This window comes from Accipiter gentilis, chromosome 28 (assembly GCF_929443795.1).
Source record: "Accipiter gentilis chromosome 28, bAccGen1.1, whole genome shotgun sequence".
NCBI lineage: Eukaryota > Metazoa > Chordata > Aves > Accipitriformes > Accipitridae > Astur > Astur gentilis.
In genome coordinates, this window is record NC_064907.1 from 13,630,016 (window position 1) to 13,702,104 (window position 72,089).

A 72,089-nucleotide genomic window follows, 5' to 3' on the forward strand; every position below is an offset into this window, starting at 1 on the left:
CTTCCCTGAACAAACAAATACTGAAGACTGTAAGGTTGGTTTTTTTTAATACAATAAAGATATTTTCCCTATTGGTACAAGGGAAACCAAACATTAGTCCTTAATTTTGTAGTAAGATTAAATAACACATTGAGGCTGGTGAGTACTCAGACAGAATACCCTGCCAGCTGCCTCTTTGTCTTTTACAGTCAACTCTTCAACTCATCGTGTGTTGTCTCAACCACAGAGCCCCAAGAGGACCACATACTTCCAGGTAAAAAATCCTAGCCAAGGCACTATAGGTTAAACTTAGACCCTAATGTCCGACCTAGGACTCCAAGAGCAGTACAAGCCAGCAGAGCTCTAAGAGTATTAGTTGCAGGAACACATTCTTTATCCATTGAGCTTCCACGTTCTGAACCAGCTTCACATTTGTGATGTGTAACGGTGAAACACGGTGTACGTGGTAGCCCGATTATGAGTGAGAAAGGTCTGGATGTCAGCTACAAGGTCTAGGAAAGCAATGAATGCGAGGTCCTAATTGTATCGAGATACACAAAGACACTTCACTGGTTGTAGCAAAGTTTTCAAGTTTTTTCAAGCTGCTTTCAGCTGCAAGTAATCCCAGAGGCCATATCTACTGTTTTGACACTGTCCAATTACTATGGTAGTTTGGCTGTAAGGCCAAACTTTCTGACAACCTGCGCTGTCGGGGCCTTAAAGGCCACTGTCATGGAGCAGCAAGGGTGGGCTGCTCCGCAAGGGAAGGCAAACCAGCGGCTGAGTGACAACGCAGGTAAGGCAGTGACCTGACTGGTGAAGGTGCAGTCCCACAGTACCTGAAGAAGAGCAGAGCAGGTCTGATGATGGTAACCAGGTTCACCCAACAGTCCTGTGATCGCTGGACAAGTCTATGGCGATGAGGGATATCCCAAGGTCAAACTGGGAAGTCTAGTCAGCAAGGCAAGGGCAGAATCGGTCAGGTGCCAGGCTGGGCACAGGCATACCTGCAAAGTCTGTTAGGCAAGGACCAAGGGCAAGGACCTGGGCTTAAATGCAGCTCACAAGCCAAGGGGCAGAGGCCTCCCATGAGACATTTCACAGCTCTCTCGCACAGGGCTTTCTCACACCCCAGCTGGATCCAAGCACAAAACGTCATGGTATCCCTACACTCTCAAGCATGATATGCCTACATGGCACAAACAAGCCAAGGTTTCTGCTTATTTACTGGGCTGACCATGCTTCTATATCATCACCAAAAGATACTCTCTAAGAAGGAGGCTCTGCATCCCAGAGGAATCTCCCATCAACCTTCCTAGGGAAGGAGCATATACTAGCCTGCCTCCCAGCTTAGCTGACAAGGAGAGGTCAACAGTTAAACATGAACACTTAAACCTTTGATCTTCTTCCCCAATATTTCATTAAAGACCACCTTTGCAAAATAATACCATGTGTTTGATTATCCTTATAACTTTGCCCAGACAGCATGGCACAAAAAGGTTTGTAGAGCTTTAGTGCTGCTGTTCCCCTCCATCTCAGTGCAGCGCTTGCTAAGGTATGAAAGCAATTAAAACTGTAGTTTCCTGTTTTACAGAACAGGCATAATCTATATATTTTGATACTTAAAAGTGCCACAGCATCATAAGATTAACTCAGTGTTTCAGTGTTTTCTGCAGTCCAAAGTCAGATTCCCAGTGTGACGGTGTCACAAATGAGGAAAGTAATGTAAGATGAAGGATACATAATAAGAGGAAAGTTGAAAAATGTCTTCCTGTTGGCCATTCTTTCTCTCACAGTGACCACATCATGATTTCTGTTCAGTCACAGTTGACTAAGTTATTGCTATTAATGAATGTTCTCTGAATCCTCTTCCAGAAGGGCAATAAATAAAGCTAATAAATAAATCTGCAATTTCAGTGAACATTTGACGAAACACAGCTACCCAGTGCACAGGCTAGAGAAGACAGTGAGCAATATAGCCAAACCAGAAATAAGAATGCTTTTCTTCACAAACACAGGTTCCTTCACTTCAAATCCGCATGTCTGTTTTTCCTCTGTCCTGTACCCATTCAAAGTAACCCTGTAGTCCACATATTAAGTAAACCTTGTTAGACTGGAATCTTTAAGGTCATGTTCTTGTATGTGATTTCCTCGTACAGTCCAAAAGCTTTATAGTACTCTGACTAATTTAACGTTCAGTGAGACAGGAAAGTAGCACCTCTATGTTGTGACTTCATGCTTCTGCTTTTGCTCTATGATTCCTGGTGGGAAAAAAAATATCTTTTGGCTTGGAAATAATAATAAGCAGCTTCTGTTTATGGTCTAACATTAGGAAGAAAAAAAAACCTCACAGAGAAGCTAACAATTCTTCAGTAGTCAGGGTAATTATTACCAACGATTCATAACATACCAGAACTAGCACAGCAAAACTCCCACTCTAACTGTATTTAACTTTGTTTATTGAGGCCAACAGAAATCTTTTCTCATATCAAAGCCTGAAGGGGGAATTACCAACAAATCCTGGCACACATTTACATTCTTTTCAAATACACTATTATACATCATGAGATTCCTGAAACTAGAGAACTTTCCATAAAACTCAGACCACATTATTCCAAAAGGTTTTGGGGGGGGGGTGGGGGTGGGGAAGGCGGTAGTACAATTACAGTCAGTGACAAATCAATAGAAAAAGGATGCAGGAATGCCCCTATCGTGACAGGATTCCTGGAATGCAAATCAGACAGTGTCGTGTAAAAGTTATGTCTGTTCAAACTTTTAATAGAACTAGAAATACTGTATTGCTGCCAATTTATTTGTTTAGCTGGACTGTTGCTACATGCAGAGTATGAAAGAATGTATTTATTGGGTTACAAATAGAAAAATACATGCGAGGAAATTACAGTATTGAGTTACGTATGTCTGACAATACTGTTCACTTTGACATAACATGTATACTAAATAGGAACTAAGTTCCACTGACAGTTGACTGAAACAAGTTATCTGCATGGGGCCTAAGAAACAACATGAACTGAACAATAATGGACTAAAACCAACAGAGTTTAAATCGGTAATCATTGTACCATAAACATAAGTGCAAGTTCTACAATAGCTATAATACTTCTTCTGAAAATAGGTTTCAAAATTAGAGCTAAATTTTCTCTTTAGAATATAAAAATAATACCTTTCCCTCATGCTAAACACTTCTAAAGATATTTGATATCAAGTGTACTTATGTACTACTCTAAAAACACACATATCTCCAAAGTAGTAATAAAGTCTGTGTGATGAATAATAGACCAGTGAAAATTAACACAGGAGATACCCGACTGCCCTACCTGTACTCTGTCCATTTACTTAGATGTCTGGGACTACCTTATCAGGATGGAGTGAAATCACAGTGCCACTAATATCTGCAAAAGATGCACCAGTGATGTCAACAGGGAAAAAAATTTACCGTGTGCTTCAAACAACTGCCACTTCAGAGAAGGAAAAAAAAAAAAAAAAGAATGCATTCAAAATGTCTGTTAGTTTCCCGTTGATTTAGAATTTCCTCCAAAATTATACTGGCCAGAGGCTCACACTGACACCTTTACTTTGAGGTTAAAGACAGATGTAAGGTCTGGCATAAACCTTAAATGTTTCACAAATGACTCACTACATATGGAGGAGAATTCTAGATATTCCAGAAGAGGACTATGCATTTGACTCACCTCTGAAAGGCCCCAGAATAATAGGATATTAAAGCTGTAGCAGTTTTGTACATAGAAACCAATTTTATAACTTTCTGGAAAGTTTTAGCTACCCCTTTCTCATTCTCAGAGACTGAGAAACTATGAAAGTAAGCCACATGATGGAAAAGTAACATTTTTTAACCATCATATGATTGTAAACACTTTAGAAGTACCCTTTTTTGTCCGAGACTGACCACTTTCAGCCTCATCTACCATAAACGTTTAACAGAAGAGACACAATAGTTTTCACAACAGAACCAGATGAATTAATTAAATTGTTGCAGCCGTCTTCAACATCTAGGACTGGTCACTACTTTTTAGACATAATTTTTTGATGACCATTTTTCATATCTGTGTCAACAAGGTTTTTTTAAAGTGCTCCAAACAATACTATCTGGAACCTAAATTATATAATAATTGTTTCACAACATTCCATAAGCTATAGGCTAGAAAAAAAAAGTATACAAAATAAAATGGAACTGAAGATGAGGCATGATAAATTTCTGATTAGAGCCTTTCTACCACCATTTTTTAAAACACTGATGAAGTTTTTATGATCTTCAACATACAGCATTTCATAAAAATGTGTCTTTTCTCCTATCCATTTTCATCCACTTCCAGTAATCAGTACGGTCACCTGGGTAATTTAAAAGACAAACAGTTGTGAGGAGTCAAATCAGACACATGAATATCAACACTGAAACATTTTTAGAAGTTACAGCCTATTGCAGGGTAAGATTTTGTGATCTGTATTATGCAGGTGATTAAACTACCATAATGATGTGTTCTGGGTTTAGTGATCTATGTATTAATTATCCAGACCAGCACTTATATTTCGAACCTTAAGTTCTGCAAGTCTTAATGCAGGCATTAAGTTTTATAGCATCTGCACTCTCTATTAGTATGGGTGATGAGATAGTTTTCAGATATAAATTTAATTTTCAAATGCTTATAAAAACAAATAATCCTGGCAGTAACACAGAAGCCTAAGACTGAGATACAGTTTCCGTATCTAGAATAGTGATTATGAGAACTACACTAACAAGATACTAACCAGTATTAATCAAAACAAAAAAAGAAAAATAATCCAAAAGAGTGGATTTGCCAACATTATAAACATTAAGGCCACAGTTCTCTGTGTAAATATAAAGTTTTGTCCCTGTGCAACACCACTGACTTCACTGTTTGGAATAGTCATCATCCTCAGTAACTAAACATGCTCTTATGGAAATCTGCAAATTCTATCAGATTTCAAAACTTGCTCTTAACATTTTGTCTCTATCTTAGGATATCCTCTTTTTCTGCTGCTCAGTCTCTTTTGAGAGCAGGAACAGGACATGAGGCTTTCACTTTTCTTTCATCGTATAACTGCTGTATGAGAAGAAGAGAGTATATTATATAACTTCATGTACTGAAAATGCTGAAGTACAAAACTAAACATACTGTCATTCCAAAGCACATAAACAGACGAAAACCCATCAGTTCCATAAATATCCACTTGAGCCAACCCCATTTAAAAATTGCTAGAAACCTAAGAAAAGCATGAAATTTTTGAAGATTACATAGATGGAGTCAATTTTCAATTAGCTTGAGATGAAGATCAGTAAAGAGAAAAACACGGTTCTAAGTGTGTCACCCACTTTCTATGTGACATAAGTGTTGTTGACACTTTTTTCCTCTGGTACAATTTTTATACTTCACGATTTAAAATGGGATTTCTACATAACTGCCTAATTCTTTTTTCCTGAAGACACTAATTAAGTAAAGTAGCTCTGATTATTTTTAACTGAATGGGTATGCAAATGGAAGACAAGAAAGCTGTTGTAATCTCTAAAAGTTTCTTAAAAAACACAATGACTTCAAGAGGGGCTTTTGTGTTACCAATTTACCAACGTACGATCCTATGGTGCTGTTAAAAATTGCTGTGCTCTGTTATTTTACATTTCTTTAGTATTATTTATATTAACTCTATTTAAAATGAATTAATTTTATAATTAAAGAAATCCATACATCACTGAAAATGAATCACAAAGTGAAATATATCAGTTTAAAAAAATAATTCTGAAGAAGAGAGTTTAAATTAGAATTCTGGACAGGAAAAAATACTTAGTTCTCATAAGTATTATTTATTACAGAAGTAAAGCATGACAGATTCTTGCTCTCCTCAGCAGTGATGTGGTTCACGCCACACAGTCAGCTGAGATGATAGAAAAAGTTGCTTAACTAGAAGTGCCAAAAGTAATAGCAATTTTTGGCTCCTGTAAGGAAGCACCACATTTTGCAGGAAGTAATTTTGTTTCACTGGAAGACGATGTTTACATCAGTAATGTCATGTTTCAAACTTTTCAACAGGTTTCAGTAACAATGGTATAATGCTTAAGACAAAGATATAATCCACAATGAAGACACAAACCACAATTCAGCATGGGTATGCCACATTATTCATGGTGAGCAAACTCTTGTAAAATACACAACTATAGCAAAAATATGCAAAACTTATAGTTTAAGTCTTAAAGCTTATAGTCAGGAATATCTCACGAAGTTGTAAAAACGCTTCAGACTTCCCAGTGTCAAATGGACAAAACAGTGTAGCTATACTGGGATGCTACTGTTCTTCAGCTGGTTTCTTTAACTTCAGTTTTAGTGATTCCGGTCTCATAGCAAGCTTAGACCTAATATGAAAAGTGATTAACAAGCTGAATAGCCTCAGCTTTGAGTCATTTCCTCTGCAGTCACATGGTTCAGTTACTCTGTAAAATTCATAAAAAGATGCTCTCATGGACAAAAATTATCTCAATGGTAACTCTCCCATCATCTCATTTTGCTATGTGTACACATGTATTCTTTACCGAGGAGGAAGGTGGAATCTTCTCCTCCGGTCTGGATGTCCTGATCCATATTCTCTACCTGGAGAGGGTAGAAAAGAAATTAAACATTTTTAATTAACATTAAAGCAGGAAACCAAAAGCTTATTTGGCTACTCTGCAAGAAAAAATACATTTATACATATTTTGAAAAAAGAACGTCCCTCTCAAGTTGGTGTATAATTATGGCTAGTATTTTGAGATGTTGGAGGATGAAGTCCATGGTGGCATTGCTCTTCTTAAAGCTCTTGGGCCACTGTAACTTTTAAATCTAGTCCAATTAATGTGTTGGGATAGTCAATCGTACAGGTCATACACTGTGTTTGGTAGATCAGACTGTGTGAATTCAGGAAAGGAAAATACACTATTTAGAACCAGAGCTACACTACATTAACAAACATTTTCATACTGGTTTAAGTGTGCCTGTGTACAATACTGCTTTAGTTACAGATTCCTGTAAGCAAAGTAGTCCTCAAACTGTAACTGAAAATTTTTTTTCAGCACTGAAGTTCTAACAAGTCCCACCTATGTTACAGTTCTATCAAAATCCTATTAACCAGAAACGTGCTTGAACAGAGAGTACGCAACATGAGTGTGGAAACCTTGATTAAATACCTAGCAAATGAAAACTTGCTACAAACTCAGATCCTTCAGTACAGTTGTATTATGTTCAGCTACATGGTTAGCAGTGTGCTAAGACTGAAGTGAATGTACTCTTTTGATGCAATTACATTCCATGAAGAAATGGGACTCTGGATAATTCCCTTTTGTCTTGGACAAAAGATGTTCTCTTGAGTGAGACATACCTCCAACAATTCTATTTTTAACCTATCTTTCCTTGACACTCATCTTTCCTTTCCCCTGAAAAAACCGCTTTCAATTTTCCATAAAAGCTTTTCTCAAGACTTTGTTTTAAAATAAAAATCACTTTTGAAAAAGTGGTATTTTCTAAACTGAATTCTTTAAAACAGCTCATTTCCCTTTTTCTCTTCTTTTCCAATAGAGAGATGGAAGAAAAACAAGGCAAAGGTGGAGAGAAACAACAAAAGCAAAACTATTTTTTTGGAGAGAGCATAAGTTTCTTAGGCAGAATATAATTGACCCCCAAATCCAACAACTTCTAAATGCAAGCATGAAATTGTCAAAACGCTTCACCATTTCCCCATCTCACTGTTTATGATTCTGGTAGTACATGACTGGTAGCCGAAATTATCATCCATTCCTTCTAGCTCTCTGAGAGCTCTTACTCATAATGTTCTCATCCCTCCTCTAGGCCCATCATACAGAGAGTGCTGATGTTTACCTTATCACTGGCAGAAATTCTATACCCTTGTCAATACCTTTCACTATTTCTAATGTATTGGGGTATCCTGGATTTCAACCATTGATGTAGCTGTTACAACCAGTCCCACAGACACTCTCTCCCCTGTCTCCTTCCATTATCTTCAGCTCACTTTTCAGACAGGTTTTCAAATACTAGTATGAGAACCATTGTCCAAATCACTGAAATTTTAAAATATAGCTATAAAAGTATATATGACAACGCATAGATAAGGTTAGACTTACTTCTTTATTTTCTTTTTTTGCTATCTTTTGTATGTTGATTTAGATCTAGGTGGTAACTTGTATGTTTTGACAGACAATCTCAAGTGTTTATCATCAGTTGGACTGCTGAAGAGAGTGACAGACACATGATACTCAATAGTGATTTCCATAGTTCTTAGTGCTCAGTTTATTTTTAGCTATTTGTAGAATGAGGTAACAATGTGACTCAAAACAATGTATTAGTGGTCTTAACTGCTGCTAATGAAGTTTTGTCTACCAATAGGCTATACGGCGTGTGGTGTGGTGTTTCAGCCACGAAGCTAGTAGAATGCATGAAGTCATGCTTTATTACAGACAATTATACTACCTCAGGCAAGACTTTTAAACTCAAAGCACACAAATTACAAAGTGCTGAATGCAAAGTTTTATATCTCAATAACAGAAGCCTTAACTTTAGCTTTAAATTAGACTCCTATGGTCTGTTTAATAAGCATCAGAACAGACAGACACTCAGAATGGGATACACAAAAGTCAGTGTGCTAAGTAGGAAGTCTTCTAAATTAACAAACAAGAAACACTAAGGGAAAATCTACCTCCCTGTGAGGCTTAGATGTCCTGCTCTGAGTTACATGGATGCACTCTCCATTTGTGATGCACAGACAAGAAATTTATGAAGAGAACTTAAAACAAATAAATAAAATCAAAGCAAACAAACAAAAAAAACCCCAACCCCCTGAAAACCCAGAAACCCCACAGCTGAATTCCCTCCTCTCAAAATACAGCTAGAGGATGAGATGTTAATTACAACAGATGAGTGGTTAGTATTCACCATAAAATGAGGGATGCTTAAGTTCAATTCTTGCTCTGCCTGAGGGGATTCAAACCATCGCCTCAAAGAAATACCAGTGCTTCTTAGGTTTATGCTTTCTGGGTGGAGGCACTCTTTCCTCCACTGTTGAAGTTGAGACATTGTCATGAAATTCTTAAACATTAACTGATAAGAGAGAGCAAAGGCTGCCTAATCATTAGGTACACTCCTGCCACAGAAGATAGGGGTCCCGTGGTTACTGTTCCATTACTTTTTAATGCATTTAATCCAATGATTCATATATAATATGCAACAGCAGGAACCATAACAGGATACCACGGGAAGGTATACAAAGGATGGGATAGACAGATAGCAGTAATATTACTAGGAAATTTTATCACATCAGCTATCATGGAACACAAAATCGCTACTTTTTTCTTCTTTTTTCTCTCTCTTTGGTGAGACACACACATATAGCAGAGACAACAGCTACATAATGAAGCAACCCAAATACCTGTCTTAATATTAGCAAACTTAGGCATAAGAAACTTTGTCAAAACAAGCCATCTTGGCAGATCAGTTTAAAAGGAGCTCTAAAACATTGTAGGGCTCTTTTGTAAGGACAGATATATTTTTCCAATAAATCTATTTTACTTAAAACAGAGGCAATTTAACTGCAATTACGGGATCATGTTTTAAGAGTGTCCTGAGGGTAGCAAATAGGACTAGTGTAGAAGAAGCCAAGATGTTTTAATAATGCTACTGAAACACATTTATAACACAGCTCAGCACAGTTACTGTGGAACACACTTTGTGGAATACATCTAGTTATAAGATCTCTAGAGCTGGTCAAAGATGATTTGACCCCTGAGTAGCAGGCTTCTTGAGATGGTCACAGCAACAATGACCAGTTTTGGTTCTGCTCACGGTCAGCACACACACTCTGTATTTTAGCATTACATTTTAGATACATGATCAAACAATCTTATCTGTGAATCAAATGATAGTATCTCACTCTCAAGCTTACAACAGTGGCAGCTGAAACACATTAAAGATTTTACTGTATTTATTTATTATTTATCCTCCCTAATCACATCACCAATATTGTCTGAAAACCTCACCTAGAAACAGAGAAGAAATTTAGGCTCTGCAGACTTAATAAAATAATTGGTCTTTCTTAGGCACTTCTCTTCCTTTTGCTTATTTTCTTTAATCTGCGTGTATATGCTTTAACTCATAATAATGAGGAAGTAAAACTGAACTATGTCAGCTCAACAGTGTTATCCACAGTGATGCTTCATTGAAATGTCTGTTCTGTTCAAGAAGTGAGATTGGTGAATGACTTAAGTTTAATGACAAGTCAGAACTTGCATTTCTATTACTCAGGCAATGATCTGGAAGCTGAGACCCTGATCTAGAAAACCACTTAAGAATGCGTTTAGCTTTATTCATATGCTTAAGTGCTTTGTTGAAGTATGAGGTAAGATCTGCAGCTAAAGACTTCAGAAAGACATTTCTGTGCAGCTGTGTCAATTTGTTTTAGAACTATTACTATTTCAGACACAGTTCAGATGAGACCAAGCATGGAAAGTTTAAATACCACATGAAAGTTTTTTCCCAGAACACTGTGAGTAAAAGATGACTCCAGATTATAATGCTACACTCTACCTCACCTTGCAGAGTTAGTTTTTGCTAATGGTAATACAGAACTAGAACTGATACAAGTTTTGTTACTGACTGCTGTGGCCACAGGGTACTGCATATAGACACAGAGCTGTTATATTGTTGATAGGGACAATTCCAAATATACACATGTGCACACATTTTTTACCTTGTGGTTGAGGATTTCTCCATAGGAATCCCCTCATCTGGTTATGATATGGAGGAACAAAAGAACTTCTACGTGTTTGTTGGAACCTGGGATTAAATTCTCTTCGTTGTGTTCCTGAAAAACAGTATTTACTAAGCAACTCTGACTGTATATAAGATTAAATGAAGAAAAAGAGAGACAGCATATTCTTTTTCGGGAAACAACATCTCTTAGTTTTATGCCAAAATACTTATGCACAATCATGATTTTTCCAAACTAAAGTCAGCCAAATAAGCATGGTTCTTGTCCTCATTTCCATCTATGCACATCATGATTACAAGCTGTTAACAAGTGTATTTAGAAACCAGATCAAAATTTTATGACACAGATTTGGAGACTGCAGTCATTAAAACAAAACAGAAATCTCTGTCCAAATTGGAATCACAAATCATAATTAAAATGTTAAGCACAGCTCTCAAGCAATAGCAGATGCTAACAAGGTCTGGTATCATAAATCACCAACAGATACCCTTAGTTTTGAATGTCCAGCACCAGTACGGTGTAGTATCACTTCACAAGTATTGCTGTCACATAATGCAAAGTACTGAACTAGCAGAAAATCATTCTGTCTGTTGTAATTTGCTCAAGGAATTCTGGAGGGGTAATTTTTATCCTTACAGACATTATAATTGATCAGGTATTAAGCAGGTAATAAACATAATACAAGCATAAACACTGAGATTCAGTGTGAATTATTTCAAAGCCTCAAAAGCTTCAACATTCAGGCTGATCTGTCAACGATGCTGAAAACCTTTTAGATGTTTTTTTTCCCTAGAAGTCAGGCAGATCAGTTGGGGAAAACAAATGTCTTCAGTAAATGAAGCCATAAAGTTGGGGGGGGGGGGAAAGCAAGGTCTTAGGCAAAAAAAAGCTGTTCTCCAGGTTGTCCAAAAACTTTCTTGTATTTTGAACTATATCAGTCAGTCCAATAAGAAGTATTCTCTTCTCTCTCCAATGCCTCACTCAGACCTTCAACTATCAATGTTAAAATAGCTCCCCTGAGAAAAAGGAAGAAAAAAACCCCTCTGAGTCATCTAATTCCTCCTATAAAAATAACTTTAGTCACCGAGTAAATAGCAGTGATGTTTCTGTAGTGAAATGTATTCACTGCATAGATCTCACTAACTATGTAGCGAGATGGAAATATTATTCTATCCAAACTTGGGTAATCAAATTCAAATGAATTCCTAAAAACAGGAAGTATTTTCTTAGATCTCTCCTTTGGTTTCTTGGAGAAAGACCTTACAATTTACTTAGCTTGATGGGATGTGTATGTAAATGCTGCTGCTGTTGAAGGATAATTGAGCTCATCAATATATTGACTTTAGTGAGAAAATTAACACAATGCCAACCTGTGATAAACGCATTCCCTCTTGGTCTGCTCTGTATTGTTCTTTTCTTCGCCATGCAAACCTTGCAAATGAAAGACTTCAGATTCTGGAAGGGTGTATACAAAGACTCCTGCAGACAATGGGATTAAAAATTAATGACTGTTCTGCTTTTCTCTCTTCAGGTGTAGCACAGATCAATCACATATACAACAACTAAAAGACTTTTCTTAGCCACATTCATACATATAATGAAGGCGGTAGATCTCATTCACATTTTTTCGGGAAACAACATTCAAACTTTTTATATTGAAAGTGAATCCTTGGAGGGATGATTAGGAATGCAGAAGGAGTGTTTTCCCCTTTCTCAGTGAAGTTTGTTTTTCTTCTTTGCTCGCATCTGTAAATCACTTGCCTTCTTATTCTATTAACTTGCACCTGTAGATATAGTTAACTAGACTTCTATCAGCAATACCTCAGGCAGAGATGGTTAAAGCCTCCAGGTAAGGACTGATAAACTCAAGGGAAACACACCAGTGAAAATCAAAGTATCTTAATCTCATACATTAGAAACAAAACTTAAAACAATAGTAACACATCAGCGCAAACTCCTGACTGATAAAACGTAAGCAAGTCTCAGGAGAAATGGGGAAATTAAATAATAATGTTTACCTTGTGGTGTGATGAAAAGTTCTACAGTTAAAAGGACAAACTGAAGCTATTTAAAGACACAATACTGAGAGATGTGATATACCCTTAACTTTCACTGATTTCAGTGAGCTTTGAAGAAGTGTCAGATCTTAGAATCTTTCTCTCTTTTATTGATTTGTACTGGGCATGTGGGCAGTAGTACACATTGAATTGAAAGAATTATGAAAAGACAGATTTTAGAGCAATAGCATAATTTGTGATTTTCATAAAGCTGAACTGATTTTTACAGGAAGACAACTCTTTTTTGGAACCACCAAGGCAGAGGGGGAGCAGCAAGGAGGGGAGAGGATTACAGCATAAGGTAAAAATTCAATAGGTGGCAAGACTGCAGCAACTAATTTCTTAAATTAGAGAGAGAGTCTGAATCCCTGAAGCCTCCCGCGAACTTTCCCAGCACATTTTTTCAGTTAACAAACCTCTTTATAGAGCCTTAAGCAAAACCCACAGATTTTTTTTTTCTCCACACAAACTGAGTACAGTCTGTGAAGAACACCCACTAACGGGAAAAACCTTTCATTGTATTCTTGGGAGAATAAATTCAGAATGTGTTATGAAGGTTGGATGAAAGGCATGATCACAAAAGGACAAAACATAGCACTTATGCTGACCCCATTAGGTAATTTGGTTTTAATTTAAAAAAATTGATCATGAACATACTCATTAGTGAGAAGCACAATAAAAAGGCTAATAAAGTGATAATATCATTGCCTCACTGCTTTATGAGACTATTATATCCAATTTTCTGTGTGGATAAACAAACTAATATGATTACTGTTATTAAAAACAGAGAACTAGCATAATATGAGCTTAGCATATTTTTTTAAAAAAACAAGATGGCTCTATTTTTGATTCTTATCAGAAGCTTTGCATTTTTTATCTTTAACAGCTGCTAGGCTACAAAGAGCTGAGCTACACAAAAACTTGCCCACAAATACATCAACTGCATTTAATTCATACATTTTCTTCTTTTGGTACAAGAATCTGTGGGAAGCAAACCCTAAAATGTTCAAAATTTCTGGGTTACGTGTAAATATTTAACCAAGATTGTATTTCTATTGTAATTTTCATAAAGCTATTAATTGTATTTAAGCCCATCATAATCAAAAAACCACCGATTCTGAGATGTCCTGAACTGCCTGAAGTAATGTAGCTGTCCAGGTCATAGAGAAGGGACATGAGGAGACAAGCATCAAACACCAAAAGGAGTAACTTTTTCCTATTACTTATCTTTTCTGTAACAAAACATCCCATGTAAAATAACTTTTTCTGAATACAATGCTGTCGCTATCATCAGATCAGATTTATGGTGCTCAAGGGTAGATTGTTAACAAACAAGTGCTGAAAGATCTTGGCTTCCAGCAATACATTAAGGTCTGCCAGGAACTAAGTACCAGTTTTATTTATTAAAGTTGAACTTATAATAATAGGAAAAACCAATCACATATGCTTGTTACCTTGCCAGTGTCCCCAGCTAAACTGGCATCTCTTGGCAATTCTCCCAAAACCAGATTCTTGCCTCAAACTGATAAGCTGGAAAGCTATTTTATTAGTCTGGAAGCTATCTCTGCCATATATGTACCATAAAATTGCACTGAAAATATAAAAAGGTATTTAAACTACTCCAAAAATTCACAGGGCTAGACAATTTTTCCCCACAACAGAACAGTTTATCTGGGTAAAGTATCAGGTTTTTAAAAACCCTAACCTAGATATTTTAGTTGATCAAGCAAATATCCAACTCTCTTCTAGGGACCTAAGCATCTGCCTTCATCTTCCTTCTAAGACAGGTTACAATATAACTTTAACCTGACCACATCAAGATTTTCAAATGTGAGCTAAAACATACTACCTAACACGTTTAAAAATACCTCTCAGCCAATACAAATTTTGTACAGATCTAGATACGTATTGTAAAAGTTATTCACTAACCTGAATTCTACCTATATAAAAAAGAAGTATCAATTTCACATAGATCTGTATAGTTTTACATTTTCCCATTTATTCTGTAGACCCTCTATTGTTCTGCAAAAGTCCTACACAAAAAACTGGATGAACCACTGGCCCAATCCAAAATCTACTGAAATCAATGGACCAATTAATGGGAACCACAGGATTTGGATAGAGGCTATAGTCCCAATCATATGATTGATTCCATATGGAAAGGATTATCCTTCTCCTCCATGCTGAAAACACATACATTCCACCAACCCACACGCGTTCCACTCATCACTCCAGATTAGGATGGTATGTAATTGGACACAAAATTAGAAAAGAAAACTAATTATACAACAACTGATATTGAATTGACATTAAAATCATTCAAACCTAAAACCTTTTTTCTCTGTAATCACTTTTATTTATTTTAACCTGAAGTGATATATGAAACAGCAGGTAAAAACATTTCAAAAGTAAAATTTTCAAAAGCCATTCAAAGATACAGGATTTTCAGTTCCACATTGAAAAGAGACACATTAATTGAAGGTCTTAATAGCTATCTACATAGAAGAGCACAGATCTACCCGAGCATCTCTCCACATATCCTGTGCTGGTGGGGCACAAGCCACGTGTGGTCCAAGGCTTCACTAGTGCATTAAGACAGCCTTGCACCCAGTCTAGCAGACCCTACGTCTGAGCCTGGATGTGATGCCACCCTCATGAACCAGATATGGCCCACCCCCAGCAAGACTCTGCTGATATCTCCCTGCCCTTGCCTGCGCAGATATGTTTTAAGTCACCCTGTTTTTTTGGTAACATAGCATTCAAATTGCACAAATCCTGAGCTTCTGAAAATTGGGATTGAGAACTAAATAAGTACTTAGAGGTACGGGAAGGTGCTTGGTGCGATTCTAAAAAAACCCCTATATATATATCTTCCTCTGATTTCCAGTTCCTCTTTGAATTTACCAAACCTTCATCTCAAACTTTAGGTTCCTTAATATCTTTGAAAATATCACTCTTAAACACTTGAAAAATTACACCCAGTATGCTTATTTAAAAACAATCTTAATATGTTGCCTAAACTCTTACTGTAAAAAGATGTCATTAATATCTTAGTACTGGAAAACCATTCCAGGCATTTTCATGTCTGGAAATTGACAACCATTTTGACACTGCCTTATATTATTTTCTGAGTAACAGAAACAAAAAATAGAAGTAAAATTATAGCTTCCTTCACAGTCTCAGTATTTCTACCCTCTTAGTTTTCTTGGTTGAGAGGATCAAAATGGAATAAGGAAGAGAGGAAAAATACAAAGAAAGGGGACTAGTATAAACATGAATATTAAAACAACAAACAAACATGGACAGGTACATTTTTCAAAGATTATAGAACTGTCTAAGAGGATGCAATTACTCACATTGCCTTCCAAAAGCTCTTCCAAAGAGCAACCTCGGTGCGACTGCTGGTATTTCTCTTGAAAAAGTTTTCCATCAAACTGTTCCCAAGGCATCAAATCATCCATTCTGAATGGAAAGCCACAGGTACTATTGGCCATGAGCAAAGTTGTAAGGCCACGAACAAAGACGGCACCAAGATGTACAGCTCTCGAGTCCACTTGTGCAAGCTGTTAACACACACAGACACACACAAGAAAAAAAAAAAGAAAAAAGGTACACCTCACAAATCAGGAAATATAAACAATCTTACCATCATATATAACCACACAAACAGCAGAGCAAATGATAAACAGTCCCAAAGCTGTGACAAGGATGGTCCTCTATTGCACAGTAGAATTCATCAAAGGATTCTGTATCTAGTTTCATTCAATAAAGAGAAAGAAATGAAGTTTGTTTTAACAAATACAGCATCTCACTCAAGTTTTTAAGATGGATACATTCAAAATGAAAATGAATAGACAAAATAAATGGCTATTGTCCATAGTATTTCTCAAGCATTTGCAGTTCCCCAGAAAGAATTCTGTTAGTGGAATGCAAAACATGAACTGGGAGTATAAAATGATATGTACAGTGATCCACTGACCTTCCACAGTTTGATCAACTGGGAAATGTTACAGCACTTAGAGATCATTTGAATTACAAGATTTGACAGAACAAAGTTTATTGTGCCCAGGCTTTTATTTTAAACACTCTAAAATTTCCTCTGACTGTAGTCTGAAAGTCAAATTATTTCACTTCAAGATGGATGTCTCCAGACGAAATACTGGAATGGTATGACAACATCCAGAAAATGCAAAATGAGAAACTCAACAAGACAATTAAAACTTACTGCCAAAGTAAACTTCATGGGTGAATTTAACATCCTGCTGTGGCAGAGCATAGCAAACTATAAAAGCCTTGAATCCAATATGGGGAAAACTGTGATTTTAAGTATTGTGTAAACAGTACAAAGCTCCTCAGTAGGGAATGCCTTTTCCACAGTTTGTAACGAAGCAGTCTGTCAGGACCAGGAGGGATTCACAACAGTGTGGCCATCAATTCTGTAATCCATGGCAGCTGTTACAGTACAGTTTTTCTTACACTATAAGTTATACCAGGAATGGAATAGCATCCAAAATAGTCCAGAAGAGAAAGGACAAAAATGTGGCTCAAATTTGTCTTAGCCCTAGCTTCTGAAGAGCTGTGAATTGTTTGTTTGAAATGCAATGGAAAGGGTTGGCCCATTGTTACTAACAACAACAACATCTTACACCTTGAAAGATCCCCAAAAGCCTTAAAGGTATGCACATACAGCATCAGTGCCCTATTTAAAAAAATTACAAGTAATAGCAGACAACATGAAATGTTGTACTAATGGATCAGAACTTTTTCCTCCCTAAGGTCCACGTAACAAAACCAGGAAACCTTTGCTAGCAACACAGAGCTACAAAGCTTCTTCCAAAAGAGACAAACACAATAAATCATTTGGAGAATACAGCTAGAACCTGGTCAAGGACTTAGGTTTTCTGTATTATTACGCAATGAGCTGAAGTCTGTTGCATAATTTGACTACATGAAACTGGCTTCTGTGATAGGGTTCCCCCTAACCACAGCCAAGGGCAGTAGGGTTCTGTTAAGCTGACTTGAAGATATCAGGTGTACCTCCACTAGCTGTTTTTTCTACAGTGCAAAAGCAAAAGAGGACCTAGAGATGATGATGCAGGCAAAAGATACCAGGCAGGGTGGTACAGAGCCCTCTGGGAAGAACTTTTTCTGCCTCTAGTGATTCCTGGAAAGGCATCAAGCTGGCCACCCGGGCACTGACCCAACATGACACTCAGTACTTGAAATTCACCCAATACAGACAACTGAAGACAACCACTGACATCTAGAAAAATGCAGACAACACAAACTAATTTGAGCAGTCATTTAGAAAATGAAAGACTCATCCTTTTCTGACTGTGACGCTTCATACTTGAGTAAGGGAGACCTTCTCCCTTTCCTTTAGAATAAAGTATTTTCAGTATGGGATTGGGCTATTGAGTCTCAGAAAGTTACTGCCTCCAGATGTAAGCTATCATTTTGCCAGCTGAGACTAGTAACTACATGCACACTCATAACTGTAAGTAAAGCAGGTTTTTGCAAACTATTTAACAACGCTGAAAGGTACTTGAAAGAGGAACGTGGTTTAAGTGAGCCAGTATTATTTGTACTAAAGCAGACTGTAAGAGTGCACACAGCCAGTGATCATGTTGGAGCTGAGAGATTCTTCTATTGCACTAACCAGATTGTTTCCGATCACCTGATCAAATCTGAAGACCTGCTACAGAAATGAGTCCACATCATTGCAAGCTTTAAAATGGAATCTGCTCGGTTCGCGATCACCAAGTCAGACTTTATGAGCAGGAAGTACAAAGAGTAAGAACTGCTGGGAATCCTCAAAACTCCCCTTTTTTTGTAAACTAATCCAGCTAAGGAATTCTTTCAGAATTTACGCACCCTGGTCTTGTTCTCAATGCAACAATAAATTCAACTTTAAATAACTTCAGCAAAATACCTTAGAGCACTTTGACAAGTGGTAAAGTTTTCCTCTTAAGCTATAAGGAAAATGGACTTGTAAAGCTACAATTAGCAATTGAGGCCAAGAGTGACAGTAGCACACCAACGAACTGAATCAAACTTGGCCAAACTTATATCAATATGATTTATACCACCAATAGCCTCTTTATTATAGATCTGTACAAAACCAGACTGAAATTCCCTGTCATACAAATCAATATCTTCTGTCACTGAATTATCAGTAAGTACTGATAGCGCCAAAAGATTTAATTGCTGAAAACAATCTTTCATGAAGAATAATGAAAACAAGTATTTAATCTGCTGAAAAAAGTAAATGCTGTCATCTGCAGCAATTTCCCATCTTCTAATTTAATGGCTGTGTACTATATGACTATTAATTCATACCTTTTTGTCATTTATTAACAAAGATGCTTTTACTGTCCTTTTTAATCCCACTGCTACCAAGGATGTAAAACAGCTGTTAGAACAGATTACTAATACTATATGTGGATGCTGGATGCCGTCTGGGCCATAAATCTTAAAGCTTTTATATCTTCATTTTATTCTGAAAACTCTAAGCTATACCCAACACAAACATGGGATTAACCCAACTTTCTTCAGTGACATTATTCAAGTTAGTGCAATATGTATTTGCATATGCAAATGCATATATATTTGCAGAACAAGTGTCTAAACGAGAATTTGAAAAATTTTGCTTTGCTTTTGATGGTGATGCATACAATAGTAAAATATAGAAAAGGAATTCTGAGTGCTGCCTCAAGCTGGAGATCACTGTAGTACTGTCATTGATGCTAGTTGTTACTTCTGCCTAACTGTATGAAGTCTGGGCTACCAATACAACTCTGGTTGTGCTCTTTCCAACTACACTCGAGACACACTGGTTAAAAAGAAAAAAAAAAAATGTTGCTGGTGACAGGTTTTACAGGTAGAAGACTTCACTGTCTAGGGATATCAATCCAGAACTTTCCTAAAGCACTAAAGTATCGGTGGGGGTGGATATCAGGTAAGGCTTGTTTTTTTTAATGGAAATCAATACTGGCAATACCAAGGTGAGAACAATCAACAGTGATTTCTTTATATTAATAAGACAGGAAATACATTCAACTAAAGGGTAGTTTCTATTTTCCATCTCCGGCAATGAAAAACAAAGAAAATGAAAGCACAGTGAGTCTATAACAATGAGCCTGTGCACATGGCAAACCACAGACTTGCTTTGCCATGGGAATGCTCACAACTGCTTGGTGTCTGCAATGCAAAGACGTCACGATGAGAAGTGGAAAATTCCAAAAGAAAAGAAGGCTTGCCTTCCAGGGCATTACACCCTAGAGATTACTTCTTATTGGAAATTGTGTCTGTTCTTTTTACTATTTTTGTAAACTCAGGACCCCAGTGAATCATGTGAGATACACCCCTGTGATCCCACTGCTGCTACTCCTGCCACCAGCTGATGACATTCGTGTGAAAGAGACAGGGAGTGCGTGAGAACTGCTCCCCTGCACCAGCTGCCTGCGCCGTGCCCCTGCTGCTGCTCCTACCAACAGCAGCTCCCCACCCTCTCAGCGTTTGGGGAAAAAGATTACTTTTCCTATTTGCCAACATCAGCTGAAGACCGAGATGAGAACTCAAAAGTTCACAGTCCTCTAGTATCACTGTAGCAGAGGTTACTGATACCGTGCTTAGAAGGCCTGAGCTGAACTGGGTAAGCCCACTTGAAAAGAGCAAGAGAAGTGCTACAGCACCCACAGCAGTGATGTATCATGGTTTTTTCTAACAATTTGAGAAATGTCTGCTGGAAAAGCCATCATCATAGACTTATCTCGTGCTGCCTTCTGCTCTAGACACACAGGGCTTTAGCCTGTGGACCACAAGTTCAGGCTGCTCTCTGTGCTCGTGTGCATCCTCGTTGACCACAGAAAGAGGCTTTGCAAGAAGGAAAGCGTTTGCTCACTGGAGCAGTTTGCAAATCTATACCCAGAGACTATATCCTGCTGAAAAGTTTTTACTTACAGGAAGAAAAATAGATGGATCTTGTACATGAAATGCAAATTTCCAGTTCAAATTACATCTAATTAAACAATAATAAAAAAATAATCAGGATGTAAAAATACCTTTATGTTTTAAGGAAATACTATTAGTCCTCTGAGTCTTTGTGGAATCACAAGTGATATATTGATATAGGTGTAAACTTTATCCTATGCACTTTGAAAGCTGCACAACCTATTTTCAGGAACTCCACAACTCCTCCACCACTCTACTCTATGGAGTTTAGAGGGTTCAAAATCTGTTAGAAGGATGAAGGGGTTCTACTGCACTTGACATGTAAGGGCAAGTATCTGAATATGGCAGATGTCAGCAGACACAAATGGAGGCCAGAACCATACCCACCGGCAAAGCCGCCTCACTCTCTTCATTTCTAGAAACCAAGGAGAATGGTAAAAATATTATAATAATTTTACAGTTCTTGTGCTACTTTACACATCATCTGTATCTCAATGCACTAAGTACTACATTTCATTTAGGAACTGGTTCCTCTGGTAGAATTTTCAACAATATTCTGGGGACACACTTTTTCAATGAAAAAAATTTGTATTAATAATTGTTATTTAGGTTAAAGTTGTTCTTATGCATTTAATTTTTTTCCTAATCTGTTGCCTTCTTCCTGTGGTTGAGCTAAATACAGAAGATATGACTATGGCTAACATTTTGAAATACAAATTTAAAAAGAAATAACTTAAAAATTGCACAAGGCATTTCCATCCTGCCCCTTTCCAACCCACCCTCAAAAGAATGTACCCGTTTCTGTTATAAAAAGGAAAACACAACACTCAAGGACAGGTTAGTATTTGCTAATTTCTAGTTAAAATTAATCAACTGAAGAACAATAGCTAAAAATCAATGAAATTTGACCCAAGCAATAAAATGCTGAAATTAAGTGATGGTGATCAAAATCTGAGTACTCTCCTAGTTTAACCAGTTCTTTTTAGATCCATTTGAACTCAGTCAGTATATTATCAATATACTACTTCTTACATTACCTCCCTCAAACCCACTCGTATCTTAAATGATCAAATATTTAACAATAGGCAATTTATGCTTAAGGAATAAAGGCAGCAGGTAGATCCTATCTCAGGAACTTGTCATTAAAACGGTAAGGCTTAGCTTTGCCTGGGAGAGGTAAGGCACATTGTGGTCGAGATATAAAGAGATGAACTGTCAACTGATGACAACTTCACTAAAGTTAAATTCTCTGCAATGGGAAGTCCCTTCTTGAATTCCAGATCTTCCTGTCTTCGGCCGTTAGTATAAATTCCCAGTGTAAGTTCTCAAAAGATGCTAAAACCTCTGTGCACTGATAACCTAAACTGGTGCAACGGTGGTAAATTTAAGGAGTGTTATCCTACAGAGATGGGCTGGTGAAACAGTACATTTACTTGGCATCAGTCAGCTTTAAGCAATAGGCTGCTGGGAGTGTCATACATCACCTGCTTCCTTGACCTGTCAAATTGAGGGGGGAGAGGAGCACCAGTTATTTTGAAAACAGGACTAAAGTTTATTCTGATAAAAGATTAGGGCTTAAATTAAGCTCTTCCTGCTTAAACAAGGTGTGTGCAAAGGAAAATGGGGATTGAAAAGAGATCCTGTGAGGGCATGTGCTGCAACAGAAACTAGAAAAACCAGTTTTTAAACACTTCTAAGGCCTCACAGTAAATATTTAGCAGTAAACAACCCAATTGTTTAGTGTTTATATGTTGAGGAAAGTTTATTTACCGGGTTTTATCAGGAGTTTGATGTAAAATGATACCTCTCTGTGGAACAACACTTTTATTTACAGTAAGCCAAAAACTGCAATGAAGTCAACCTAAAAAAAGCTTCAAAATAGCTTTTATCTTTAAGCAGCCTACAAAATAATGACACAGAAGTACTACTGCTAACCAATCTGCAATCAGATAAAAATCTCCTTCAGGTCCAAAAAGATTGCTCTCATTTCTTGTTTAATTTTCAAAAATATCAGCCTTTATCAGAGCTCTTAATCACATCTACAACAAAACCCAGCATAAATGACATTTCTGTGATGATGAATATCACCAGTTAAAAAGTTTAGCCCCATCAGCTTATTTGTACACAGTTATGTAATGGACAGCACACTAGCACCTGCAAAAAAGATTAAAACATTACTTTTCTTATTTTAGCCATAACTGCTCGACTCTGATCTAAATGATTACTGGGCTAATAACAGTCCATAATACATGTGACATTTACAGAACATTTGCATAAATTTTGAGTTATACTCATCAGGCTAACTATATGACTGTAGCCCGGCCAGCAGCCACATTCTTTCTATAAAAGTGAATGAATTCATTTGGATTTTAATTTTTACTGTCTTAAATAAATACTTGTGTTTTTGGTGACATACTTATCTTTAAACCTTCTCACCTTCCCTCATATAGATAATATTGGATTTACTTGGTAGCAAAATATATTATATTCGTTTGGGACTCTGAAAACTCTTATGATCACGTCTTCTTTCCTTTTTTTTTTTATACATTAGTTAAATGTTGTGAAATTATGAGAAGGGGAAGTATTGGTAGCTCCATCTGCCTTGCAACTAATAAAATTTGTCCCTGATGGGGGACAAACTGCTGACAGACTCCTGATATGTGTGCACCAGGAACTGACGGGCTCCTGTATGCGCTATGTCACTGCCATCTGAAATGGTTCAGTAATTATTTGAAATTTTTTCCCATGCCTGTAGCAATGTCTCCCTCTCACATGGATGCCCTAATAATGTGATGTCACATTAAAGCTTCCTTCTTTTGGGCAATTTAGAGTGCCTTCTCCTTCTCCCCAGCTGTCTACTTAAAACAATCAGCAGTAACTTATTTCTCTCAGACTCCTACATCTGTCAAATGTGGCTGAAATTAGCCAACATTAATTCAAAAGTTATTAGGGGACATGGAGAAAAACTTAAAAAATGTACAAAAGGTCACTTCCTTCTCTTAGTTCCAGTAACTTTCCATTGTAGGCCTTCAAAGATCAAACTTCTTCCACTCCCTTACTTTCTGACACTCACTCTATATTTCTGTATTCTACTCTACACTGACTAGCTCCTTTACCAAAATCTTTAAAATGAGGGGCTTCATTTGCCACCACCTGCAACTTGACCATACTCCTGATCTAAAGTCCTAATCCACACCTTACCCCGAGCCCTTTCCCTTTGTTTAATTATAGGACTGGTCCATGGAACAAAGTTTTGGAAGTAAAATCCTGCCACCAACACAACTACTCAGCTGAGTGTGCTTGGCTACCTTTGCTAATGCAGTGTTGTCCTTTCACAGCCGCAGACTGTATTGGCAAATGATAGCTGGTTAGGCACGCAACTGCTCAGTGTGCTGCTGTCTGGTGGCCTATCTTGTGGACATTTTTCACAGTCTGCTGTGAAACCATTGCAGTGGATTAAGACATCATTGTGACTACAAAGAAATTTTGATAGGTGGGAGTTCACTGCTACAACTGCCCAGGGCTTAATTAGCCAAACTTAAAAATCAGTTTTGTTTTCTCCCCAGAGTCAGAGTAGATGTTCAAGATCTATTTAATTGTCCTAACGTATGGCCATTCACTCTCTTCAGATGTTTTGAGTACGAACTTTTTAAGGGCCTGATCTATTTCCCACTGAAACCAACAGAAAGACCAGTGAACTTCAGCAGAATTAGATGAGGCAAAATTTAGTACGTCTGAAGCTCTGCAGCTCCCAGAAACACCATGACAACTGTTACTAATGCCATGTCTGGTATATAAGCTCTTCAAATAAAACTGTCATTGAACCAAGATGGTTAGTATAGAGAATTCCAGGAAAATTAATATTATTTGCCAGTGCAATATAGGTTTTGTTGTTGTTTTTTTTTTTTCTCCTAGGGTTTCCTTGTATTGCAAAGCAGCTGCACAGTAAGATTGTTGACACTACGGTTCACCTTTTGAAGTGATATGGTCCAAGGTAAACAGTTCTGGCTAAGGAATTTTCCAGGTGTTAAGTCCACAGGTTGAGGAAGAAACGAAGAACTGGTCGGCCTCTATTTCACGACAATCCCAAACCATGAATCAATGCAGCAGTATCTCAGATGACCTACGAAAGGAACTGCCAACCTGCAACCTGTGATCAGGTATGTTCAGGATACTAGGAATTGATTTGTAATTAACCTGCAATAGAGTATCCACTTCCAGAACACCTATTTCTTTCAGAATGAAAAACTGCCATACACGGCTTGAAAGTTGCTACCTTTGGTCTTCTGAGCTATTCGAGAACTGACTACAAATAAAGGTTTTAAAGAAAATAACATTATGTATGTGTAATATTCTACATTTTCTTGTATCAGCACTATGTCAGAGCAAATTGAATATAAACAGGCAAACAGTTTCTGTGAGAGTAACTTGGCCATTTTTAAAGGTGTACTTAACATGGAAAAGAATGCTGTTTAAAAGAAAATGCATGCTCTGTAATAAGCCAAAATGGGATCTCAGCGCTTCAGCCAGCATTGGACTCTGCAGGCACTTTCCTGATGAAATAAGCATTCACTGACATTCCAGCCTCAGGAACTGATCCACAGCCATTTTAAAACAAAAGGTACCTATTTTGTTTGGCACAAGATGCTGTGCCAAAATAAACTTCCTGCAGAACCACTAAGCTTTCAGCCTCCTATAATTGAAAAATATTACTTGCCATTGTTGCTAGACCGACGTATGCCTCTGTTGTGTTGAAGCCTCAGTGTACAAATACAACATACAATTGTATAATTTTGCTAAAAAGTAAATAACACTGATCAGATTGAGGGATGGTTTTTCAAAAGTGTATTGGCATAGCTCTGTTTTTGTTAAATTCAGTAGTAAAGCTCTCACTGACTTTAGCAGGAACTTATGGAACTTCAGTCCTAGCATAGAAATATTTTCTGCCAAGATGTATTTCTGTATCCTATACACAGAAAGTAAATAGAAAACTACTGCTAAGTATACTTAGGTATGCATTAACTGCCCTTGCTAAAACCAATACATAATTTTGTATTTGGCAAGGAACTGAATGCCTCTTCTTTTAAATCTATCAGGGGAATATATAACAGCCTAGCTGAATGTAACACACCTTTTTAGTTAACGTGCATGTGCTTCCTACTAGTGCTGGTGTGACACTAGACACACTGATTAGATTCCTAAACCAATTAACTAAATCTCCCCATAAATTTTGTTTGGAGGCAACACACAACCACCTTCACACATCTGGTATTTACTGTCCCTGTGTGTTGTTTCTTTACTTGTAACACTTATAACAGTGAACATCAAAGGAAGTAATCCCAAAATAAAGGTGAAGGGGCGGAGAATGTACGTGTGACATCAGTATTAATGTTAAGAATATATTAAAAAAATCACATTTATACAGCACTTTTGGCTAAAGAACTTCTATTATTGAGACTACTGGTGCATGAGTGTTACAAGTAAAATCTAAAATGCAAGAAAGAACTGAACAATTTGACCAAAGTCATAGAGGAAGCCATAGATAGGAACCGGACACCATCTTGACTTTTAACCCCTGGACAATGATAATGTCAATCAAGAATACACTTGAAAAGAAAGTGAACAAATCAGTTTTTGGTTAGCCTGGCTGTTTCTGGTATCTTCAAGACGAACATTTCTACTACAGTAATTTGAAAAATTCCAGTACATCCTACAAAGCACTGCAACCATATGCCTAAAGGCTTGTTTTATCTTTTCTTCCCTCCATTCACCTATAAATGTCTCATTAGGTCATTTCAGGAAACACTTCTGCTTCTCCGAAGTTACACATAGCCATCTGCTTCTCCAGGGACAGCCTGGACAGATGCGCAGCTTGCATTCCTGCTCAGGCGTGACAGGGGCACGCAGGTAGGTGCAGGCAGCCCCGCGCAGATGACAGGCAGGTGCCACGGCTCCCTGATGGCACATTCCCTTCCCTCCCTGGCTCCAGCCCCTGCACGTCACCTGCGCTGTGGGGACACAGGTCAGCCCTTAAAGGCAAGGGAGAACAACCCCACCTAACACCACGCAAACAACCACCTCCAACCCGCACGCACTGCTTGTTCCTTCTAACCTACAATATGCAAGGAAGTGAAAACTATTTATCTGATGAGTAATCGTACACTTTGACCAACGCTAACTCGGCAGGAAAATGTCAGCTGATACAAGAAATTATTATTTTCCCTCTCTGTAATAAGTTACTTCCGACTTTTTCAAAGCTATCGGTTTGCTTAATATTTTGGGAGAGCTTGATTACCTTCACTACCAATAACTACATTTCACTTTCTGCAATATTATTAGGCATGGATTAAAAATTAACAGTAATTTTGTTATCTGAAATTGCAGAGTGTCTTTTACCTTGAGAACATCCTGAATAATTCTTCATGCTATATAAAGTCTAAAAGCAATTTATAACTGAAACATTGCTGCTATTTCTTTGCTGTTGAAACCTTGCTAAAAATGAGCTACAGGGCAGTAGAGGGGAAAACTCACAGAAAAGCAGAGCAAACTTATACAGTTATGGAGAAAAATGCATGATCATCTTCCACAAAGGAAGACAAATCCTCTCTGTTAAGGCCCTTGCTCGAAATCTTACTCAAGATTTTCTCCACAAGCAAACTGAATCCAACTAAATGAATGCTTTTTTCTCAGAAGGTAGAAGAGCCGATCTAGTCACGCTGGGGTTTGTATTTGTGCCAGTGACACATAACAGAATTCACACAGTTATGTGAATTCTGATACTACAGCTTATGTCAAATGTAAAAAATGTTCAAGGAAATAGACTCTAATAATACTAATAAATACACCATGTTTGGTAAAGAAGAAAATGGGGGAGAGCAGGGCAGAACAGCAATCTTGTCTGGAAGTTGGTATGTTAGCCTAAGAAAATTTTTTTATGTGTTTTTGAACCAACAGCAGCAAAGAAAGGTAGAGTTGGTTTACTATGCAACAGGACCAAGAAAACTTGCATTTCTTCAGACCTTCAAAAGATGCTTATGAAAACAGTAACAGATTTCAAGATAGGACTTTCAAAAAATGCTGAAAGCAGTGAGTAACTTCAGCTCCTGAGATGTAATTGTATTTGCACTAATGCTTGATCTGTGCAAGTGCAATACTTCACTCTCAAGGGAGCCATACCCACCACTTCAAAGTCATTACAGAAAATAAATAGGTTCTGCAGTACATAAGCAGCACAGTGAACTAGGCATGCAGGCCCAAGAGGCCAAAACACACTTATTAAGAGAAAAACAGAGTCTAGACGCCTGATTTAATATAAGCAGGCTCATTTAACACAACTTTCTCTTGATTAATCATTTACTTTTTTTTTAATAAATATTCAAAATGAAAACTAATTTCACTACTTGCAGACTTGAACTGTTTCTACTTTGGACTAGTTCATTTAAGACTATCTTGAGGAAATGAGAAGAAAGTTGTATTTCTGAGGTTGAACAGGGACTGAACCAATCTCAGCTTGAAATCACATCCCATACTGCTGCACTTTTGTTCCAGATTAGCCCAGAACACTGAAAAAACCTAAAGACTGCAGATCAGAGAATGGGCTGAGAATCAATGCCAAGATCAGTAAACCACCTCAATCCCCACCATTCCCCACCCCCTGCCAGTTACAATCTCACCTACCATTTTAAAAACACTTTTGACAGATGCAAATTTTGTGGGAATATAAACCTCGATTCAGTAAAGCATTTGGGAACACACTCAAATTCCACTTTAGTTAATACTAGCGTAAATCACAGAAGCAGGTCCTAAGTATGTAAGAGAGGTTTATCTGTGAGATCTTTACAATATTCTTACTTGTATTTTATGTTTCACTCAATCCAATTAGACCTCAAGCAAGTATTTATTAGGAAACAGTCACACAGGCACAATAAACATACGCTCCCTGGGGGAGAAAGGATTTTTTTTTAAACTATTTTGAAAAGTATAGATAGCTCACAAAGGCTGTTTGGAGTCTGTCTGAAAAGTATCACATCTAATGGTGTTGACAAACGTAGCTTGGCTTGCCAAATAGGTCAGAAGATTGAAATTCTGGAATGTTCAGAATCTGGGTATTATTTATGCTTTTCTGTCTGCATGGCAAGGGAGAAAGAATACAGAGTTTAAAAATACAGAATGGATTTAGCAACATCCTTCTGAAATTTGAGGGACCCTAACCAAGATACCTACACACTACTCTAAAACATACTGCTTTTTTGCATGAATATGGCTATGCCTCAGGAAAACATTCAGAGAAAAGTATCTTGTGTAATATATTGCCAATAATACTATTGCCAAGCTGATTTTGCTTCCATGACACTGTACAACAGAAAATATTTGAAGGTTCCATGCAACTACAATTCTTGCTAAAGCTATTTCTGCCTGTCAAACTAGTTAACTAGCTTGCTGAGTATTTTACTATTCCAAAAACTAATTAAGTAATACTTATTATGTATTTTGTGATAGTTCATTTGCAATCAAATTGCAAAGACTCTCTGGAGCTTATAATTTAAAATCGAAAATGACTGCACTCATTTCATATCAGTAGTACTTTTTAAATAACTGAAAGCACTTGAAAAATTGAAGGAATACACTTCAGTGCTTGACTTTCTTATACCACATACACAGCCAAACTGCTCCTTTTGCAAGTGGCACAAAAGATGTAATTACTCCAAAGCAGATATTCTGGCATCACTGGCTATTTTATGGCAAAGCTATTGTGGTTTAACCTGGCAGGTAGCTAAACACCACAGAGCCATTCGCTCATTCCCACCCCAGCAGGATGGGGGAGAGAATCAGAAAAAAGGTAAAACTCGTGGGTTGAAATAAAGACGGTGTAACAGTACAGAAAAGGAAGGGGAAAATAATAATAATAATGGTAAAAGAATATACAAAACAAGTGATGCACAATGCAATTGCTCACCACCCGCTGACCAATGATGCCCAGCTAGTCCCCGAGCAGTGGGTCGCTACCCCCCAGCTAACTCCCCCCAGATTTATTGTTCAGCGTGATATCATACGGTCTGGAATATCCCTTTGGTCAGTTTGGGTCAGCTGTCCCAGCTGTGCCCCCTTCCCAGCTTCTTGTGCACCCCCAGCCTCCTTGCTGGCTGGGCAGTGTGAGAAGCTGAAAAGCACTGCTCAGCAACAACCAAAACATCAGTGTGTTATCGACATTATTCTCATCCTAAATCCAAAACACAGCACTATACCAGCTACTAGGAAGAAAATTAACTCTATCCCAGCCAAAACCAGGACAGCTATAAAGAGGTTGTAAATGCCATAAATTCCAGCAGTGATGTGTATGTCCACCTGTGCATCTGCTACTAACTTGGAGTTTGTATTTTCTGACATACATTTCACTTTTAAAAGCATTTAACAGGACCCAGATTTCATCTACCAATCTCCAGGTGTATTTTCTTTTTAACCAAATTTTCCCATCTCATCTTTGGCCACATCCTTCAGAAAAAATGTGATTCACAACTTTACACCTCCAATACAAATTTTTTACATATTCACATATTTAGAGAAATCTTAGAAAAAGTGTATTTGTATTTCTAAGTCCTTATGGCCTCTCCTGTTTGGGCAGTATTTTACATGCATTACAGGTGAACAATGATCTATAATTGCACTTGTAAACAACGAGGGCAAGCACAATATAAGAAACAAGACTGCAAGCATGACTGCTGGTGCCTCTTTTTCTCTACAATGGCCTCAAAGTTAGACTGATGGCTCTCTGGGCTTTTTGCCAAAACCGCACACCAGATTAAAATAGAAAGAAGGGAAATAGGCAACCTGGGGTCCAAAATTTAATTCTGACCTTATGTATAAGCTCTATGGGAGGCTTGGGCAAAGCAGAATGTTAATCTGCCATATGGGGGGGGGGGGGGCACAAGGAAACTAAAAAAAAAAAAACTTACAAGAAAAAGAATGTATAAAATCTCTTCTCTATCGTGTGCACATTTTGGCATTTTGAAACCATCGATCTTGAAAAATAATCAAATCTTCATGTATAAACATTGTGTTATTCCCAGAAAGTAATACTTAGTGTGCATTTTAGTTACATGTCTACAGCCCACTTTCTTTCAGCATGAGATAAACTGTATTTTTTATGGCTTTAACCCACTTTATTCAAACCATGGACATTTCTGCTTCATAAATTTGCAGGTTTATGGATCTCATTAACTATGAAATATGGATAGCATTATCAGAAAGCAGATTTGAAAGTGAAGTCTGAAAAGTTCATTTCATCCTCTCAGAAGAACAGGCTCTATTTACATTTTCTTTCATATTTCACAGTGGAAGTTAAGTTTTCTTCTGCTAAAACATATTTGCTAAGGGACTCCTTTGCAGAAACGGAGCAATTTTTTTGATCAAATCAGTGTTCTTCACAGAACTGTTTACAAGCAGTAAACATTTTTTCTACATTTAAAATAATACAGTGTTAAGTCCAAAACTGCAAATGGCCAAACATTTTCATAAAATTTTGCAGACGCTGACTAAGTTTAACACAACTTCCTTGAAAGCTCTGTTATTAAGTAGTTTCTAGCGATCATGTTTAACTTCTCAGTGGAGAAGAAAAAGTATGGTAAACAGATTAAACTCTATTCCTCTGTTTTCCTACTATAAAACCCATAAATTAATTAGCTATGTACTAGTGTAATTCACTGCACTTGGATCCTTTGATTTTAAACACAAATACCTAGAAAATTAAGCTGTTAAATACCTATTGATACCTTATTTACTTAAGATAACAGCATAGCTTAATTTTGTAAAACTACTAAATCAACATAGTAATGAGTAAAACCAGTTTAAGCTATTCTGAGACAGACTCTTGAAAATGAGATATTTGAATTACAATGCTCAGAAAGCTTGCTTTATTGATAATTATTTTTAGAATATTTATATAAGATATTCTACTAGTTTAGTCTCCTGCCCTTCCAAGAGAAAATTCACAGGACATTATTAAGTTCATCTACACACCCTATTTCAGAAGCACACAAACAAGAAACAGACCATTTTTTACACTTCTTGTGAAGTGAGATTAACCTCAGATGAATCTTCACATTGCTGCTGGTGCTACCACAAAATTACAGGTGTCTTATATATGAAGAAAAAAAATATTTTTATGGCAATTAATACAACATAACATCTTCTCTTGATATAGCTTGACAAGTCAGAGATACACAACAAACTGAGAAACAACAACTATTTTCCACTGGGACATCAGGTCATCAAAACACAGGAAAGGACGTTAATTTGACGGCAACAGGGGGAAAGCTCTGAAACTGTTATTCACCTATTCACAACCTTAGAAGGGAAAGGGGCCAAAATCTTTCCTCACTACTCTCTTCAGAGGGATTTATTCTAGCTCAAACTACTACCAAAGGCACTACCATGAATTTCAATAGAATAAGACAAAGAAGTGCTCTACAAAATAGCCTGATACAAAAATTTCAACTGTGTTATATCAATCTTTTGTTGGTTTTTAGCATAGCAGAAGGCATTCTGCATCAGTGCATGAAGTACTGTAAAAGTGCAAGTGTGATGTAACTTTGGAAAGTACCTGCCAATAGCATGCATAAGTCAATTCCAACAACATACCGTCCACTTCATAGTGATATACCATACAGTGTAAGATCAGCTTCAAGTTTCATGTACTTTTATGTCATCAACAGAAAAGCAGACAGTATCTGATCTGCCATAAGCTTTGTGGGAAAGTTACAAAATTTTGTGAACAACTTTGAATTAGTAGAATGACTACTAAGCAGTGTATATTGACTAATATTACATGTTTGGATGCAACACTCAGACTTAAAATTTCACAGAACCACTACACAAATCACAGAAAAACATCCAATTCAAACAGAATAAACTTCCAATCACTTTAGAAACTTACATAATAATACCAGTAAGTGCACCTATAAACAAATTGTTTCAACACTTCCCACATATGCTTGGCTTCCTTTATGCTTTTACTGAATGACTGCCACAACAGACTTGATAAAATAATGATACCCTCAATGTTAAGTGCAACACTATGTGAAATCATACCTTCGACAGAAATAAATCCTACATTTTTGCTGTTTTCCATATTGCCTTCATCTCATTGCCTCCTTTTTGTGACACAGATCTAACACTTGATCAGCTGCAGAACAAATTTGTGCTGAATTCAGAAAAAACTGACAGGAGGCTGGGCTCTATCTGTTAAAGTGAATCAAATAATGAAACTGGAATCACACTGGTTTTGTTATTTTGGTCCCCGTGCAGTAGAAATGGATGGATAGTAACAGGAGCGGTCGGTTTACCTTGCTATCAGCAAAAAGTACTTTTAAAACTCTAACATGGACTGTTTAAAGTAACAGAGAGTTTATTGAAAATATAAGCAAGATTTTCAGAGGGAAGATACGTTAAGGTTCCAAACATTTCTAAGCTTTTCCCCCTTACTTTTAAGTAAACCCACAACTCAAATAGCCATTGACATTTGCAGTCTGTGCTGTACACTGCTAATACTTTGAATACAATCTCAAGCTATGAGACTGAAAGTACTCTTGTATAATTAGATATGCAAGAAGAACTATTTAGATCGTTCTACTGCAATAACAATGTAGGATCCTGCTTTTCCACATGTAGATTCAAGAAGATAGGAAAGGAAAGAAAAACCAGTTGCACAGAGTATATAAAAATTTTAAAAAGAACTCCTGAATAATTACCGAATAGCGTGATCCAAAAAGTCTACACTACAGTGGGCCACATTATGTAACAAGACATTTTTTCTGGTTAGGTTTATGTTCTCCCACAAGTAGTAATACTAAACTTTATTTAATGTAGTGATTTTCATTCAATTTATGTCCCAAAACACCATCCTCCTCAGGAAAAGAGAATAAAGCAGTGTTGCAAGACAGGATTCACCATTACAAATTTTCCATCAGCTGGAAGTCTGGAAGCCAAGTCAGGAAGAAATCTGAGACTAATTCGCTCACCCTAGGACTGCAACCACTACAAAATGTCTTTTTTTTTTTTTTTTAAAAAGTGATTAACAAATGTAAGTATTCACATGAACTGTAGCACATTAAAAGCCTATATAGTTACCAAGACCTTCAGTTCCCATATTTGAAAAAAATTAATGCAGAAGAATTTTCCCCCAAAATATTTATCCCAAAGCTATCATGAACATTTTATGTTACTAACTTATTCCAGTCCATACCTGCAAACCTGCCAGTTGAGCAGCTGACTTCCCTTTGAGGCAGAGAATGAGTGCCACAAACGCATTTAAGTCCTCCAGAGAGAGGCTACTGACCTAAAGCAGATGAAAAAATAACATATTATTTGAAGGCTCTGAAGAGGAACTTTCTGAAAATTGACTCTTCTTGCTCAAGCACATCAAACTTAAATCAATGACCTCCTGAAGTTATGACCACCATGAATGCATCATCTAGGAAAAGACACTTCAAGGGAACAAAATACTTTCACAGCTTGAATGAAGTGCATACCCCAATATCCATGTATAGTGTATATACATGGATTTCCACATACCAAACAAAATGCCCACCCTTCATGTATTCCTTTCTCCTCTTCCCCTGGAGATTTTTAATAACAGGAAATTTCATCTCCATAACACTAAGCATAGTAAAAACAAATGAGATTAAAAAAAAAATATATAAATTGCTTTATAATCAAGATCCAGAATAAAAACCACCTCAATGAGCCACAGATGTGATAAGCATTAGGATTTCTTTCAAATGCTTACATGTTATCTGCTAACAACTTTAAAAATAATCTAAAATATTTCAATTACCTATTTTAAGCTAAATTTCAGGATTTAACAAAACATATTTGGATTCTTTTAGGTTTTTAGGCTACATACTGAAGTGGGAAGAACTCAAAACTATAAGAAAACTAAAACGTTCAAGTGGGAAAACATAAAGAAAAACTCTAAATTCATGTAACAGTTCACTCCAGTACTTCTATCAGAAAAGGGAGAATGGGGCATTTACTGTTGTGGAAAAGTATTCTGAGATTCTACAGAGGCACATCCTCACCTCAGGAGAGAGACAGAGGGACAGCGCTAAGATCTGATAATGGCCCTACTTTACCCTGTATTTCAAGTCAGGTGTCACCTTTGTGTAGATGGCAACAAGAGAGGTTTACTAAACCTGCACATTTTACACACTGCAGTAACAGAAAAAGTGACATCCATCTATACAAAACAATTCTTAATACTTGCACAACTTTGTCCTAAGAAAAGTAAGTCAAAGGTTGCTTGCAAGTACAACAGCAAGGAAATGCCCCTAACAGAGCAGATGAGCCAAAATGTTTACTAGTATAAAAACACTTCTTACAGAAATATTTTATTCAGTAACCAAATTTGGTAAGTTATCACACTTCCCTTGTCAGATTTCTTCCAAAACTATAACAGCTTGAAAGAGAAACTTCCCCTTTTTCTGGAGGCTCCACAGTTTGATATTTGAACTCATTCACTCCTTTCCCCTACTTTAAAGACAGGCCTATTATTTTGTAATTTTTTCACTATTTTGTTCTTAATTTGGAGGATATTTGAAAAGTACCCTCACTGAAAAGATTACTCGTCAAATCGACACTTTCTTTACATAGTTAAGATTTGCTTATTGGAATTTTTTTCTCACTTTAAAAAAAACAATGTGTCTGAAATTTTCATTAAATAATAAATGTTGAGGAACATAAATTTTGAGGAAGCCAGGTGGGTTGGTCAGTATGTTGGTTGCTACAAAAACCTAAGCTACAGGTTAGATTAAATTATAAGTAATGACATTTTTAAGAAGCTTATTTCTCCCTCACATGAGCTGAAGGAAATTATGTTAGCCTGCTTCAAGGCAACCTACAATTGCTCAAGTTAAAAAACTTCTGGGGTAACAATCCACTTTCCTTCTCTAATACAAATGTAGGACTGAAGTGTAAAGACAAGAATTAGGCCACATTTAGAGCAACATTGTTTTCTCAGCCATAAAACAAATGGAAGCAGTATGGTCAGCTCAAAGAATGGCTGCTGACACTCTTGCTCTCATGTTTTCCCCTCAAACACCCCAAGAAAACAAATGGACAATATCAGAGAACTAACGAAAGTTTGAAACAACTCACCAATTAAAAACATTTCAATCCAAATCAGTTCCCTAGTCTGGTTCACAGGGTAGGTTGTGTCAGTGCAACTCAGAAAGCAGAAGAGAATCAGAAAACGGGACAGGTGTTGAGAAACTGGCACTGCCATGAAAAACCTTCCATCAAACTAAGCCTTTGCATGATCTCTCCGCTGCTATTCTTGTTGAAAACATGAGCTACAAAACTATTTTCATCTCTGTTTTTAATGTTAGACATTAGATAATAAGTTCTGAAAACCATATCCCTAACAATCAATTTTTTCCCATTTTATTAATACGCTGTGATCAAGGCTCAGTAAATCCACTTTCTGTAGGTGTTCTGTCCTGTTACTCCTCCTCTTAATCCCTCTAAAGAAACCCTTCTCAAATAATTTAGTAATCATGCTATGAAAGGGTGTACAGGATAGCACAACAAATAAACGAAGCAGTGAAAATAGATAAATAAATGGAACGGTGATTTCATATCCAAATATGAAAAACACTTAATGCATGTTAAAAACTAAGTACATGATACCTATCTTGCGAATTGAAACCGCAAGGCATGAAATTTTGTTTAATGATTTCACCTTCAAAAATCTTTCCATTGATATTCTGCTATAGAAAAATTAAAGAAAAAAAAGGAGCTATATGGATCATTTGTATTACTCCCACGTGTACCTCCTCAATGTACCACCTAAGTTTGAGCAAACACGTATGAAGGAAAAAGAAAGGAAAAGTCAGGGAGAACTTGTTTTCATGTATCACACACCATTATAAATCTGTTATTAAGGAAAGTGAAGTCTGACAAAGTGAAACAAAAGAAAAAACACAGCTCAGTATAAGTAAAATTGCAACAGAGCTTATCAGATTAGATATTATAATTTTCTCATCCTCAAAAGAGGAAAATTTGCGAGATCAGCATTTGAAAGGTGGCAAGTACAGACAATATATTAAATACCTAAGATAAATGTAAATAATGAAGCAATATTGTATTTAATCTTATGTTCCTTTTTATTACAGTTAAGGTTAGTCTGCAGGCTGCCAAATGTTTGGAATTATAACAGAACTGCTACCTAATGATGCCCTATTACTCAGAACTTAATGAGAAGAGCCATATCCTCAATTCTGGCTTGAAACCAAGTAGATTGACAAGATGGTGTGAAAAAGTAGTGAGAGCTGACTAAATATTTATATTGTCTGTTTGCACAGCCTGCATAGTCACCTGAGGGAATATCTTCTTTTGACGACACAAAGGAAACACAAAAGGAGCAGCTGTAATTTGCAAACAGGTCCCCAAAAGTGGGGGAAATCCCTCAGTTTGTACTCTCTCTGTTAAACTGCCCAAGGGGCTTTGTCATGGGCATGTGAGAGTTATGATTAACAACTGAAAAACCCAAGTGTTTCTTGAACAGGATGATGCATGTTAAATGGAGTAATTAAAAATACTGTAATGCAGTACTATTATATTTGATCAACTATGCCTACAGTAAAGATTAAGAGAAAAATCCAGCACAGTCTAGCAAGAAACAGTTTATTAGTCAATCACATCTATCAGGGCTGACAGCTGAAGAAAAAGCAACTGTCTCCGTTACCTGCATCATAAGATAGGCCAGCAAGCAGCAGAATGCTGCAACAGGTGCTTCTAGAGCTTGGAGCTCTTCCATCTCGTCCTGAAGGTGAAAGCATGCCAGAAATGTACTATACCGTTGCTTTTCCACGTCAGGTCCTTTGGCAAACCACAGTGTTTTCAAATTAGGTGTTCCACCTACAAAAGAAACCCATTCTTTTATCTTGGCAGCAGCAAGATAAAACATGCCTACCTCATTACAGTCTGAAAGGAAACAACTGATCTGTTCTTGGCACTTGCAAGGACCACAGAGTTGAAAATAAAATACATTTGACAAAACTTGGCATTTAAAAAAAAAATTAACAAAAAAATTATGGCCTGTAATTTAAACAAATTGTATTGAATACAGGCATGTTTAAGCAGGGTGGACTGAATTCAGTTGTTACAACAATATAGACAACTCTGAGACAGCAGGCTTTTACCCTTTGCAAGAACAAAGTTTGCCTACAAGTGTGTCCTCTCCCTTGGGGACCCATAGCATTAAATGTGGTTAACTTCATCATAAAATAGTGATTCAGCAGAAAACCATGTCTGTTTCTTCTCTCTCTCTCTCTCTCTCTCTCTCCCCCCTAGAGCTAGCGTACCAGCTCCCTCACAATCACCTGTTTCAATGAACAAACTGGTCACCTATGCCATTTGCTGGCTAACACGCATGCTCCACAAAACACTATGCTGGTATGACTCCTCTGCAGCAGGTTCCTTTTGGGAGCAAAAAACATGGCTATCTGGTATTTTGCACTCTCCAGGCTACTTTATGAAATGCTGTTGCAAACACACACAAAAGAACTGTCATCAGTTACGTATAATCTATCTTTCCAGACTTTCTATAGCATCATTCACCCTGGTCTCTAAACCCTTAATATTTACCCTCTGTTGCCACCTCCCAACTTGTGACACTTGTGAACTAATGTAAAATTTGCTCCTCACTTAAATTACATTTAATCCGTTATCAAAATAAACACTAATGCATGTGAAATAATAGAACACCTAACTGGTTATGCCTAAGAATCCCAATTAAAGACAGAATCCTCCCATAAAGTACTGCTGCTTCTGTAGTTAAATAAAATGAGGTGTGAATTTTAAATGTGGACTAATTAAGCTACATTTGGTAACACCTTTTCCTTTTTTGTGTGACATGCAGCAGCTGTAGTCCAGTTAGGAACACTTGGTGATAATAAATGGTTAAAGTGACAAGGTGCTGAAATCTACATAGACAATGTTTATTTAGCCAAGAAAGCCCATTAACCAAATGGTACTAATTCTCTGGAGATCGGGGAAAGTAGAAGATAAGTCAGTATTTTCTTTCTTCATCTCCCTGATAGATGTTTCTTTTACTATTTTTAAGACTAACTCTCCCATCAAAAGTTTTAACTATGTAAAGAACTACCACCATACAATCTGTAAGTTTCTAACCTTATTTTGTAGGGAAATATATATATTAAGAAAAAATACCAGTTGCTAGATTGGAGTTAGAAATGCAGGTTAGTGATAACACAAATACTGGTCCTGAGTGGGCCAGTACAGACAGTACAGTAAGACTTAGATTACTGGTTTTGATACTGGTAATTGCTGCCTTAAGAAAAAAAAAAAAGAACAGCAGAAACTGACTTCCAGGAAGAAAAGCAAATATAACATGCATAAAAACAAAACAAAGCCAACTTTTCCTACCAAGGCTAAGCAATTTTAATGTGCAAACAATTTTTACATGGGTAAACTCAGAGTTTTGATGGTTTCTGCTTTCCAGAAGGTTCCCAATCAGCTGCATATGAAGAAATACGCCAAGAATCAGTTAAAGTAAAGTACTCTTTCCATCTCTACAGTTATTTTTTTAAATGAATTGCATCCAGGGGTATACCTAATAATAGAAATTTTTCTTTCTTCAGAGTAAACCCATGAACTACATCAATAATCAAGATTACATATCTATATTGAGAGTGCTCAACAAAAAATTCAAGACATCTTTTCCATAAACAGTTTCTTACACTTTCAGAAACAACATCTACTTGTGCCTGGGAAAAAGAGGTATTCATGAATTATGAGTTATTTACTCTGGGAAAGAAAAATTGACGCTATCTCCTTTTGGAACATACCAACCGAAAGCCTTATTTTTCTGAAAGGATCTCTTCTACAAGTAATGAAATTCCATGTAATACCCATTATATTAACCCTTAAATGAAAGATAAGTAAAACAAACACACTGAAGTTTAATGACTCTCCTATCATGCAGTCAGCAACAGACCTAAGATTCATATACAGTAGACCCGCAAAACTGTTCTCCGCTCTGGTTACATCCTCACTACATACTTTACAGCAATTAGAAAACACTCTTGAAAAAGAGAAATTTATTTGGATAGGGAGGAGAAATATTTTAATTTCTAAACACATCTAAATATTTACTAAATTAACCTTAAAAAAAACCCAAAACTGAGTAACAAAAGTGAAACAGAACAAAACATACTTAGATATATGTAATTGATACATCTTTACTGCAAAGATTAGTCATGAGAAAATTGTCTGTCTTACTGGGGTCGTAGGAACCACAAGTTCCTATGAATTACAGAGAGATACTCAATGCATATGCTTATGGTTATTCTCAACATGCACAAAACTGTGTGAAAACCATATTCAGTACTATGTAAACTGTAGTCCTTGGGACCTGGAACTCCAAGAAGAGCATCGCAAAGACCTGCATGGAGGTCAAGAGGTACTACTTGCGTAAACACAAAAATGGACAACCAAGAAATTATGAGAAAAAGCATTAATTTTTTTTTCCTTTTTCCTTTTCACTCACACATTTAAAGACATTGTCATATAGAAAGCATCACGATAAACAAGAGCACTTCAAGGGAATACATAAATATTTCATTTGTTTGAACTTCAATAGCTGGTTTATGAATATGCAATGCATGCAGAAGTTGTAGAATGCATTAATACTATGGTATTGTTGAACTCAAGGCTTACAGAAAGGTGATCCTCACATTCATATCAACTTAAAACATGTAATCATTATGTATATAGATACAAATGTATAATATTAACTGCTCATGTATATCTGAAGTAATGACTACTGAAATTTTATTTTATAACACCAATAATAGAACTTCAACACTTCATCGTTTTACATGCTCATGTAAACACAGAGCAATAAAAATCAGTTTGTAAAAACATACTTGCTAGGAACACTCAATATTAATTTGTCAACAACTATGGCCAATTTTAAAGATGACATAAACCCAAATGCCAGGTAAATTTGACCATTAAAGAAGCATTCCAGAGACAGCATTTTGAACATAAGCATATTCATGATATATTCCTGTAAGATGTAATCATTAGCATACTGAAAGTACATCCAAAGTCCTGTGGTATGAAGCTACAATATCCTACACATTTTCAGAAATAAAATGGAAAGCAGAATCCATACATTTCTAGTAAAGACAAAACTTCCTCTCTTCCATGTAAACTGCACACATATCAAACAGATCAGCTATGTTCACAAGACACGGACGTTAAACAGTATTTCCTTGGGTCACAGATCTTCTAACAAAATTAATTTCTCAGAGACCATTTTTATCAATTTAAGTGCTGCTCCGTCAATGTGTGGGAAACATAATGATCACATTCATTCAACTGAAAGGAAACATTCCAGAAGGGAGAAAGAGAGACAGAGAAGGAGAGCAAGTGCAGATGCTATTTCAGAAGACTGTCTCTCAAGAAAAATATATATACATAATACACACTGTATTTTAAATATATTTTAAGCCATCATCTTACAGCCTTTAGGATTCAATATTTCATTTTTTTAAAAAAAGCTAACATTCAATCAATCACCTGCAAGCTTTTCAGATACAAGACAGTTCTGCTGTTTTACAGACACACACGCACAAAAAAATCAGTGGGAATTCTATTTTTTTTAAGATCAATGTGAAATTTAAAATGTTTATGGTTATGCACATTACAGTTCAAAGTTCATATCAAATAGTCTTTCTTCAGACTTTTTAAATCTAGATCATATTCAACAGTGTCAGGATTTCCCACATATTCTTAGTACACTTCTAAAGTAGTTGTGATAATGAGGTTATAATTTTTTTCCAAAAAAGATAAACCAAAGAACCTTCCCAGATTAGTTGCACCTGTGATTTTTTAAATAGTTTCTGGTTAGTTTTTTTCTCTTTTTGAGTAACCTTATCTTGATTGACAGCTTTGAACTCTAACTTCCTATAACAACTTCTTTAAATTTAGCTCTAAATATGATCCCTGTCTGAAAATCGTGATGCGCTGTTGAGAACCTTATTTGGTGAATTAGAAAGTCATGCTGTGGAAAATAAGAGAGGCATGAGTGAATGTAAGGCATACAAATATGGACTGCAAAAATTTTAGAAAAATATTTGTTCGCTGAAGGAATGACAACAGAGCACTAAAAATAAACACTGGAAGTCCTCCTCCCCTTTTTTAATAGTCTGCTTGAACAGCCTTTCATTGCTGAGTTAGTAAAGATTATGCCTGCGAAGATGCTGGTTTTATAAACTCCTGTTATGTGGTTGCTATAAACAAACACACACAGTGATTTTAAATCCTATTTATTGTCAACATGAAGGTGGGTTCTATGTGTAGCATGTTTGCAGAGCAGTAGCGCCAGAGTACATGAGACTAAGTGAATTCCTCTCCAGGAAGGGAGGAAGGTACTACGCTATCTGGGAAGGAAAATTTCACAACAGTAAATACAGTATATTTGCCATGCAAACTAACATGTAACTACATAGGTATGGTTTCATTGAGTTTTGTTTGCTTGTTTTACAAATGCATGTTCCCAGAGCATTGTATGCTGAAATAAAACAGTTGTACAGGACAGACCAAACAATTTTTACCCTGCATATTCATATCCATTTGGAAAATTTCACAGCAATTTCATGCTATCATCAAGTCAATGAGATAATCACCCTCCTAATATCATATCAGGGGTACTGGACAGTAAAACAACCGTGTATCAAATGAAACCTTGTTTGTACTTTATCTATATAACTAATTTCTTTCCAAACAGTTCCTTTCAAAAGGATTTTGAAAAGGCTAGTATCTAAAGAGCAATTGTTTTCCCTTCATCCTTGAATTTGAAGACTCATTAAATATACGAGTTGCAAATATGAAGATAAACGTACAATCTTAGGATACCTTAAAATAAAATTTACTATAACCCTAGAAAATTAAAACCAAGTAGGTTCTAAAGCAAACCCTAACCAAAAAAAAAAAAAAAAAAAAAAAAGTGCATGCATTTCATCTCCTTCTGAATTTGGATTTAGACCATATCCGAACAAGGACTGCTACAGAAAGCTCTGGGTACTCAGGGAAGAAGTGCTGGTAATTACCCTCAAAAAGTTGAATAGATAATAATTTTTCTTAACAAGATATCAATAGTATTATATATCAATGGAACTATTTCATTTCATATGAAAGACTAAAAAAACCTCTGAGCTCCTGATCCACATGACAGCAGAAGACGAGAGAGAGAGAGAGAGAGAGAGCGTGCTGTTTACTTCCCATCCTAAACTTGTATTGCATCATACAATTTTTCACTAAAGGGTATGATACTTCCTCGTAAATGTAACACATTCCTCATAACACTAATTTCACTAAAAGTGTTCATGAATGGGTCCTTTACCAAAGGATAGAAGGTAAAACCACACAAAACACTTGATCCTTAAGACAGTAGAAAGTTTCAGAGAAACAGAGAGCCTAATTATTCTTTTTATCGAAAGCTGGATTCTCTTTTGGGGTTGTCACACAGGTGATCTAAAAATGACCCTTTTTTATATTCTCCACCAGTCTCATTAACACATTCTCTCAAACAGCTTAGCAGAAGAATTTTGATATGGCCCTACACACCACTTATCCTGGCCTCAGAGCGGTATTTAGAACCTCTAAGAAATTGTTTGCCTTTTAGAACTGATGTTTGAATTAGCACTGGGTTTAACAAGACATAGTAATAATATGTAGCTCAAAGCTGAATCCTATTATAATTACAGAGGGTGATTTAAAAGCAATTACAGGCATGCAGCATTTCTGCTTTAGCTCCTTGTTCTCCACAGTAATTTTGGATTTCATATCAAACATGTGATGATGGATTGTCTAACCTGACTTTAGTGATGTCATTTATTTCAAACACATTTTTATTCTACCTGGAATAGAAGGTTGTACAGGTTGTATCAGCTCCGGCTGCTGGAGAGGATTTCCAAAATAGACAAACCACTCTTTTACCACAGGATAGGCTCCACCTAAAAAAGACAGAATTGGATCAGTAAGTCAAATGCAAGTATTGCCACTAGTGTAGAAGTTGGAAGCAGTGGTGATCAGGATTCTAAAGTAATAGAAAGTACTTCATAATGACTTGTTTGCTCAGCTTCTCCAGAAACAACCCAAGAAAAATTAGTTTTAGTATCTTTATGACAATTCATCAGAACAAATGAAGAGAGTTTGAATTATGTACTATAAACATGAATTTGGAGTTGGGAACTGCAGCCAAAAATATAAGAGTCTGTGGAAAGCATTCTAAAACGGCTTTCAGCCAATTTTAGGCCTTCCCATTCCAAGGCAGTTCAGGAAGCTGTGGAGGCATACGGCATAGCTTAGGGACCTACGTGAGCTATCTCAGTCTCTCAGGGCTGTCACACTGCTACATATGCAGGCAGTCCTTAATATGATTCTCCTCCCAACTTGCCCTGACATTTCCTGTGTCAGGATTTGAGACAAAATCTTTATAAGAAGGCCTTGATGGCTATTTGAAAGCTGACAGCAATGGAGTCATCCCACCATCAGATGCAGAGCTTTTACAGCCCATTGTTCCAGACCTTTTATCTAGTATAAAGGGATTGTTTATGCATAATAGCTCAAGTGGCTTCCTACCCCCTAACCCCAACTCTGCCCCGCCCCCCAGTAAAGAGTAGGGTGCCTCTTAAATTAAAAATTCCACTACTTGAGTTGTGCATCTAACTACTTGATGCCTACAAAAAAAAAAAAAAAAAAAAATACCCTCAGAAAAAACTCAAGCATTTAGGAATTTTTGAAACGCAGTCTATCCAATTTTCCAATTTCCCAAAGTTAGCTCATAACCATTCCAATGCAAGTCTTCATAAAAAAACCCTAGAATCATTATTGTTGTTATAAATGGTGCTTCTGCATTCTGTCCAGATTTTGCTTATGGTAACTATGTCATAGTGCCCTAAATTTCCACCCTCTGTAGTCTAGTAAACAGTATGAAGTAAACAGATTTAGCTAGTCGTGGGCACTTGGAATAGCGTTTTCAAATCTTTTCCAGTCAAATCTCAAAGCTTTTTTTTTTTCCTTCCCTTGTCCCTTTCCAGATTCACAGAATTGCATCTAACTCCTTCCAGGTCTCACCCAGTGCTGAAGCCACTGTTCTTAAAAATTCCTGCCTTTTATCATCAATTCCAATCACCCTGTGCTTTAGTGCACAAGATTTCTGCTGCCACATTATGAACCCTAATCAAAAACTTCACCTAGCTTAAAACAAACCAAACCAATCTCTCCAACACTTTCCTTTCCTTCCCTCCACCACCCCAAAAAGTTTGGTCACATTAATTTCCTGATCTCATTTGTAGCTCAACGCTGCAAATGAACTGTTGGCATTAATGAATGAGTAGTGTGCTATGGTGCAAGGACAGAAATTCCTCAGATGGAGTTCTAGTGTCAGGGATAAGGGAGGGGGGAAAAGAACACGACAAAACCTCTTTTACAGCCCCGGTTCTTCCTTCCTTACCCATGGGCCTGCAGCACAAACTCCCAATAAAGGTGAGGAACTGAAGGACCAGCAGCTGGACTTTGAGGGACAGCATTACACCTGGCTTGCCATGCTTCACTGTTCAAAAACTGATGACATTAAGAATAAAATGAAAAATGCCTACACTGCAGGTGGGGGAAAGCCTTAAACTGCACATTCCAGTAGCTGAATAGTCTCACATCTTGATTATAAATAATTGCCTATGATAACGCTATTTCAGGAACAAAGCCCTCCAATTTAATATCCCAAAGTCACTTTCAGAAACATTCTGATGTTTTAGCATTCTGTTTGGAGATTTAGTATGTAAATTACTCTGCTTTATTCAATCTATTCAGCTCATTCAGCCTCAAATTTTAGCCTGGCTTCTTAAGGAAGCAAGCCTGGTACAATTATGACATCTGTCTTATAATTAATTCATGGATGCACTGCTCTGTTTCAACTAAATCTGACAGAGGAGGAAAGATTTCAAACACATTAAATTCCTAAACATTTTGTGCAGCTGGTGACTCAGCTGACAGAGGGACCAACTGAAAGATAGGCAGGAAAGTCAAGTTACCTGTTGTATCCGAAATGGCAAATCTGGACAGCAAATTAATACAGAAGTTGCTATGGAAGAGCTAGAGCTGAATAAAAAGCTAGATGGCATTTGGGGAGAGCAGGAGGCAATAGGGAACATAGTCGAGAACACAATATATTGCAGGAGGGAGTTGTCAAGGACATGGGAAGAAGTTAAGAGCATGCTAAGAAGCATGGAAATATAAAAGCTTCGCTGAGGGGAAGCTGGTGGGGACAGTCACTCTTTAATAGTTCCACAACTTGCAGAAAAACTTATCAAAATGTTTCTTGATTCCAAATGCCAGAGAAATACTATTTTTACATCACCCACCGAGCTCAAGCACAGTAAAAAGAGAAGTCAGTAGGAAACCTCTAGTTTTGTTCTTTTAATGTATGTTAATGTTGGTACAGGGCATAGCACCACATCAGCTGCATGCTTTTCACTATTATAGTCCATTACTAACAACAGTATATTACTGTTCACATAAGTAGCCAAATAAATAGAGCTGAAAGCAAGGTCCGGCAAACTGACAGCACATTAACATACCAAGAACAAAATGGAAACATGATTACTAAATGCCAACCCTTCCTGCATGGAAATATGTCTGGAAAAAACCAACAATTTTTGAAACTTTTTTCTGCACAATGCACATACAGAATACCACCAGTGAAATTTAAAAAATAGCAGTTCCTTTGTTTAAATAGATTCTGAACAACCTGTGGAAGCACGGCTCAGGCAGCCTAAGGAAAATTTCAACTATGGGCAAAACACGAGACAGTTGGAAACACTGTTATGTGTGATCCTCTACACCTGCAACAATGCCAGCCCTCCTGAGTGGTCACTGGTGATAACTGGCAAGAATCCTGCTAACGGACTGTTTCTGACAGTGCCAAAGCGAGGGTCAGTCTGGCCTGCTAATGTTAGAACTGGGAGTGATGCCAGGACTTCCAGGAGCTGGCCATGGGCTTAGGCTACATTACATAACCTCCTAATTGGCAACAGTCATGCAGGTGCAGGTACTTCCATGGACTGCGCTAGTGCCAAAACCTGCCAGCTTTGTTCTGAACTCTTTGCACGCAGAAGAAAGAGCTTGGCTGGTGCATTATTTACTGTTATTTTCCCCTCCTTCTTGAGTTTTCCCAATAGTACTGTTTTCCTAGGAAAGATGCTATAAGTTGACAATTTATATATCACTATATGCAATATTCCACATAATGATCAGAAATAGCTCTATTAATTATAAAGATACTTTTAAAATACAACAAATGCCATGTTATCAGGATCACCATCAACCTCCTGTTTATTTTTGTAGGGTCAAAAACAAGGCTGTGATTCCAGCAACATTTCCAGGAGTAAAGGTACACACATGCTTACCACATACCAAACTGTACCAAAGACACAGCTTCATAAGCAATTCTTTCAACAGCACTGCTAACTTTTACAGGGGACCACCGATTTGCTCATTCCCACACTCCCTGCCATTCCCTCAGGCTGTTTCACCACAGTTGTTTGTGGCTACACAAAGAGTCAGATGGGGAAACAGAACCAGGTTAGTGACCTGACTGCAAGAAAGGGAGGGAAGAGAGAGAGGGGCTATTTTCAGTTTCTCAAACTAGGCCACCATGCAGCTGCACAAACAGCTGCACCAGCACAACTGAAAGGTTGCACAGGGACTGAAATGAGTGGCCGTGCAAGAGAATTACTTAAACTGGCACTGACAGCAAAAGAAATGCTTATCACACTACAGCTTCAGGCAAAGTGGCATGGTCTAGGCATGTGATTTCAAAGTATAAGACAACATCCAGCTCCTATGGATTCTTGGGTCTCTCAGGCACCCTTGGAAATCTCAACCTAGACATTCAAAACTAACAGTTTCTTGTTTCAGGGTAGAGGAAACAGTTTACATTATTTTTAACTTGTTCTTACTAAAACTGTAACCGCTGCTTTTAGTAAATGTTGGCTGCTTTGCTATCCCTATTTAACAGTAAATAAGCAGATTTGCAAACTGCAAAGAGGTCAGTTTCCAACATAGGAATCTTGTAATTGAGGGCTCTTATAGAACAAAAAAGAGGATCATTAACACATACACCACTGCAAACTGGAACATGGTGTAGAGTTAGCCAAGTTAGCTTCAAATGAGCTACATCAGCAACTGTATCCCAATGGCAGCAGACTCCACATGGACTAATTTAGTTAGTTGACTCCTTCCAATAAGCTCCTTTTTAATACCAATCCAAAGTAATTCTACATTATAATACAACCTACATACAGTGTAGGTTACTTCTTCCCATCCTACCCCTCATCAAATTACAAAAAACAGACAATTTGACCTCATCGGAGGGAAACTGGCAAAGGATTCTACTTACTTTGTAAAGAACAAAACTTCCTTGTAGGTCTAGCAGCAAATTCATAATAAATAATGCTTACATTTACTTATGAATTCCCATACAGGCTCTGATTAATGATCTACACTGTTGACTTAGAAGCAACTATACACTGGAATAAAAAAAAAACAACCCATGAACTACTAGGAAGTGACATGGTTAAAGCAGTTAGAGGTAGATACAAGCACTAAAACCACAGATTTAATAGGGGTGTCCATGCAGACACACTCTACCTACCTTTCTAGAAGGGTTAAGGATTGAGGGTGCACTATGATTTACTTTAGAAAATTTTCTCTGGAATTTGAAGCATGAACTGAGAACAAATAATACATGTTATCTGTGGTTTTATTCTAAAAATCACTTTCTTAAAAAGACCTCGTTCACGTTCAAATTTATTTTTCAGTAAGATTCTAAATTAATGTTTCTGTGTTTCAGTTCTAATCTTCTTCATCTGAGTACTACACACGCTGTAACGCAAATGCAAATCTGCCTACTACCCTGCCATCTCACAGCGACAATTGTTAATTAGAAGTTTTGGTCTGGGTGTTTCTGAAAACATCAGTGAATATCCTGCTGCTAGAGGAATAAACAAAACCCAACCAAGTTATAATTGTCTACAAAATTTAGAGGCAGCAGGCCGAAAAATGAAAAATGACAGATGTGCATGATTACTGCTGAGATTTTTGTTACTCTCTCCAAATGACTATGTAAACTCTGATTCAGTTTTTCCTATTTTTATTTCCCTATTATGGTACAACTTCAACCTCTAGCTGCTGAAGGAAGTCAGGTACTTAATTACCTTTCTGTGCCTTTCTAAGCACATAGTCTGTATAATAGCTTTGATGGCGGTGCACTTTCATCAATAAAATGTAAAGTGATTACCAAGGAGAAATGAACATATTAAAAAGAATAAAAGTTCAGTACATTTTTAATTTTCAACTCACTGCCTAAAAGACACTGTAAAGATAACATTTAACTATCGGAAGTCTTAAGAACATAAAATTTGTCCAAGGATGTGAATAAAGAATTCTCTGTGTTAAAGCAGAAGAATGGAAGCACAGATATATATATATACACATATATACACACCTGGTACACAATCTGTTTATACCACTGGATAAAGAAATGGTATTTTCTTGCACTTTGATGAAAGAACTAATAATCACTGGCATGACTACTTGCATTTGTATTTCTACAGTAACTATATTTGACTACCCACTGTTCTTAAAATTGCAGACTTAAAATGAACAGAAGGTAAAACTGTAACAGTACATTACTGTTTCGCAAAAGTATATTACAACTAATTCATCAGGAGCTACACTTACCAAAGCAAGATGAGGTTTCATATCCTCTCAAACTTTTAAAATCTTCTAAATGTCATTGTTTTGCTCAATCTTTTTGATCATTAAGAACTTTCACAACTTACCATTTAACAAGGAAAAAACCTCAGTTTTTAAAAATCTCTTTAAAAGCACTGATGTTGAACAGCATGTAGAAAAACTGCAATTTCATTGTCACATTTTCTCTTGATTCCTTAAGAAGTACACTTCAGCTGCCCACAGTTTTTATCCTAAATGCCATGCTGATGTAGCCACTGAAACAATGAACTCAAGGTTTCATATTTCAAAATTGAAAGTATACTTGAATAATGGTGTAAGTAGTTTAATCCTTACCTTTTTCAGATTCCAACAAGACAGAATAAATATGCTGACGAGCAGGGCGGTAAATAAGTGCCTGTCCAGGAATCTCTGTATCACATTCATCTTCCAAAGAGTTGCTGCACTCAATCTCTCCATTACTCAGGATATTGAAGATTGTATAATTTTCAGATTGGATATGCTGTTCTTTAGCTAACTGTTTGTTCAAAGAAGGAAGAAGGCATTATCTCCAAAACTAAGAAGGATCAAAAAATAACAAAATGTATTCACTGTTGAGGAAATAGTACTTCCTCTACTAGTGGAAATGGAGGGAATGGCCAGGGAAGGAACATGTGCTTTTTCAAATAACACCAGTACAGTATATTTTCAGATGTCTAACTTTTTGTGGACAGGAATCCCCAGGAAGCCCATCATTTCCTTTCTTGGCCCCTCCTTGAAATCGTAAACCTTGGGGTTTTTAATGACAGTTTTTAAGAGAGTAATTATTCTTAAAATGAATTCTGAATTCAGATATAGAAAAATGAGCTGCCCTCCTTTAGTCACCTGAAAACCTATCCTCTTTAAATAGTGAGTGAAGGCATGACAAAACCCAAACTTTTAATTTTATTCCAAGATGAACAACATAAGACAGCTCCATTTCTTTCCTGAGCTGATTCTGCATAGTTTACATTGTGGTGAAATTAGAATACTGAACTTCACCACACTTTAACTTTGCAATAACTCTTCCCCAAGAAAAGAAATACAATCTACTCTAGTGAGGAAAACCAGGTCTGCAGGCTGTTGCTGAAAAGCAGAATCACAGCATCACCCAGGCTGCACATTAACCACACACAGGGTGCAGATGCAGCTGGCTACAAGCAGCCTTAGTTCCAACAGGGACCGCTGGTCTGGAGCAACTTAGATGCAGAAGCAATGAAGCTGCTCTCGGGCAGTGCAGAATTTCAACCAGTAACACTTGTAACCCAGACTGGCCAAATGCAGAGCCAGACTTTCTACCTCACAACCTCAGACCAAAACTATGGAGGCGTTCAAACAGCTGAGCCGAGCCATTTCCATGGGGTGCCACTAGTAAATCCTCCTGGACCCACCATACCATGCCATATGGTGAGCAGGCACTGAAGTTTCCCTGCTCTGCACTCCCTGCATGTGTCACACTATCTGTATTATTTGGGTTGTGACATCCACGCAGCTATCTCAGCATCTTTCACTGGGAATTACCAGATCACTGGCCAGAGCCAAATTCACCATTTCTGCAGAATTCCAGTATTTGCAAACCTGGGAACTCAGCAGGTGAAAGCTGCAGTCAATCACTGGGTCATTACTGATCAAAACTGATTCTACTGAAATGTCATACTTTCAGAAGAAATTCTCACCTGAGCATAATATCAATGGTAGGCTTCTGTATACAATGCCAAACAACAGAGCATTTTCTTATAGCAATATATTAATGGTTGCCCTGAAAGAAATACTTCAGTATTCCTAATATACGGAAACGTTATTCCCCAAATCTACTTTTGTATAAAATAAAAACAAAGAGTTAAGTATTTCTAAGCATAATTTGAATGAAGCATTGAACTATTTCATACAAACCACTGTCACAGATACAAGATCATTTGAAAATACTAGGTTCTTGCAATTTGCCAATAATCTACACATCCTTATGAACCAAAAAAAATACAAGCTGATTTCAAAAGTATTGCTGTATTCAATGCTGTATCTCAAAAAAATATTTCTGATTTACACCTACAGTCAGCTAGAAAGTTATGCTTTGCTTTTCTGAGAGAAGCAGTAACATGAGGCCATGTCCTCAAGGTTGGAACTGAGCTGTGTATGTCATTTACGTGCAGTTCAGATTATGTGCAAGGTATGCAGAACTACATATGGGTTTCAAAATACGAAGCAAAGCACACATATTACATATACAAATATTTAAATACCTGTAACAAAATCAAAAGACAAGTTAACATGTCTACAACTTTGACTGTCATGTCCTTGGCCCAGGGACTGGCTTAACATAGGATTTATGCAGCAACAAACAGTGAGGCACTCTTCAATGGAGTTTCTAAACATTATTATTTTATTACAGCAGTAGCTCAGCATGATGCTAGAGAACTGCAACCCTTCAAATGAAAGATCAAGCCAAGAAATAATGACCACTTGTCATAAAGACCGCATGATACATTCTCTTAAGGAGTAAGGATATTACCACTCTTGTCCTGGCCGTAATCCAACCTAGATAATTACATTCTGGCTAATTTTTCCTTGCACTTCAAGCATAAACAGTATTTTTCAACACTTCATTAGGATGAAGGGTTGGTTGTTTGGGTTTTTTTAATAATGTCTTCTGTTTAACTACTACAGTCAAAAGTAAAACATATTCTATCTATGTATGGTTAATAAAAAAAACCAAATATATCTGCTGTTTAGCTGAAATGAACATTGCACAGGTTACAATGTAGTTTTAAAATGTTTTAGTCTTTTTAGAAAAAGAAAATGTAAATTACACAATTACTTTAGAGTAATATGAGGAAACAGAAAAAATAGTTTTAAAGAAAATGCTCAAGACAAGTTAAGAGATAAAAAAATGGCACTCTATTGGAAGTCTACAGGAACCTAGCAAAATAGGGAGTAACAGATGGCTCATATAGATCTAAAATACACTACCTTGTATAGATTTTTCTTTTTATTAAATCTCAATATGTTATCTTAATTGCCATGAATTTACAGAATTGTACTCTAGACTTATTACTATTGCATAAACTCTGATGCAAGGTAGCTCAGTTTCTATTAGCCAGGCAGGCTACCCTAGCTAATATATTCAATCTCTCAGAGCGACCCAATCTGACGTACCACTTCTCACCCCAACGCCAGCACATCTCTGCCCATGTGGGAAGCCGTAAGTGAAACTTGCTAGTGCAGCCCTACCTTTTAACAAGCCACTCGAAGTGCTTTTGGTTCATTCAGGGACAATGAATCTGAAGGATAATTAACCTGATCCAAAAATCAAAAAATACAGATTTATAGGAAGTTTCCTCATCTCCTCCATAAGAGCAATTTCAACTTCTGCATTCTTAGCACAACTCCCTTTGGTATGTTGACTGCACGTGCCAAGCACAGCCAAGCAGAGCACTAACCAGCTGTAGCTGACCTGTGGGTTCTCAAAGCAAAAAGCAAGTCCTTACATCGTGCAATACATGGGAAGTATATCTCTATGCCCAGTGACTGGCCTATACAGGAGCTGCTCCCCATTATTTGACCTGCTTGATGCTTCAAAGAGAGGAACCACTTTTAATTAAATGTGCTGCATCTGCCCTCATTGTGATGCATGTAATAGTCCTAACCATGGCTGTACTTAACAGACAAAAGATTTTGCTCAAGCAAATTTAAATCAATAGGTTCGGTGTACTCATTACCAACTTCCACTAAGTAGTCATGGCAATAAAGTGACTGTTAAGCTTTAAAAAACAAGGTACCTGAAAGATTTCTTTATCCTGACACATGGCTGTTTGTTGTTGAAGGGAGAACATTTGGCAATTTCTTGCGTTGGGAGGAATCCACGGAGACTGCTGCCCAGGCAAAAGATAGGACTCCACTCCTCTGCAAAGTAATGTCTTGTCTGATCCCAAAGGTAGCATCTCTTCCAAGTGTTTCAGGCTGCTGTATGAGCATGGAACTTTTGAGATGTAATTTGCTACAGCTAGAAGGACGTTTGTTCTTCTGTTGTAGCTGTTATTCTTGTGGGGACTGGTGACTAAACATTTCTGCCAAAAGCCTCCCAACAAGCTTTCTGGAACAACATCATTGCCAAGCAAGCAAGCAAAGAGAGGGAGGTGTGTCAAACTAAGACCCAACACACGGCAAAGATCTTCTCGAGAGTACATAACAGTGACCAGTCTGTCCAGACGGAGCTTCTCAATGGAAAAGTAGGGGCATGTGTTATAGATGAGGTAGTCACTATCTTGCCCAAGAATTCCTATGCAGTTATGCTGCAAACCATATGCAGCCACCTCAAAGTCTGCCTCTTGCAATGTGCATACTGTTTTTTGACCAAGCGACTTCAGGGCAAAACGCGTAAAAGTAGGCAAAGCTGAAGGAACAACAAACATTTCTCTCCCTGGTTGTTTCCTGTGAGTCTTGATAAACTGAAATATTCTGGCTATTTCCTTGTTATTCTGCAGCCTCCGTTTGATCCACTCATCTCTCTTTTTCTCTTCTACCACTCCATCAAAGTAAAACACCAACTTGATACCAGCTGCCATAAAAGCTTTAATAAAATCCTCTAAACTGGCAAGGTATTCCCGCCACTGGCCACCACATACCCAGGATTCTGGTGTGTACCAGTATCTAACACAACTCATGGCATCTACTACGACAACAGGCGGGAAATCGGGATGATCGATGCGATGTTTTTCTGCCATCTCTCTCAGATCTACTGTTCTGCATGCATCAGGGCAAACTCTTGCCACAAATCCCTGCAAACCTTTAATGCCCATGGCTGATCTCTGAAACTCACAGCAGTCTGAAAGAACAAAAATAAAAACAACATTCTAAAGTGCAATATTGAGAAACATAATGAAATTCTATGATCAAAGAAAAGCAGCTTGGAAACTGAAGAGTCAGTTTTCTGCTTTTGCCGACAGCTTGTTGTGCCAACCTGGCCTTTAAACAGTTTGAACCAGTTTTCTTCCCATCAACAAACTGGACATAAGCGCCCATTCACTTTGTCTTCCACTTCTGCTTTTTTTCATATCAGTGAAAACTGCAAATATCAAAAGGTTTTCATAAATAAGACTTTAAAAAATTCAGATTAATAGCGTCAAATACAGAAAAGCATGCATTGCTAGAGAAGCAAGTATAGACGTAATTAAAAGCTTTGTAACATCTTAGCTGACTGCGTACAACACAGGAATTAATGGCTTGATTTTCACACTAAAAGTATATGAACATCTTTAATTGAAGTCAGCGGAAAAAGTACTGAGTAACTTTGGAAATCAGTCTTGTACCTTGATTATGCAAATAGCTCAGTTACCATCTGAGTTTACAGACAGCAGTCCATTGATACAGCACCAGTTGCAATACCTCTACTTCTGCAAGTTTTGATAGTATCAGTTCTGCTTTGAATCAGAAATTCAACCCATTTTACCATTGTGTCATTTGAAGACATAATTTTCAAGACCCGTTTAAAGAATTAGAGTTTTACCTATATTTTGTGAAACTACATATCTGACTATCCTTGACAGTTATTATATTAAATGGGATTTCTAACATGCACGGCAATTTTGAACCAATCTATTTTAAAAGACACACATGTAAACATTAGGTAGAAATTAAATAATTAAAAATGGAATAAGCCTATTTTCCGTTCAGGAAATACCAAAAGATTGAAGAACAGAGTCTCCAAATTCTGTGGCAGAACTTAACAGCATGCCAAATGAACAAATTTACACGTTCTGAGAGAGTTGTGGGATAAAATTAAAACCCCTGATGACCTCTATTTTTATCTCTAGAAGTCTCAGTGCAAAGAAGTTTGGCACAGTGTCTATGATAGATGTGCTCTTTCTTCTACTACAGCATCAATTTCCTCTAACACAGCACCATTTTAAAGGACCTTGCAATGAAAAATGGAGGTAACAAGCTCCATCAAGCTTTGTTTTCTTCTTTATTCTCAGAAAATCTGTTTTGTTTTCAGTTTGATTTTACCTGAAAGTCAAATCCCTTCCCAGTTAAACAGTGAATAAGTTCACTATGTTTTAATTAAACAGGTACAATTTTTCCTGTTTTTCACACTGCTCATTTCTGACATTTCAATTAGACTGTCTCTGGAGTGTTACATTACCATATACGTGCTTACAGTATATAAAAAGAAAGAAAGGAAGTTGAATTCACAAAAGTATTGTGAATTGACAGCTTTTAAAGGTATTCCTGAGTCCTTGGAGTTTAAATATCTAATACCCTCCAGGCACAGTTTTTGAATTGCATCCTCATTAATCATAGAATAGTTGGGGTTGGAAGGGACCTTTGAAGGTCATCTAGTCCAACCCTCCCCCCGGCATGAGCAGGGACATCTTCAACTAGATCAAGTTGCTCAAAGCCCCATCCAACCTGACCTTGAATGTTTCCAGGGATGGGGCATCAACCACCTCTCCGCACAACCTGTGCCAGAGTTTCACCACTCTCACCATAAACAATTACTTCCTTATATAATGCAATATAAAATAAATATGAAATACACAAGAAATAAAGCTGAGAGCATACAGTAAACCGCATTGTTATAAAATCAGAAATAAATGTGTATGAATCTGCTTCATTGCTGCACATGGATACAAGGTAGGGCACTGCTCTCTCTACGATGCTACTTCCAGCATTACCTGGGTACCCTTAAGACTCCAGTCATTTACTTTTCCAGGAAAGCTGCACCTCCAATTCCAAACGGTTTGAGCACTGGTAGGTTACGGTTTTTATTACTTTCCATGGAGAACTAGCAATGGGTGTGAAGGTCTTCATCTTTCAATCACTAACACACGCGGTCAGACTAAATGATCTGAGATGATTACACAGATGCAGTATGCCGTGGCAAGTCTTTCTTCTGCAAAAATCCATTGCATCCAAGCAAGTTTTAGTTACGATTCAGTACGGATTCTGTCCATAGTGTCTACAATCCTAGAGCAAGAAGTGTGGTAAACAACTTACTAGCTATACTGTACTGTAATAAATGGAAAGAAACATTCTCCCATCTCCTCACACCTGTATTTGAAGCACTCCTCTTGCCTAACAATTTAAGCAAGTCTATGATACAGAGATTATCAGAAAAATTTCCGTTACCAGTACTAGTTTAGCTTAATCAATAGTAAGTTCACAAACATGTGAGCACCTGGCCCCTACCAGCATTTCAGTATTACTATCAAACACATTCACTGAAAGCATAATAAAAAATAGAGAGCTTATATGCTGTCAACCATCCTGTTTCACTACTAAACAGGAATGATTGTGTTAAGGAAATCACTCTCTAATCCATCACAGTAGCAGAAAAGAGAACAAGTAAAATCTACTGATTTGTTCAGTACTTTCATCAGAGGCACCTCAATAAAGTTGGCGGAATCAGGACTAAAATGTTTGATGTTGTAATGCTAAGCTTCCCAAGACCGCAAAACATGCACATTCTGTGCAACAGATGAACAGTTTAAGGCTGGACGCTTATTTCTGATGTTACTTGTGCAAAATGGAGATCTCAGGTTACCAGAGAATCTCAACCGCACTACTATCAAGTGCATGAATCTGCTAGGGGTGGGGATGGTGTCTCCGCAAACTTAAATAATAAAAAACATCCCCCCCCCCCCCCCCCCCCAGTTTTACACAGAAACTCAGGTGACCCCTACAACAGCCGATGATACCACTAAACTTCCTCCTGTCAGCGAGCAACTACCACGATGCAAATTTTATTACGCCCACAGTAACGCACAGCATTGCAAAGGATTGCTAGCAGAAACGTTCACAACCACGGCTCCAGCCCTCACACGAGCCCTCCAGCCGAGGCCCGCAGCACAACGGACCGGGAGCAAAGTCCTCCGCCTCTGCCATGCAGCAGCGCACAGACAGGCCCGCAGCCCCCCGCTGCCTTGAAGGGCCGGAGCCCGTCCCAGAGCGGGAAAGCGGCGGGCGGGCAGCCGAAGGGCCGGCGGTACCTGCCCGCCACTGAGGCGAGGGCCGAGGCCTGCACCGGGCGAGCTCCGAGGGCCGCCGCGTCCCGCCGAGACCCTCCCTCGGGAGGCCGTGAGGGACCCGGCCCATACTACGAGCGAAAACCGGGGCTCCAGTCGCCCTCACCGCCGACGAGCCCCCCTACCCCCCCTCCGGGGCCGTTAAACGGCCGGCCGCCCCCTCCTAACGGCACCTCGCCACTGACCCGAGCCTGCGCTTCCGCTTCCCGCCGGGGCGGGGCTGCGCATGCGCCGGGCGGTAGGGCGGGGCCGGGCCTGAGGCGCCGGGGTTGGAGCTGAGGGGACGAGGCCGTCGCCGTCCCCTCAGGCCCGTCCCCGTCCCTTTTCCCTTTCCCCGGGCGCTGGTAGCGCCGTCCCTGCCGGGGACAGCCGCCCGCAGCGGGCCCCTTCGCATGACAGCAGCGGCGGCGGCGGGGGGGCCGGGCTGGTTTGAGCCGCGGCTGTCCCCTCCCGCGGCCTGGTGTCCCTCGGCTTTGTACGGCCACAATGGGGCCGGAGGGGCCATTGTGCCCCCGAACAAACCCAGCCGGGCCGAGGCGGGGCGGGGACACACACACACACACACACGGGACGTGGGGAGATGAAAGCGTCGCACACCGAAATTGCTTGGACACCCCCCACACACACACCCCCCAGCCCAGGCGTACATGGGAGATTTATGTCGCCCCGTGGCTGCGGGGCCTGCTGAGCGGCGATGGCCTTGGGGAAACAAAGCGGCCCACGGCAGGCTGGCGGGCGGCTCTGGGGGGACATGGCCTGCTTGGGGAGCGGGGGGGCACAATGAGTTTGCTTTGCTTTGCTTGCTAGGGGGGAACCCCTGTTTCCCCAGAGCGCACCCCACCGCCACGCAGCCTGTAGGGTTAACAGCCTGGCTGCTGCTCCACCAGCAACAGGTGGGGACCTGAATAACTTCACATCTTTTTTGGGGGGGTGGGGGGTGGGAGAGGGACACAGGGGAGCCGATGGGAGGATTAGATCAGATGTTATCGCCGGTGAAAAAATTAAACAGAGTGGTGCTCTGGGGAGCACAGATTAATATATTTGGTGACTCCGCATGCACAAAGCCTCACCATTGTAGCCGTGTCTGAATGCCTGTGAATAGGATGGAGCATATGTGGCCTGTCACCGCAGGTGCCCACATCTGTTCGTCTCCGGGCAGATGCTCTCAGAAAAGGGGAGAGCATTTCCAAAAGCTCAGGCCCGCCCCGTCCATACTCATCCTCTTTCTCATAATCACCTTCTGCAGAGGAGTTTCTGCCCCCTTCTTCTTCCCTCCTACTCCCCACCTTCTCTGCACGTAGATGTGGCAAGAAAGAAAAACGACACAAATTGGAAGTGGCTCGGAAAGCCCTGGAAACGTACAATCAAACTGCTCCCCCCCCCCCCCCCCCCCCGCCAAGTTTATTAGCAGCAGGTTTTGCGCTGCAGCCAGCGCACAAGATGTGCACACCGAGCAAAGGGGACTGCGGGCCGTGGGGGGAACAGAAAAACCCTTCAGGCATGAAACGCGGTACAGTACAGCAGCATGCCATGCTGGGGGGAGAGTGGTCTATGCAGCTACTGTCCAGAGTGGTAGTTTGCAGCTACTATTTAGAGTTTTGGCTTAAGGTGATGATTAATAAAACCGGGGAAAAGAGAAGAGAGTTTTCCTTACGAGAACTGGTGAACACAGAGAATATTGCAACCGAAGCTGGTAGCAGAAGGGAATTTTTCCAGCCATCCAGCGAAATCTTGTAGCAGGAACGCCAAACATTTTTCTGAGAAGTGCCAATGCGTTTTTTTACCCCACTTACATGATCTGAGCCCGATTGCTCTGTGACACCCCGCCGAGACAAGCCAGGCCTCAGCGTTGCATGGGGTTACGTTGGGCTTGCCTGATGGGACGGATGGGGTGCTGGGGCACGGTAAATCTCAGGATCGCGGGATATTTCAGATTGGAAGGGTCCTCAGAAGGTCAGCTAGCACAAACACGATCCATGGTTTCTAGCGTGGCGAAGGTCCTGAGTGTCCTGGGAGTTAAAGGGCGGCAAAGACGCCAGTTGCCCAAAAGTGAGGCAGAGCTGCTCCCCAGAGGGACACAGGCGGTGAGAGCATTTGAACCCCAGTGTCCCAGAGCAGAGACCTGTAGGGTGGGAGAGGCAGCACCCATGGGAAGTTTCGGGGGACAGGTGCTGTCTCGGATCGGTGGGGACCCCGAGGGCCTGGGGGAGAGCAAGGCGGAGGGGGGGGGGGGTGGGAAGCCTCCTTCCCCCAGGGCCCCTGATGTCCCCTTGTCCCCAAAAGCCCGGAGGGCAGCCTGCTCCCCGCGGCTCTGCCCCCCCCCCCCTCCTCCCCCCGGGGCGGGCGGTGGTCGCCCTCGCAGGGGTACGCAGCCCTTCACCTTTCCCACTTTGGGGACAGCTCACGCACACGAGTGACCAATTTTATCCCTCGTAGTTTCCCACAAGCAAAATCCCGTCGGAAGCAAGCCAGGGAGCAAACCCAAACAAACAAGTAGGGCAGGGGAGCGGGACGGGTGTGGGTGTGTGTGTGGCGGGGGGGGGTTCGCTTTCTCCTCGTGTGCAATCAGTAAAACACATATAGGGGCACTTCGGGATTTGCCCAGGGAAGGGTTGGAGAGCAGCTGGCTGCGGTAATCTCCTCGGGAGACAAAGGAATGCCCCGTCCCAGGATCACAGGTAAACACACAACCATTGTCATGAAAATGAGGGGCTAGGATAGGGCCGGAGCAGATGATTTGCGATTTGAAAAAGGGGGCTGGGGGCGGGAGGGGGGGGGGGGGGGGGGAAGCCCAGAGCTGCTTATCTATCATCTGGCCTCGCTGTGTGCCAGCTGAGCCACGCGACTGCCCTTTCTTATTCTAATCAGCACATGCCTTTGCAACTTTGGGCTAACCTACACGCTAAACTTCTTAATCCCCCTCCCCGCACACGGCAAGGGCGGCGGAGCCCCTCTCCGGCACCGGCGGCACCTTCGCGGCCCCCCCCCCACCGCCCACTCTCCTCGGCTCGGAGCGGGGGGGAACGACGACCCTGCGGTGGCGGCGGCGGCGGCGGGGTCCCGGAGGGCATCGCCAGCACCCCGCTCACACCGCCGAGCCCGGGGACGGCGGGGGAGCCGGAGCTCCGGGCCGGCCGTGTCCCGCCTGCCCTTCCCTCCCGGGGATGGGGGGCGACGGGGACACGCGGGGACACGGGACAGGTGAAGGGGGCGTGCGGGGAGGGCTGCGGCGGAGGGGCAGCCGCGCACACATACCTCCGTAGGGACTATAGACCTAATTAAAATATTATGCACACTCGGCTACACATAGCTCCACACGTACGCGGCCCTCCGCCGACGCACCGTTCGCCATATGCCCGGAGCCCGCCGTCCCGGGAAAAATCAGGGTTGCGCGCCAGCGATGGCAGCGCGTCGCCCTAATTAACAGAGCCCCCACGACCCCCCTCCTTTTTTTTTTTTTTTTTTTTTTTTTTTAAGTCATTTTTTCCCATAATCTGGCTCGCCTAGAAATAAAAGCCGCGGCTGCTGGGGAGCTCTCGGCCGCGCTGCTGCGCGGTGGGACCGTAAATCCCCGCCGGGGCAGGAGCGGGGCGGGGAGGGGGGGGCATTGCGGGATGGGGATCGATTAGGGGCAGGGAGGGAGAGTACAATACCCCCCCCCCCAACCCCCGACACCAGCAAGCCGCTGGCAGGCGGGGCCGCGCCGCCGCGTCCCGGCCGTGCGGGGTCACCGTGCCCCGGGGGGGGGGGGGGGGGTCCCGGGCACGGCCGGGCAGAGCGTCGGGTGGGACCGTCCCGTCCGTCCGTCCGTCCGCCGCCGGCGGCGGGGGTCGGTGGCGGTGCGCGGTGAGGGGGGCGGCGGGAGAGCGCGGTGCGGAGACACGCGGTTGGGAGCGAAAAAGCGCCATTTGGTTGGGAGCAGATGGCTGGCTGGGGGGCTGATCGCGTCTAAAGGCGTGTCATCCCCCTTCAGCGAGAATCCCTAAGGGCTCCCCTTGTCTTCGAAATCAATGAAAATTAAAGTGCAGAGAATGGATGAATAGTTAGACCTCGAGTCCCTCCTTTGTTCGCCTCAGCTACTGGTGGGCAGGAGTTAAACTACAACAGCCTCCTATAGAAACACTTAAGTTAAACAGTCTCCCCGTTAGCCCAGCATCTGAAAGAGAGAGGGAGAGGGGGGAAAAAAGCAGAAAAAGGAGCTTTCTGCTTGATTTCCCCAATACAGAATCGCGTGGCATAAATTAAGCCGGAGAAGAATGAGCGCCGTGGGCAGGATCCTGCCGGCTCTCACGGCGCCTTTCAGTCACGCTCAGCAGCGGTAATCGAGAAATCTGTGCCACGTCAATTTAACAAATACCCGGTACCGAAGGGGGGTTGTTAAGGATTTGGGGGCAAGTTTTTTCGGGTCTTTTTTTTTTTTTTTTTTCTTCCCCCTATCGCTAGGTTAAAGCCCTCGCGCGTGTAACTTTTTATTTCCAGTATTTTAAGCAAGGGGATGCTAATGGACCAACTTTCTATCTCTCGCGGATTAAAAGATCCGCGCTGATATATCACTTCTCGCCTCCACCGAACGAGCTCCCCCCCCAAATTTCAAGACAGATATTCCCCCCCCCCGCCCCCTCCCCGCCCCACTCGCTTAGTAAAACCGATACGAAGTGATATCCCCCCCCCCCCCCCCCCGCCTTTCCCCGGCGATAACGCCACAGCAAAGTTTACGAAGCAGCGGCAAGCCACTTGAAAAGATGTTGACGCTAGGTGGCAAAAGTAATGTACAGTTTAAAGCCGGCGTTGCTGCGGGGCTCGCCCCCCGCCCCGCTCCCCGCCGCAGAGGCTGGGCACGGCGGGGGCGGGCGGCCCATTCCGCTCCCCCCCCGGGCCGCCCTTCCCTGCACCCTCGCACGGTGCCTGCGGGATGTCTGCCTAGATATAACCCCGTGGTGGGAAGAAAAAAAACCAACCACCCCCAAACAATCAACCCAACCACCCAACCCCAAACACCAAACATTCCTGTACATTTAAGCTTTCGCTTAAGCATCGAGGGGCGGGGAGAGGGGGGAAGAAGAGTACCTGGATGTTGGTGGCTCGTTCGAGCAAAATTAGAACTAAAGGACACACGCGTTGAGAAGCGAAACGTTGCAAGAGTCTGGATGCGTGTTTAAGTCCCGAGGGTACCTGCCAGCGTTTGGGGTAGGTGCCACAAACCCCCAGTAAATGAACGTGGGCAGCTACAGTCCTCGAACAGTCAAGAAGAGCTGGGCTGAATGAACTCATTAGTGATTTTCTTTTAATTGGTACTACCCAATGCTTTTACTTTAAGAAGTCTTTAAGATTTTTTTTTTTTCTAGCGCATTGTAAGATAATTTGTGATCAAGACATCTGCTTCAATGAAAGTCACATTTTGCCATGCAAATGCACGTTTCAACCCAATAAAGTCGCCATAATAAGGCTTTTAGCACGGCATACCTACAGTGAGGTTATTGTAGCCAAATCCTCTCCTTTCGCACACAAGCTTAATCTGTGCTGAAATGATCTGTTACAATTAAAATGACATTTACAGAGACAGTTACACCTTGCATCCTAATGAATCCGCCTGCGCCTACCGAAGGTGTTTAAACAGAGGGCCCGAACAAAGTGGAAAACCCTGCTTCGAGTGACATGCCAGCGTCGCCCTCCAACTTTTATCCCCCGCTTCCATCCATCATTAAGAAACTGCTCAAACGGTAATCATCTCTATCCCCTCTTTCACCGCACCAGTAAACTCCTTCCCATGTTTTTAAGATCAAAACAAAAGTTCCAGTGACTGATGGATATGTACAAAAATAATAAGGTGACGGTCGGTGTAAAGTTGGGTTGTGGTGGTGTGGTTGTTTTTTTTTTTTTTTTTTTTTTTTTTTTTTTTTACGGATGGGGGGAAGTGCTGGAAGGGATTTCTTTAAAAAATGTGCGGACATTGTTGTAGAGGCAGTAGCGTGCGCCGAGGGGAGCTCTTTCTCTCCCTCGCATTGTGCAGGGAGCAGGTGCTGTCTACATTACCATACAGCTGAGAGCACAAAGAGCTAACTGATTCAGCCCTCACACAATAACAAACGGCCTTAATGACAGCCACGCGAACGACACACACCAAACTCACTTTTTACTAAGCTGAAGGAGGGAAAAAAAGCGAGGGAGAGAGGGAGAGGTTCCTGGTGATGATGATAATAATCATAGAGGGGTGCGGGACCCGGGCGGAGCGGGTGGCTCTCTCCGGCAGCGGTGGTGGCGGGGACGGGACCCGCGGAGCCCCGCAGACGGGTCCCCTCCGCGGGTCCCTCCCGTGGGTCCCCTCCGCCAAGCCGCCGGGCCCTCCCCCGCCGCCGGGACCCCCCGGGGACCCCCCCGCCCCTTTCCCTCCGCCGGCGCTATGAGCGGAGCCAAGGGACGGGCGAACCCCGGCTCGGTCGGTTCGCGCAAATTCATCATCACTCCCCCCCCCCCCCCCCAAATTACCCCGGTTATGCCAGGGGAAATGCGGTGTGAACGTCAAGGGATCAGAGTCCCCTTGTTGCGGCTCGCTGGCTCCCACCTCCCTCTTCCCTTTAAAGCCGAGGATGCCCCTTTGGAAGCGGTCGGGATCACCGAGTGACTTTTTGGGGGGCACGGCGGTTGCTTTGCAATTTCAAGAGGTAATTACAACCCGCCGTCCCCGGGGTTGGTTTCTCGCCGGAGCGTGTTGCGCTGGCTCTCGCCGGTGCAGCGGGGGTGTTACCCTCTCCCCGGAGCAGAAGGGGGGATTCTTGCGGTTACCAAATTTGCAGGAATGTAAATGAGCACGTTTTTGTGAGCGCGGAGGGGAGGGGGAGGAGGGTTGCACATTTTACAGCTCACTGACCATTTGGCGATCCATTGAGAGGAGGGTTTGGAAAAGTGGCTCCTTTGTGACAGCTCTAGCCAGATTGGGGGGCTGCTCATTTGCATCTCATTAGGCATGCAGGCGGCCGGCGGGATATAAGGGAGGCAGGCGCCCGAGGAGAGGCAGATCCTTAGCGCTTCACCCTCGGAGAGAGCCGCCGAGCCGCGGCACAGAGCAGAGCAGAGCAGAGCAGGGCAGAGCAGAGCAGAGCAGGCACCCCCCCCCCCTTCCCTCCCCCGTAGGAGCACACCCGGACACGCTCAGTGCGCCGCTATTGAGACACGAGCTTATTTTTCTTGGCTGGGATTCCTCTCAAAACAAAAGTAAGCCCACGACAAGGAAAGAGAGCTTCGCTTCTTTTGCAAAAAAAAAAAAAAAAAAAAAAAAAAAAAAAAAAGGAAAAAAGGGGATCAAGGCTCCGACGTGACCTGCCCGCCGCCGCTGCCGTCTGACACCCACCGGCCCCGACGTGCGCAGGGCGAGCGCAGCCGCGCAGAGCCGCGCAGAGCCGCTTCCGCATCTCACCGCACCGGGAATTATCGCCGCGTCCGCCGCTGCCTCTGCAGGGATTTCCAGATCGCCGATTTTTAATCTTCCTTGGGAAGCCTTTTCTCTGCCTCTGTTGGGAATTAAGTTGCCTTTATTATTTTTATTTTTATTTTTGTTTTTTTTTCTTCCTGGAGGAAAGGAGGAGCACCGTGGATTGGGAAAGAAAAAGAGTTTAGCAGATTAATCTTAACCTTTTTTTAAATTTTTTTTTCCCTTTCTTTTTCTTTTGCCATCCGAAAGAGCTGTCAGTCGCCGACAGGCTACACCTAGAGGTATCGACAGAGGGGCAAAAAAAAAAAAGTCAGAGACACTCCTGAAAGAAGGAGACCGTGACACTAACCCTTCCAGCTCTGCCGGGGCGAGCGGCTTTGGCCGCTGCGTTTTTCCCTTCCTCCGAGAGACTTTCCCCTTTCCCCTCCGACGAGAAGACAAGGGGGAGGAAAGCGAGGGCACCAGAGCTGCCCCTCCAAAATGGGAGGTCGGTTCGTGCTGACGCTCGCCCTCCTCTCCGTGCTGCTGAGCCGCTGCCAGGTAAGTGCCGGGGGGGGGGACGACACGACGGTGGGCAGAAATATCTGCGGCGGTCCCTGCACCGGGGGGGGTGTGGGGTGTGGGAGGGTGCCGGGGACTGCCTGTTGCAGCCGGGAGAAGCGGGGAGGGGGTGTCAGCCCCGGGAGAAGCGGGGAGGGTGGGGGGTGTCAGCCCCGCGGATGGCCGGCGGGGCTGGGGGTCGGGCCGGGGGGGGGGGGGGGGTGTTTGGAGCGGGGTGGGGGGGCCGCGCGGCGGGCTGACGGCCGCTGTCCCCGCCTCGCAGGTCGGCTGCTCCGGGGTCTTCGAGCTGAAGCTGCAGGAGTTTGTCAATAAGAAGGGGCTGCTCAGCAACCGCAACTGTTGCCGCGGGGGGGGCCCCGGCGGCGGCGGGCTGCAGCAGTGCGACTGCAAGACCTTCTTCCGCGTCTGCCTCAAGCACTACCAGGCCAGCGTCTCCCCCGAGCCCCCCTGCACCTACGGCAGCGCCATCACCCCCGTCCTCGGTGCCAACTCCTTCAGCGTCCCCGACGGGGCGGGCGGCGCCGACCCCGCCTTCAGCAACCCCATCCGCTTCCCCTTCGGCTTCACCTGGCCCGTAAGTGAGGGGGGAGCTGCCCCCATCCCATCCCACCCCATCCCACCCTACCCCATCCCATCCCATCCCACCCTATCCCATCCTATCCCACCCTACCCCATCCCATCCCATCCCATCCCATCCCACCCCACCCACCTGGGCCACCCCAGCTGGGCAAACGCCTTTCCAAGGGGCCACTGATCCCCCCCCCAGGGGTTGTCTGGGAGCGATAACTCCACGCACCGCTCCCCTGGCCCTGCCAGCTCTCACGCTCTCCCGGTGGGTTGTCTCTGCTTCTTCTTCCCCCAGGGCACCTTCTCGCTCATCATTGAGGCTCTGCATACGGACTCTCCTGACGACCTCACCACAGGTAACTGTCCTGAAACAGACTCTTCCCCAGAATATTCCCAGCCTGGCAGTCCCACTCGGCCCCTCTCTCTGCAGTGTGCAGCACATTCCCCCCATCCCATCCCTGCTTTTCTTCGGGAGACCACGGGTAGAAAGGCCAACCTGTTGGCTCATGGCCTCTTCTGAGCCCAGCTCTGCCCCCCCCAACCCCTAGCTGAGCATCTTCCTACACCCCTGCCCACTTCGGGCTCCCTAATCACGCCTCTCCTCTCCGCTTTCACACAGAAAACCCCGAGCGCCTCATCAGCCGCCTGGCCACCCAGAGGCACTTGGCAGTGGGTGAAGAGTGGTCCCAGGACCTGCACAGCAGCGGCCGTACCGACCTCAAGTACTCCTATCGCTTTGTGTGCGATGAGCACTACTATGGAGAAGGCTGTTCCGTCTTCTGCCGCCCCCGGGACGATGCCTTTGGTCACTTCACTTGTGGAGAGCGTGGCGAGAAAGTCTGCAACCCGGGCTGGAAAGGCCAGTACTGCACTGAGCGTGAGTGTCCACCTTCTTGTCTCCCCGGGTGCTGGTTGCAGCTGTGTCGCCTGAGCTCTTGTGGGGTGGGGGCGGTTTCTTTGACATCAGGACCCACGGGAGAGGGGAGACCAAGTAACGGTGGGTGGAGGTCTGGTGCTGTGTACGGGCTTTACTGGTGTGGGGGACGGGAGGTCCTCAGCATTGCCACAGAATGTTAATGCAGTCAGCCCCTTCTCAAGCTAATAAAAATGTCAGTGCCAACATTACACTCTTCCTCATTTGCTGTAGGCATCAAATCTGATAGCAAAATGTTCAGCAGTTGCTTGAGGATTTATTAAAATATGTCAGGACTACTTTGTATACCTAGCCACCGCTTCAACCGTGGCACATCGGTATCATCATCTTACAGGGTACGTGGCTTCAGGAGAGGCAGCTAGGCTGTGGCAACATCCACACAGCTGGCCTGTTGGCAGGCTTGTCATGGTCTGATGTCTTGCTGCTTTGTGTTGAGAAAAGTGTTGGGAGGTCCAAGATGCTCTCTGTGGCCTGTAGACCATACATTTCTCATTTGAGGCACTCATAAACTGCCACTAACAGAGATTGTTGCACCTGAAGCCGGATTCAGCTTCTTTCGCATCTCTCTTCTGTGCCATTGCCATGGTTGTTACTACTAGTAAAGTAGCGAGGGACGTGAGTTTTAAAGTACGCCTGAGCTTGAAGTTGTTGAGGAATGCGGTGTGTTGATACAGCCGGAAAAGCTGGGACAGTAAGCAGATCACAAAGAAGATAGCCAGGGATGTCAGATACCTGCAGCTTTGTACAGGATCGCCGCCCTTTGTAGAGACGCAGCGGTGTACACCCAAACACGCACACAGAGCTCCTGCTGCAGCATGTGATGGCATTCTCTGTTTGTGCGTATACACGGCTCTGAAGTACACTGGCAGATGACGTACTGAGTGAGTGCTCCTCTCCAGTCATCAAAGGGCCAGGCAGGCAGGGAGAAAACAGTTACAGGCTGTAAAGCAGCCTCTCGGTTTTCTTCTAGCTGTGTTTTTGTTTTTCTTAAAGCCCACCTGCACTGTGGTCTCAGCTGAGCTGCTATCAAGCAAGCCCAGATTGATTACTCACACTGTTAGTGACTGCTAGGATGCTTTTAGCAGCTCATGGCACAACGTTGCACAATAAACAGCAGGCAGAGGGGCTCGCATTTCCTTTGATAGTGTTTTAAACAGGAACTACAACCTTTCCCATGATCAAAAGTGCCTAGCCCAGTTGTGTCAAGGGGTGGGGAAAAAGGAAGCATTTTGATAATGAGCTCTTTCGGGGCTGTCAGCACTTTTGGATGCCTGTACATCGCTGCTCTTCCCGTAGCAAACTAGAAGGCTGTTCGTCTGTCTTGACTCGTTGCATATGCTTTTCCCTCTGCTTTCCCTCTCGAAAAAAACCAGCTTATAACAGCAACGCAAACCTACTAGGCAGGGGAGATGTGTTTATGTGTGCATGCAAAAAGAATGTTTTGCCGTTAGCGAGCGGAGCTGCCAGTCGCAGATTGCTTCCCGTCGCCTTGCCCCCAGCTCCATTCTTTCCAACTTGGAGGCGATCTGATTATCAGCGCCGATTCTTTCTTTCTTTTTCTTCCCCCCCCTTCCCTTCGCATGCCATTGTCTCTGGCTGGCTTTGTTGAATTAAAACTTTGCAGTGCCTGCTTAATGAGTTCCATAACCAGGCGAAGTAATGAGCAGAAGTCCCTTTTTTCCCTTCCCTCATCCTCCCTCCCGCTGGCCCGCTTACCTCTTTTACCAGGGCTGCACCCACCCGCCTGCCCCTTTTCGGAGCGGGGCGGAGGGGGGGAGAAGGAGGGAGGAAGAACTTTAGACTTATTTATTTGAATAAGAAAAAAAAAAAAGTTTTTTTGCAGCGAAATCACGCGCGTGCCATAGATTAGCTGTGGGCAGGGATAGGCTGCCCGGCCGCCGGCCGCCGGCCCCATTGGCTCCGGGGCCGGGGTATTGTTGCAGTGGGGCAGCTGCTGGGAGAGAATAGACAATAGAGCAGCTGTCTTGCACTGGCACCCTGCACACCAGCTGTCCACTCTTATCTGCACACACACTTTCGGGGGATATTAAGAGGTGGAGCTGTGTGCATAGAATTGGAAAAAAGGACTTCTGACCCTCACTGGGAAGGAAAGGGGGGTGAGGGGCTGTGGGGAAGGGAGCAATTGTGAGTCCTCTTTTGTCTGTGTGCAACTGTATTAAGAAGAATGCTCATCCCCGGCGATAAGTAAAGTGCCCAGTTACGGGGTGAGATCAATACTCCTGCAGACTCCAGAGATTAACTCAGCTGCGCTTAACTGCCCTGACCTAGTAAAAGGGGCTCACTCCCCACCCGCAAGGTGCTCTCGGGATCGGACTTGTAAAAGGGAGGCGTTCGACCCTGGTGCTGATGTCTCTCCCTGCTTGGTTTGTTTACAGCGATTTGTTTGCCTGGATGCGATGAGCAACATGGCTTTTGCGACAAACCTGGGGAATGCAAGTAAGTTTTCCACTCCCCTCCTGCTCCCTTCTTTGTCTTTAACGTTGATGCTTTGGTGTTAAGTAAGCCATTGGTCATTTGAAGGGTCGCTTTAAATAACTTTCTTCATATTAGATGGTAATTTGAGAAATCCAGGTGATGCCAGATCAAAGTATTAATCTACAAGTCAAACATCAGTGCCATTAATATTAACCTAATGAGTTTACAGTGCTGTGTGTAAGGTTTAGCTGTTTGTTATTAAAGTAAACAAATTAACTACCTGGAACCATGGCTTACTCTAAGGAAGTGGAAGAAATAGCTGGGACCCATGAAAGCTGATGCTGTGGTTGGACTTGGTGACTTTCTCACATGAAGGATCACTGAGGGCTTTTAGGAAACTTGATCCCTGGCATCAGTGTGTTTGCAGAGTTTGTGATAGGTTTCCAACTGTGAGAAGTCTAAATCTGATGAGAATTTGTTGTTTGTTTTTTTTTTTTTCTTCTTTTTTTTTTTTTTTTTTTCAGATGCAGAGTGGGTTGGCAGGGACGATATTGTGATGAGTGCATCCGATACCCAGGCTGCCTTCATGGTACCTGTCAGCAGCCGTGGCAGTGCAACTGTCAGGAAGGCTGGGGTGGCCTTTTCTGCAACCAGGGTGAGTTCTCAGCCCTTGCCTGAGTGTCTGTTTTAAAATGCAGAAAGCAAGCAGCTATATCCAGCTCACCCACCCCATGCAAGCCTTGCAAAGTAGCAAGTGTCTTGACTGCCCTTTTTTTAAAAAAAAAAAAAATAAAATCTTTTACAGACCTGAACTACTGCACCCACCACAAGCCCTGCAAGAATGGTGCCACATGCACCAACACTGGTCAGGGGAGCTACACTTGTTCTTGCCGACCTGGGTACACAGGCTCCAACTGCGAGATTGAAATCAATGAATGTGATGCCAACCCTTGCAAGAATGGTGGAAGCTGCACTGTAAGTTTGAGTTGCTTGTGCCACCTGGAACCCCAAGGGAGGAGTTAATGTCAGTCTTACCGATTTTCATAATCACTTCTTGGATTTCATAGCAACTTCAGCTAAATATTTTGGCCATTTCTTCCCCCCAGGATCTTGAGAACAGTTATTCCTGTACCTGCCCCCCGGGCTTCTACGGTAAAAACTGTGAGCTGAGTGCAATGACTTGTGCTGATGGACCATGCTTCAATGGTGGGCGATGCACCGACAACCCTGATGGGGGATACAGCTGCCGCTGCCCACTGGGTTATTCTGGGTTCAACTGTGAAAAGAAAATCGATTACTGCAGTTCCAGCCCTTGTGCTAATGGTAAGGCCAAACATGCTACAGTGACCTTCTAAAAGGAGACTCCAGTTACTTTGCCTTCTGGTCTGGAGTTCATAACAAGGCCCACTGATCAATCATGGTCCATGTCATGTCAGTAGTAGACTTGGTGGAGGAACTGTACTTAAAAAGTAATGGTGTGGTTCGGGCCATGCTGTAGGCTGCATTTTCTCAAGGGGCGATGATAGCCAGGTAACTTGGCCTGAAGCTTCTTGCATAAGAATGTGGAGGGTTATACTTGCAAATGTTTTGCAAAGACTCTTTGAGGTCTGTGGATGCAAAATGCCACACAAGTGTTAAATATTATTACTTGTAATCTAGTAACAGTAATCCTCCTGTTTTGATGAAACCAGTGAAGACTTTCTTTACTGCAGTCCTCCTCATTCATTGCCACTCCAACTCTGTAACGTAAGATCGTGGTGTTAACCTGATCTGGACTAGCTTTGTTGTCCAAGCTGAGTGAAATGTTAAAAAGGGAATAGGATGGAGAATGAAAAACAGGTCTGGTTAACAAATATCTGCCTTAGAAAACCCCTTTACTTTTTATGGTGGATCAGACTCCGCAAAGGTTGAGCTAACCTCTCAGAAAGAGAGCTTTTCTCAGCTGCCGGTTGTGATGGTCGCCCTGAGAGCAGCAGGTGGGAGGCTGTCGGGTCTGGCTGCCCACCACTCAGTGCCCGTCCCCCTTGATGTCTTGCAGGAGCCCAGTGCGTCGATCTGGGGAACTCCTACATATGCCAGTGCCAGGCTGGCTTCACCGGGAGACACTGTGATGATAACGTGGACGACTGCGCCTCCTTTCCCTGCGTCAATGGAGGGACCTGCCAGGATGGCGTCAATGACTATTCCTGCACCTGCCCCCCGGGATACAACGGGAAGAACTGCAGCACTCCGGTGAGCAGATGCGAACACAACCCCTGCCACAACGGGGCCACCTGCCACGAAAGAAACAACCGCTATGTCTGTGAGTGCGCCCGGGGTTACGGCGGGCTCAACTGCCAATTTTTGCTCCCCGAGCCGCCTCAGGGACCGGTCATCGTTGACTTCACCGAGAAGTACACGGAAGGCCAGAACGCCCAGTTCCCCTGGATCGCTGTCTGCGCCGGGATTATTCTGGTCCTCATGCTGCTGCTGGGGTGTGCTGCTGTGGTCGTCTG

At 41.1% G+C, this 72,089-nt stretch overlaps 2 protein-coding genes across 7 annotated transcripts in view; one reads left to right on the forward strand and one right to left on the reverse strand.

Annotated features, from left to right (window-relative positions):
- Positions 1 to 2,444: 2,444 nt before the first annotated feature.
- On the reverse strand, positions 2,445 to 57,883 carry FAM120B (family with sequence similarity 120B). Of its 6 annotated transcripts, XM_049831014.1 has the most exons (11): positions 57,853 to 57,883; positions 53,423 to 54,468; positions 49,965 to 50,145; positions 43,733 to 43,828; positions 37,528 to 37,700; positions 34,030 to 34,122; positions 16,193 to 16,399; positions 12,150 to 12,258; positions 10,759 to 10,872; positions 6,560 to 6,617; positions 2,445 to 4,347 (listed from the first exon to the last, which is right to left on the reverse strand). In XM_049831014.1, exons 2-11 carry the CDS (start codon positions 54,440 to 54,442, stop codon positions 4,344 to 4,346), a joined length of 2,055 nt encoding a protein of 684 aa, XP_049686971.1. In that variant the 5' UTR covers positions 54,443 to 54,468; positions 57,853 to 57,883; the 3' UTR covers positions 2,445 to 4,343. The 6 variants fall into 6 exon arrangements, with proteins under 6 accessions (XP_049686971.1, XP_049686972.1, XP_049686974.1 ...); XM_049831015.1 differs by lacking the exon at positions 2,445 to 4,347 and having other exon boundaries at positions 5,817 to 6,617; positions 53,423 to 56,609; positions 57,853 to 57,876; XM_049831017.1 differs by lacking the exons at positions 2,445 to 4,347; positions 57,853 to 57,883 and adding an exon at positions 56,318 to 57,841 and having other exon boundaries at positions 5,817 to 6,617.
- A 7,050-nt stretch (positions 57,884 to 64,933) lies between these two features.
- Positions 64,934 to 72,089, forward strand: part of DLL1 (delta like canonical Notch ligand 1) — an 8,719-nt gene continuing 1,563 nt past the window's right edge. Inside the window, exons 1-9 of the mRNA XM_049831285.1 lie at positions 64,934 to 65,636; positions 65,920 to 66,231; positions 66,520 to 66,580; positions 66,844 to 67,101; positions 69,555 to 69,615; positions 70,119 to 70,249; positions 70,400 to 70,569; positions 70,701 to 70,917; positions 71,633 to 72,089. The exon at positions 71,633 to 72,089 is cut by the window's right edge and continues 336 nt beyond it. Of these exons, the coding sequence (XP_049687242.1) occupies positions 65,577 to 65,636; positions 65,920 to 66,231; positions 66,520 to 66,580; positions 66,844 to 67,101; positions 69,555 to 69,615; positions 70,119 to 70,249; positions 70,400 to 70,569; positions 70,701 to 70,917; positions 71,633 to 72,089 (1,727 nt within the window). The 5' untranslated portion in view covers positions 64,934 to 65,576. The remainder of the gene's footprint in view (positions 65,637 to 65,919; positions 66,232 to 66,519; positions 66,581 to 66,843; positions 67,102 to 69,554; positions 69,616 to 70,118; positions 70,250 to 70,399; positions 70,570 to 70,700; positions 70,918 to 71,632) is intronic.

Bases quoted from the DNA above. Each gene is read 5' to 3' on its own strand.
- FAM120B (XM_049831014.1), bottom strand. From the start codon at position 54,442: ATGGGCATTAAAGGTTTGCAGGGATTTGTGGCAAGAGTTTGCCCTGAT. The intron at 50,146-53,422 runs GTACCTTGTTTT...TTGAACAAACAG, and splicing joins AGGATAAAGAAATCTTTCAG to TTAGCTAAAGAACAGCATAT. The intron at 16,400-34,029 runs GTATGGACTGGA...GTGTGTTAACAG, and splicing joins CTCAACTGGCAGGTTTGCAG to CTTGCACAAGTGGACTCGAG.